This window comes from Sprattus sprattus (genome assembly GCF_963457725.1).
Source record: "Sprattus sprattus genome assembly, chromosome: 8".
NCBI lineage: Eukaryota > Metazoa > Chordata > Actinopteri > Clupeiformes > Clupeidae > Sprattus > Sprattus sprattus.
Genome location: NC_137927.1, coordinates 221,388 through 293,476, shown reverse-complemented (window position 1 = coordinate 293,476; position 72,089 = coordinate 221,388).

The following is a 72,089-nucleotide window of genomic DNA, read 5'->3' as shown; positions in this document are numbered from 1 at the left end:
GTCACCCGGTGGCAAAACCTCTTTCTGTGATCCTCCAGGCCTTAGGGGGATTTTCAGAAGGTGTCCGAGAAAGGTGCATGGTCGTCGGACTGACCGTTTTCGGTCGGGAGGGTATTTTGTGGAGCCTCCGCCACCACCCCCAACTTTTTCGTACCCATGGTTAACCAAAACCCTACCCATGGTTAACCAAAATGGACTTAGAAAAAATCCACAGTTTTCAGACCTCCAGAGGGGTAGGACCCTGCTCAAAGGTGTCCGAGAATACTGCACCTTCAGCGGACATGCCATGAGCCTCTAGACCCCTATATATCCTCCAGGAGGACCAGGATTTGAGGAACATGTGTCCGAGAACAGTGCACCTTCAGCGAACTGGCCCTGAGCAGCTACACCCCTGGTTAGCCAAAATGGACTTAGAAAACACTGGAGGCCTATAGACACACACACCTCCCCAGACAGGCCTAAGAAGCCTCCTGTCTATTAAAGGTCCCCAAAGGTCAGAGAGACACACAGAGAGCTCCAAACACTGCCTAGTGTGTTGTGTTCACTTACTGGGAGGCCTACAGACACACACACCTCCCCAGACAGGCCTAAGAAGCCTGCTTTCTATTAAAGGTCCCCAAAGGTCAGAGAGACACCCAGAGAGCTCCAAACACTGCCCAGTGTGTTGGGTTCACTTACTGGGAGGCCTACAGACACACACACCTCCCCAGACAGGCCTAAGAAGCCTGCTGTCTATTAAAGGTAGGTCCCCAAAGGTCAGAGAGACACACAGAGAGCTCCAAACACTGCCCAGTGTGTTGGGTTCACTTACTGGGAGGCCTACAGACACACACACCTCCCCAGACAGGCCTAATTAGCCTGCTGTCTATTAAAGGTCCCCAGAGGTCAGAGAGACACACAGAGAGCTCCAAACACTGCCCTGTGTACTGTATTAAGTCACAGCAAGCCCCAATGGCTCACACTTGTCTCCCTTTAGGCCCAAAAATTCTGCCTGCTATTAAAGCTCTCTGAGGGTCCCACAGACGCACAGAGAGCTCCCAGCACTGCCCAGCACTAACCCTAACCCCCAGTACTGCCCTCAGCCCCAGCCCACTGCCCCCAAACACAGTGAGCTTCATGAGGCTCCCACAGACACACACAGAGCTCCCAGCACTGCTGGACGTCTAACTGAGGTCGCCATTGAATTCTAGATAGCTCGCTCCGTTTCTCACTTGCCGCCACAGCCTTCAGACGATCAGTCATCAGCACAAGTTCGCCTCATGAAAACCGGAGATTCATACCGATCTGCCACGCCCCACTGTGTGGTGTGTTTGTTTAGTGTGTAGCGCAGTTGCACTACGGGGTGTTGAGCTGCTTATTATGTGTAGGTTTTTAAGGATATAATGTGCATCGTGGTCCGGTGCTTCCGCCCTGTATAGCTTTTCCTTTATAGAGTCGAGCCTTTCTTTCATACCGGGGAGTCATTCACAACTTAGGACAGAGTTGCTTCAGGTGGGATTTGAACCTGCAATTCTCAGATGGTTTTCTGGAATCTTACCCTTTGTGGGTTTCGAACCTGTGCTCATCAGGTCTGTGGTGCCGCGCCCTACCCACTAAGCCACCGTGCTGGTACAGAATTCCGCCTGTCAGTGCGCGCAAATCACCGATTCCTCACCCCATATTTTCCCAGGCTCTTTCTCTTTCAATCTTTCTCTCTCTCAGAGTTGCTTCATGTGGGGTTCGATCCTACGATTTTCAGGTGGTTTTGTCGAAACTAACACCTTTAATGGGTGGTTTCACCGAGACTTGCCCTTCGCGAGGTTCGAACCTGTGCTTCTCAGGTACCTCAGCCACTAATATGCCTCTCCCCACTCATCCGGGGCAAATTCTCGCTAGAGAAGGGTTCGGCGCGGTGACAGAGAGCTCCGTAGAGCCCTCGGCGTCCCAGGCCTGGAGGCTGACCGCGGTGGCGGGGAGGTGGGACCTGTGAGACAGGGTGCCTCCCCTGGCGGGTCACGGTTTCCAATCGGTCAGAAGGTTTAGGAGAGGAGAGGGAAGAGAGTGTGGTCAACAGTCCGCTTCAAACCGCTTGAAAATCGGACACTCAGAGGCTGAGTTACCTCTCGTGGAACTTTTTTTATTTTTCGTTCTGAGCCATCAACGGACTCTTTACCAGCTTTGAGTCCCTTGTTTTCGACTTCCAGAGGCACCATAATGTCAAAAACATGTGTCCGCCAAAGATGCACCATCAACGGACTCTCTGCGAGCTTCGAGTCCCTTGTTTTCGACTTCCAGATGCACCATAATGTCAAAAACATGTGCCCGAGAAAGATGCACCATCAACGGACTCTCTATGAGCTTCTGGGGCCTTGTTACAATCCTCCAGGAGGCTTCTGAAAAGGAGCTCTCTAGTCCCGAGATGGTACCCGGTGGCAAAACCTCTTTTTGGCATCCTCCAGGCTTAAGGGGAATCCTCAGAGAGTGTCCGAAAAAAGTGCACTGTCGTCGGACTGACCGTTTTGGCTCGGGAGGGTAGGCCATGGAGCTCGCGCCAGCACCCCCAACTTTTTTTTACCCATGGTTAACCAGTAACTATGAGTCTCTTAAGTCCCAGTGTGTTGGGTTCACTTACTGGGAGGCCTACAGACCCACACACCTCCCCAGACAGGCCTAAGAAGCCTGCTGTCTATTAAAGGTCCCCAAAGGTCAGAGAGACACACACAAAGCTCCCAGCACTGCCCAGTGTGTTGTGTTCACTTACTGGGAGGCCTACAGACACACACACCACCCCAGACAGGCCTAAGAAGCCTGCTGTCTATTAAAGGTCCCCAAAGGTCAGAGAGACATACAGAGAGCTCCCAGCACTGCCCAGTGTGTTGGGTTCACTTACCGGGAGGCCTACAGACACACACACCTCCCCAGACAGGCCTAAGAAGCCTGCTGTCTATTAAAAGTCCCCAAAGGTCAGAGAGACACCCAGAGAGCTCCAAACACTGCCCAGTGTGTTGGGTTCACTTACTGGGAGGCCTACAGACACACACACCTCCCCAGACAGGCCTAAGAAGCCTGCTGTCTATTAAAGGTCCCCAGAGGTCAGAGAGACACACAGAGAGCTCCAAACACTGCCCAGTGTGTTGGGTTCACTTACTGGGAGGCCTACAGACACACACACCTCCCCAGACAAGCCTAATTAGCCTGCTGTCTATTAAAGGTCCCCAGAGGTCAGAGAGACACACAGAGAGCTCCAAACACTGCCCTATGTACTGTATTAAGTCACAGCAAGCCCCAATGGCTCACACTTGTCTCCCTTTAGGCCCAAAAATTCTGCCTGCTATTAAAGCTCTCTGAGGGTCCCACAGACACACACAGAGCTCCCAGCACTGCCCAGCACTAACCCTAACCCCCAGTACTGCCCTCAGCCCCAGCCCACTGCCCCCAAACACAGTGAGCTTCATGAGGCTCCCACAGACACACACAGAGCTCCCAGCACTGCTGGACGTCTAACTGAGGTCGCCATTGAATTCTAGATAGCTCGCTCCGTTTCTCGCTTGCCGCCACAGCCTTCAGACGATCAGTCATCAGCACAAGTTTGCCTCATGAAAACCGGAGATTCATACCGATCTGCCACGCCCCACTGTGTGGTGTGTTTGTTTAGTGTGTAGCGCAGTTGCACTACGGGGTGTTGAGCTGCTTATTATGTGTAGGTTTTTAAGGATGCAATGTGTCGAGCCTTTTAGAGTCGAGCCTTCCTCTTGAGCCAGAGAGACCTATGTGACAAGGACCGAGTTGCTTCATGTGGGGTTCGATCCTACGATTTTCAGGTGGTTTCGTCGAAACTAACACCTTTAATGGGTGGTTTCACCGAGACTTGCCCTTCGCGGGGTTCGAACCTGTGCTTCTCAGGTACCTCAGCCACTAATATGCCTCTCCCCACTCATCCGGGGCAAATTCTTGCTAGAGAAGGGTTCGGCGCGGTGACAGAGAGCTCCTTAGAGCCCTCGGCGTCCCAGGCCTGGAGGCTGACCGCGGTGGCGGGGAGGTGGGACCAGTGAGACAGGGTGCCTCCCCTGGCGGGTCACGGTTTCCAATCGGTCAGAAGGTTTAGGAGAGGAGAGGGAAGAGAGTGTGGTCAACAGTCCGCTTCAAACCGCTTGAAAATCAGACACTCAGAGGCTGAGTTACCTCTCGTGGGAACTTTTTTTATTTTTCGTTCTGAGCCTAAGTCCACTTTTTTAGGGTGCTCTCGATTTCGCGCCGTCACCCGGTGGCAAAACCTCTTTCTGTGATCCTCCAGGCCTTAGGGGGATTTTCAGAAGGTGTCCGAGAAAGGTGCATGGTCGTCGGACTGACCGTTTTCGGTCGGGAGGGTATTTTGTGGAGCCTCCGCCACCACCCCCAACTTTTTCGTACCCATGGTTAACCAAAACCCTACCCATGGTTAACCAAAATGGACTTAGAAAAAATCCACAGTTTTCAGACCTCCAGAGGGGTAGGACCCTGCTCAAAGGTGTCCGAGAATACTGCACCTTCAGCGGACATGCCATGAGCCTCTAGACCCCTCTTTATCCTCCAGGAGGACCAGGATTTGAGGAACATGTGTCCGAGAACAGTGCACCCTCAGCGGACTGGCCCTGAGCAGCTAAACCCCTGGTTACATCCTCCACAGGCACCAGGATGTGACAGAATGTGTCCGAGAATAGGTCACCTTCAGCGGACATGCCTTGAGCCTCTAGACCCCTATATATCCTCCGGGAGAGGGAGGAGAGTGTGGTCAACAGTCCGCTTCAAACCGCTTGAAAATCGGACACTCAGAGGCTGAGTTACCTCTTTGTGGAACTTTTTTTATTTTTCGTTCTGAGCCTAAGTCCACTTTTTTAGGGTGCTCTCGATTTCGCGCCGTCACCCGGTGGCAAAACCTCTTTCTGTGATCCTCCAGGCCTTAGGGGGATTTTCAGAAGGTGTCCGAGAAAGGTGCATGGTCGTCGGACTGACCGTTTTCGGTCGGGAGGGTATTTTGTGGAGCCTCCGCCACCACCCCCAACTTTTTCGTACCCATGGTTAACCAAAACCCTACCCATGGTTAACCAAAATGGTCTTAGAAAAAATCCACAGTTTTCAGACCTCCAGAGGGGTAGGACCCTGCTCAAAGGTGTCCGAGAATACTGCACCTTCAGCGGACATGCCATGAGCCTCTAGATCCCTCTATATCCTCCAGGAGGACCAGGATTTGAGGAACATGTGTCCGAGAACAGTGCACCTTCAGTGGACTGGCCCTGATCAGCTACACCCCTGGTTACATCCTCCACAGGCACCAGGATGTGACAGAATGTGTCCGAGAATAGGTCACCTTCAGCGGACATGCCTTGAGCCTCTAGACCCCTATATATCCTCCGGGAGAGGGAGGAGAGTGTGGTCAACAGTCCGCTTCAAACCGCTTGAAAATCGGACACTCAGAGGCTAAGTTACCTCTTTGTGGAACTTTTTTTATTTTTCGTTCTGAGCCTAAGTCCACTTTTTTAGGGTGCTCTCGATTTCACGCCGTCATCCGGTGGCAAAACCTCTTTCTGTGATCCTCCAGGCCTTAGGGGGATTTTCAGAAGGTGTCCGAGAAAGGTGCATGGTCGTCGGACTGACCGTTTTCGGTCGGGAGGGTATTTTGTGGAGCCTCCGCCACCACCCCCAACTTTTTCGTACCCATGGTTAACCAAAACCCTACCCATGGTTAACCAAAATGGACTTAGAAAAAATCCACAGTTTTCAGACCTCCAGAGGGGTAGGACCCTGCTCAAAGGTGTCCGAGAATACTGCACCTTCAGCGGACATGCCATGAGCCTCTAGACCCCTCTATATCCTCCAGGAGGACCAGGATTTGAGGAACATGTGTCCGAGAACAGTGCACCCTCAGCGGACTGGCCCTGAGCAGCTAAACCCCTGGTTACATCCTCCACAGGCACCAGGATGTGACAGAATGTGTCCGAGAATAGGTCACCTTCAGCGGACATGCCTTGAGCCTCTAGACCCCTATATATCCTCCGGGAGAGGGAGGAGAGTGTGGTCAACAGTCCGCTTCAAACCGCTTGAAAATCAGACACTCAGAGGCTGAGTTACCTCTTTGTGGAACTTTTTTTATTTTTCGTTCTGAGCCTAAGTCCACTTTTTTAGGGTGCTCTCGATTTCGCGCCGTCACCCGGTGGCAAAACCTCTTTCTGTGATCCTCCAGGCCTTAGGGGGATTTTCAGAAGGTGTCCGAGAAAGGTGCATGGTCGTCGGACTGACCGTTTTCGGTCGGGAGGGTATTTTGTGGAGCCTCCGCCACCACCCCCAACTTTTTCGTACCCATGGTTAACCAAAACCCTACCCATGGTTAACCAAAATGGTCTTAGAAAAAATCCACAGTTTTCAGACCTCCAGAGGGGTAGGACCCTGCTCAAAGGTGTCCGAGAATACTGCACCTTCAGCGGACATGCCATGAGCCTCTAGATCCCTCTATATCCTCCAGGAGGACCAGGATTTGAGGAACATGTGTCCGAGAACAGTGCACCTTCAGTGGACTGGCCCTGATCAGCTACACCCCTGGTTACATCCTCCACAGGCACCAGGATGTGACAGAATGTGTCCGAGAATAGGTCACCTTCAGCGGACATGCCTTGAGCCTCTAGACCCCTATATATCCTCCGGGAGAGGGAGGAGAGTGTGGTCAACAGTCCGCTTCAAACCGCTTGAAAATCGGACACTCAGAGGCTAAGTTACCTCTTTGTGGAACTTTTTTTATTTTTCGTTCTGAGCCTAAGTCCACTTTTTTAGGGTGCTCTCGATTTCACGCCGTCATCCGGTGGCAAAACCTCTTTCTGTGATCCTCCAGGCCTTAGGGGGATTTTCAGAAGGTGTCCGAGAAAGGTGCATGGTCGTCGGACTGACCGTTTTCGGTCGGGAGGGTATTTTGTGGAGCCTCCGCCACCACCCCCAACTTTTTCGTACCCATGGTTAACCAAAACCCTACCCATGGTTAACCAAAATGGACTTAGAAAAAATCCACAGTTTTCAGACCTCCAGAGGGGTAGGACCCTGCTCAAAGGTGTCCGAGAATACTGCACCTTCAGCGGACATGCCATGAGCCTCTAGACCCCTCTATATCCTCCAGGAGGACCAGGATTTGAGGAACATGTGTCCGAGAACAGTGCACCCTCAGCGGACTGGCCCTGAGCAGCTAAACCCCTGGTTACATCCTCCACAGGCACCAGGATGTGACAGAATGTGTCCGAGAATAGGTCACCTTCAGCGGACATGCCTTGAGCCTCTAGACCCCTATATATCCTCCGGGAGAGGGAGGAGAGTGTGGTCAACAGTCCGCTTCAAACCGCTTGAAAATCAGACACTCAGAGGCTGAGTTACCTCTCGTGGGAACTTTTTTTATTTTTCGTTCTGAGCCTAAGTCCACTTTTTTAGGGTGCTCTCGATTTCGCGCCGTCACCCGGTGGCAAAACCTCTTTCTGTGATCCTCCAGGCCTTAGGGGGATTTTCAGAAGGTGTCCGAGAAAGGTGCATGGTCGTCGGACTGACCGTTTTCGGTCGGGAGGGTATTTTGTGGAGCCTCCGCCACCACCCCCAACTTTTTCGTACCCATGGTTAACCAAAACCCTACCCATGGTTAACCAAAATGGTCTTAGAAAAAATCCACAGTTTTCAGACCTCCAGAGGGGTAGGACCCTGCTCAAAGGTGTCCGAGAATACTGCACCTTCAGCGGACATGCCATGAGCCTCTAGACCCCTCTATATCCTCCAGGAGGACCAGGATTTGAGGAACATGTGTCCGAGAACAGTGCACCCTCAGCGGACTGGCCCTGAGCAGCTACACCCCTGGTTACATCCTCCACAGGCACCAGGATGTGACAGACTGTGTCCGAGAATAGGTCACCTTCAGCGGACATGCCATGAGCCTCTAGACCCCTATATATCCTCCGGGAGAGGGAGGAGAGTGTGGTCAACAGTCCGCTTCAAACCGCTTGAAAATCGGACACTCAGAGGCTGAGTTACCTCTTTGTGGAACTTTTTTTATTTTTCGTTCTGAGCCTAAGTCCACTTTTTTAGGGTGCTCTCGATTTCGCGCCGTCACCCGGTGGCAAAACCTCTTTCTGTGATCCTCCAGGCCTTAGGGGGATTTTCAGAAGGTGTCCGAGAAAGGTGCATGGTCGTCGGACTGACCGTTTTCGGTCGGGAGGGTATTTTGTGGAGCCTCCGCCACCACCCCCAACTTTTTCGTACCCATGGTTAACCAAAACCCTATCCATGGTTAACCAAAATGGACTTAGAAAAAATCCACAGTTTTCAGACCTCCAGAGGGGTAGGACCCTGCTCAAAGGTGTCCGAGAATACTGCACCTTCAGCGGACATGCCATGAGCCTCTAGACCCCTCTATATCCTCCAGGAGGACCAGGATTTGAGGAACATGTGTCCGAGAACAGTGCACCCTCAGCGGACTGGCCCTGAGCAGCTACACCCCTGGTTACATCCCTGGTTATAACCAAAATGGACTTAGAAAACACTGGAGGCCTACAGACACACACACCTCCCCAGACAGGCCTAAGAAGCCTCCTGTCTATTAAAGGTCCCCAAAGGTCAGAGAGACACACAGAGAGCTCCAAACACTGCCCAGTGTGTTGGGTTCACTTACTGGGAGGCCTACAGACACACACACCTCCCCAGACAGGCCTAAGAAGCCTGCTGTCTATTAAAGGTCCCCAAAGGTCAGAGAGACACCCAGAGAGCTCCAAACACTGCCCAGTGTGTTGGGTTCACTTACTGGGAGGCCTACAGACACACACACCTCCCCAGACAGGCCTAAGAAGCCTGCTGTCTATTAAAGGTCCCCAAAGGTCAGAGAGACACCCAGAGAGCTCCAAACACTGCCCAGTGTGTTGGGTTCACTTACTTGGAGGCCTACAGACACACACACCTCCCCAGACAGGCCTAAGAAGCCTGCTGTCTATTAAAGGTCCCCTAAGGTCAGAGAGACACACAGAGAGCTCCAAACACTGCCCAGTGTGTTGGGTTCACTTACTGGGAGGCCTACAGACACACACACCTCCCCAGACAGGCCTAATTAGCCTGCTGTCTATTAAAGGTCCCCAGAGGTCAGAGAGACACACAGAGAGCTCCAAACACTGCCCTGTGTACTGTATTAAGTCACAGCAAGCCCCAATGGCTCACACTTGTCTCCCTTTAGGCCCAAAAATTCTGCCTGCTATTAAAGCTCTCTGAGGGTCCCACAGACACACAGAGAGCTCCCAGCACTGCCCAGCACTAACCCTAACCCCCAGTACTGCCCTCAGCCCCAGCCCACTGCCCCCAAACACAGTGAGCTTCATGAGGCTCCCACAGACACACACAGAGCTCCCAGCACTGCTGGACGTCTAACTGAGGTCGCCATTGAATTCTAGATAGCTCGCTCCGTTTCTCACTTGCCGCCACAGCCTTCAGACGATCAGTCATCAGCACAAGTTCGCCTCATGAAAACCGGAGATTCATACCGATCTGCCACGCCCCACTGTGTGGTGTGTTTATTTAGTGTGTAGCGCAGTTGACTGTGTGGTGTGTTTGTTTAGTGTGTAGCGCAGTTGCACTACGGGGTGTTGAGCTGCTTATTATGTGTAGGTTTTTAAGGATGCAATGTGCATCGTGGTCCGGTGCTTCCGCCCTGTATAGCTTTTCCTTTATAGAGTCGAGCCTTTCTTTCATATTAAAGCTCTCTGAGGGTCCCACAGACACACACAGAGCTCCCAGCACTGCCCAGCACTAACCCTAACCCCCAGTACTGCCCTCAGCCCCAGCCCACTGCCCCCAAACACAGTGAGCTTCATGAGGCTCCCACAGACACACACAGAGCTCCCAGCACTGCTGGACGTCTAAGTGAGGTCGCCATTGAATTCTAGATAGCTCGCTCCGTTTCTCACTTGCCGCCACAGCCTTCAGACGATCAGTCATCAGCACAAGTTCGCCTCATGAAAACCGGAGATTCATACCGATCTGCCACGCCCCACTGTGTGGTGTGTTTGTTTAGTGTGTAGCGCAGTTGACTGTGTGGTATGTTTGTTTAGTGTGTAGCGCAGTTGCACTACGGGGTGTTGAGCTGCTTATTATGTGTAGGTTTTTAAGGATATAATGTGCTTTGTGATCGTGCTTCCGCCCTGTATAGCTTTTCCTTTATAGAGTCGAGCCTTTTTTCATACCGGGGAGTCATTCACAACTTAGGACAGAGTTGCTTCAGTTGGGATTTGAACCTGCAATTCTCAGATGGTTTTCTGGAATCTTACCCTTTGCGGGTTTCGAACCTGTGCTCATCAGGTCTGTGGTGCCGCGCCCTACCCACTAAGCCACCGTGCTGGTACAGAATTCCGCCTGTCAGTGCGCCCAAATCACCGATTCCTTACCCCATATTTTCCCAGGCTCTTTCTCTTTCAATCTTTCTCTCTCTCAGAGTTGCTTCATGTGGGGTTCGATCCTACGATTTTCAGGTGGTTTCGTCGAAACTAACACCTTTAATGGGTGGTTTCACCGAGACTTGCCCTTCGCGGGGTTCGAACCTGTGCTTCTCAGGTACCTCAGCCACTAATATGCCTCTCCCCACTCCCCTGGTTACATCCCTGGTTATAACCAAAATGGACTTAGAAAACACTGGAGGCCTACAGACACACACACCTCCCCAGACAGGCCTAAGAAGCCTCCTGTCTATTAAAGGTCCCCAAAGGTCAGAGAGACACACAGAGAGCTCCAAACACTGCCCAGTGTGTTGGGTTCACTTACTGGGAGGCCTACAGACACACACACCTCCCCAGACAGGCCTAAGAAGCCTGCTGTCTATTAAAGGTCCCCAAAGGTCAGAGAGACACCCAGAGAGCTCCAAACACTGCCCAGTGTGTTGGGTTCACTTACTGGGAGGCCTACAGACACACACACCTCCCCAGACAGGCCTAAGAAGCCTGCTGTCTATTAAAGGTCCCCAAAGGTCAGAGAGACACCCAGAGAGCTCCAAACACTGCCCAGTGTGTTGGGTTCACTTACTTGGAGGCCTACAGACACACACACCTCCCCAGACAGGCCTAAGAAGCCTGCTGTCTATTAAAGGTCCCCTAAGGTCAGAGAGACACACAGAGAGCTCCAAACACTGCCCAGTGTGTTGGGTTCACTTACTGGGAGGCCTACAGACACACACACCTCCCCAGACAGGCCTAATTAGCCTGCTGTCTATTAAAGGTCCCCAGAGGTCAGAGAGACACACAGAGAGCTCCAAACACTGCCCTGTGTACTGTATTAAGTCACAGCAAGCCCCAATGGCTCACACTTGTCTCCCTTTAGGCCCAAAAATTCTGCCTGCTATTAAAGCTCTCTGAGGGTCCCACAGACACACAGAGAGCTCCCAGCACTGCCCAGCACTAACCCTAACCCCCAGTACTGCCCTCAGCCCCAGCCCACTGCCCCCAAACACAGTGAGCTTCATGAGGCTCCCACAGACACACACAGAGCTCCCAGCACTGCTGGACGTCTAACTGAGGTCGCCATTGAATTCTAGATAGCTCGCTCCGTTTCTCACTTGCCGCCACAGCCTTCAGACGATCAGTCATCAGCACAAGTTCGCCTCATGAAAACCGGAGATTCATACCGATCTGCCACGCCCCACTGTGTGGTGTGTTTATTTAGTGTGTAGCGCAGTTGACTGTGTGGTGTGTTTGTTTAGTGTGTAGCGCAGTTGCACTACGGGGTGTTGAGCTGCTTATTATGTGTAGGTTTTTAAGGATGCAATGTGCATCGTGGTCCGGTGCTTCCGCCCTGTATAGCTTTTCCTTTATAGAGTCGAGCCTTTCTTTCATATTAACGCTCTCTGAGGGTCCCACAGACACACACAGAGCTCCCAGCTCCCAGACACACACAGAGCGCCCAGCACTAACCCTAACCCCCAGTACTGCCCTCAGCCCCAGCCCACTGCCCCCAAACACAGTGAGCTTCATGAGGCTCCCACAGACACACACAGAGCTCCCAGCACTGCTGGACGTCTAAGTGAGGTCGCCATTGAATTCTAGATAGCTCGCTCCGTTTCTCACTTGCCGCCACAGCCTTCAGACGATCAGTCATCAGCACAAGTTCGCCTCATGAAAACCGGAGATTCATACCGATCTGCCACGCCCCACTGTGTGGTGTGTTTGTTTAGTGTGTAGCGCAGTTGACTGTGTGGTGTGTTTGTTTAGTGTGTAGCGCAGTTGCACTACGGGGTGTTGAGCTGCTTATTATGTGTAGGTTTTTAAGGATATAATGTGCTTTGTGATCGTGCTTCCGCCCTGTATAGCTTTTCCTTTATAGAGTCGAGCCTTTTTTCATACCGGGGAGTCATTCACAACTTAGGACAGAGTTGCTTCAGTTGGGATTTGAACCTGCAATTCTCAGATGGTTTTCTGGAATCTTACCCTTTGCGGGTTTCGAACCTGTGCTCATCAGGTCTGTGGTGCCGCGCCCTACCCACTAAGCCACCGTGCTGGTACAGAATTCCGCCTGTCAGTGCGCCCAAATCACCGATTCCTTACCCCATATTTTCCCAGGCTCTTTCTCTTTCAATCTTTCTCTCTCTCAGAGTTGCTTCATGTGGGGTTCGATCCTACGATTTTCAGGTGGTTTCGTCGAAACTAACACCTTTAATGGGTGGTTTCACCGAGACTTGCCCTTCGCGGGGTTCGAACCTGTGCTTCTCAGGTACCTCAGCCACTAATATGCCTCTCCCCATTCATCCGGGGCAAATTCTCGCTAGAGAAGGGTTCGGCGCGTTGACAGAGAGCTCCGTAGAGCCCTCGGCGTCCCCGGCCTGGAGGCTGACCGCGGTGGCGGGGAGGTGGGACCTGTGAGACAGGGTGCCTCCCCTGGCGGGTCACGGTTTCCAATCGGTCAGAAGGTTTAGGAGTGGAGAAGGAGGAGAGTGTGGTCAACAGTCCGCTTCAAACCGCTTGAAAATCGGACACTCAGAGGCTGTTACCTCTTTGTGGAACTTTTTTTATTTTTCGTTCTGAGCCTAAGTCCACTTTTTTAGGGTGCTCTCGATTTCGCGCCGTCACCCGGTGGCAAAACCTCTTTCTGTGATCCTCCAGGCCTTAGGGGGATTTTCAGAAGGTGTCCGAGAAAGGTGCATGGTCGTCGGACTGACCGTTTTCGGTCGGGAGGGTATTTTGTGGAGCCTCCGCCACCACCCCCAACTTTTTCGTACCCATGGTTAACCAAAACCCTACCCATGGTTAACCAAAATGGACTTAGAAAAAATCCACAGTTTTCAGACCTCCAGAGGGGTAGGACCCTGCTCAAAGGTGTCCGAGAATACTGCACCTTCAGCGGACATGCCATGAGCCTCTAGACCCCTCTATATCCTCCAGGAGGACCAGGATTTGAGGAACATGTGTCCGAGAACAGTGCACCCTCAGCGGACTGGCCCTGAGCAGCTAAACCCCTGGTTACATCCTCCACAGGCACCAGGATGTGACAGAATGTGTCCGAGAATAGGTCACCTTCAGCGGACATGCCTTGAGCCTCTAGACCCCTATATATCCTCCGGGAGAGGGAGGAGAGTGTGGTCAACAGTCCGCTTCAAACCGCTTGAAAATCGGACACTCAGAGGCTGAGTTACCTCTTTGTGGAACTTTTTTTATTTTTCGTTCTGAGCCTAAGTCCACTTTTTTAGGGTGCTCTCGATTTCGCGCCGTCACCCGGTGGCAAAACCTCTTTCTGTGATCCTCCAGGCCTTAGGGGGATTTTCAGAAGGTGTCCGAGAAAGGTGCATGGTCGTCGGACTGACCGTTTTCGGTCGGGAGGGTATTTTGTGGAGCCTCCGCCACCACCCCCAACTTTTTCGTACCCATGGTTAACCAAAACCCTATCCATGGTTAACCAAAATGGACTTAGAAAAAATCCACAGTTTTCAGACCTCCAGAGGGGTAGGACCCTGCTCAAAGGTGTCCGAGAATACTGCACCTTCAGCGGACATGCCATGAGCCTCTAGACCCCTCTATATCCTCCAGGAGGACCAGGATTTGAGGAACATGTGTCCGAGAACAGTGCACCCTCAGCGGACTGGCCCTGAGCAGCTACACCCCTGGTTACATCCCTGGTTATAACCAAAATGGACTTAGAAAACACTGGAGGCCTACAGACACACACACCTCCCCAGACAGGCCTAAGAAGCCTCCTGTCTATTAAAGGTCCCCAAAGGTCAGAGAGACACACAGAGAGCTCCAAACACTGCCCAGTGTGTTGGGTTCACTTACTGGGAGGCCTACAGACACACACACCTCCCCAGACAGGCCTAAGAAGCCTGCTGTCTATTAAAGGTCCCCAAAGGTCAGAGAGACACCCAGAGAGCTCCAAACACTGCCCAGTGTGTTGGGTTCACTTACTGGGAGGCCTACAGACACACACACCTCCCCAGACAGGCCTAAGAAGCCTGCTGTCTATTAAAGGTCCCCAAAGGTCAGAGAGACACCCAGAGAGCTCCAAACACTGCCCAGTGTGTTGGGTTCACTTACTTGGAGGCCTACAGACACACACACCTCCCCAGACAGGCCTAAGAAGCCTGCTGTCTATTAAAGGTCCCCTAAGGTCAGAGAGACACACAGAGAGCTCCAAACACTGCCCAGTGTGTTGGGTTCACTTACTGGGAGGCCTACAGACACACACACCTCCCCAGACAGGCCTAATTAGCCTGCTGTCTATTAAAGGTCCCCAGAGGTCAGAGAGACACACAGAGAGCTCCAAACACTGCCCTGTGTACTGTATTAAGTCACAGCAAGCCCCAATGGCTCACACTTGTCTCCCTTTAGGCCCAAAAATTCTGCCTGCTATTAAAGCTCTCTGAGGGTCCCACAGACACACAGAGAGCTCCCAGCACTGCCCAGCACTAACCCTAACCCCCAGTACTGCCCTCAGCCCCAGCCCACTGCCCCCAAACACAGTGAGCTTCATGAGGCTCCCACAGACACACACAGAGCTCCCAGCACTGCTGGACGTCTAACTGAGGTCGCCATTGAATTCTAGATAGCTCGCTCCGTTTCTCACTTGCCGCCACAGCCTTCAGACGATCAGTCATCAGCACAAGTTCGCCTCATGAAAACCGGAGATTCATACCGATCTGCCACGCCCCACTGTGTGGTGTGTTTATTTAGTGTGTAGCGCAGTTGACTGTGTGGTGTGTTTGTTTAGTGTGTAGCGCAGTTGCACTACGGGGTGTTGAGCTGCTTATTATGTGTAGGTTTTTAAGGATGCAATGTGCATCGTGGTCCGGTGCTTCCGCCCTGTATAGCTTTTCCTTTATAGAGTCGAGCCTTTCTTTCATATTAAAGCTCTCTGAGGGTCCCACAGACACACACAGAGCTCCCAGCACTGCCCAGCACTAACCCTAACCCCCAGTACTGCCCTCAGCCCCAGCCCACTGCCCCCAAACACAGTGAGCTTCATGAGGCTCCCACAGACACACACAGAGCTCCCAGCACTGCTGGACGTCTAAGTGAGGTCGCCATTGAATTCTAGATAGCTCGCTCCGTTTCTCACTTGCCGCCACAGCCTTCAGACGATCAGTCATCAGCACAAGTTCGCCTCATGAAAACCGGAGATTCATACCGATCTGCCACGCCCCACTGTGTGGTGTGTTTGTTTAGTGTGTAGCGCAGTTGACTGTGTGGTATGTTTGTTTAGTGTGTAGCGCAGTTGCACTACGGGGTGTTGAGCTGCTTATTATGTGTAGGTTTTTAAGGATATAATGTGCTTTGTGATCGTGCTTCCGCCCTGTATAGCTTTTCCTTTATAGAGTCGAGCCTTTTTTCATACCGGGGAGTCATTCACAACTTAGGACAGAGTTGCTTCAGTTGGGATTTGAACCTGCAATTCTCAGATGGTTTTCTGGAATCTTACCCTTTGCGGGTTTCGAACCTGTGCTCATCAGGTCTGTGGTGCCGCGCCCTACCCACTAAGCCACCGTGCTGGTACAGAATTCCGCCTGTCAGTGCGCCCAAATCACCGATTCCTTACCCCATATTTTCCCAGGCTCTTTCTCTTTCAATCTTTCTCTCTCTCAGAGTTGCTTCATGTGGGGTTCGATCCTACGATTTTCAGGTGGTTTCGTCGAAACTAACACCTTTAATGGGTGGTTTCACCGAGACTTGCCCTTCGCGGGGTTCGAACCTGTGCTTCTCAGGTACCTCAGCCACTAATATGCCTCTCCCCACTCCCCTGGTTACATCCCTGGTTATAACCAAAATGGACTTAGAAAACACTGGAGGCCTACAGACACACACACCTCCCCAGACAGGCCTAAGAAGCCTCCTGTCTATTAAAGGTCCCCAAAGGTCAGAGAGACACACAGAGAGCTCCAAACACTGCCCAGTGTGTTGGGTTCACTTACTGGGAGGCCTACAGACACACACACCTCCCCAGACAGGCCTAAGAAGCCTGCTGTCTATTAAAGGTCCCCAAAGGTCAGAGAGACACCCAGAGAGCTCCAAACACTGCCCAGTGTGTTGGGTTCACTTACTGGGAGGCCTACAGACACACACACCTCCCCAGACAGGCCTAAGAAGCCTGCTGTCTATTAAAGGTCCCCAAAGGTCAGAGAGACACCCAGAGAGCTCCAAACACTGCCCAGTGTGTTGGGTTCACTTACTTGGAGGCCTACAGACACACACACCTCCCCAGACAGGCCTAAGAAGCCTGCTGTCTATTAAAGGTCCCCTAAGGTCAGAGAGACACACAGAGAGCTCCAAACACTGCCCAGTGTGTTGGGTTCACTTACTGGGAGGCCTACAGACACACACACCTCCCCAGACAGGCCTAATTAGCCTGCTGTCTATTAAAGGTCCCCAGAGGTCAGAGAGACACACAGAGAGCTCCAAACACTGCCCTGTGTACTGTATTAAGTCACAGCAAGCCCCAATGGCTCACACTTGTCTCCCTTTAGGCCCAAAAATTCTGCCTGCTATTAAAGCTCTCTGAGGGTCCCACAGACACACAGAGAGCTCCCAGCACTGCCCAGCACTAACCCTAACCCCCAGTACTGCCCTCAGCCCCAGCCCACTGCCCCCAAACACAGTGAGCTTCATGAGGCTCCCACAGACACACACAGAGCTCCCAGCACTGCTGGACGTCTAACTGAGGTCGCCATTGAATTCTAGATAGCTCGCTCCGTTTCTCACTTGCCGCCACAGCCTTCAGACGATCAGTCATCAGCACAAGTTCGCCTCATGAAAACCGGAGATTCATACCGATCTGCCACGCCCCACTGTGTGGTGTGTTTATTTAGTGTGTAGCGCAGTTGACTGTGTGGTGTGTTTGTTTAGTGTGTAGCGCAGTTGCACTACGGGGTGTTGAGCTGCTTATTATGTGTAGGTTTTTAAGGATGCAATGTGCATCGTGGTCCGGTGCTTCCGCCCTGTATAGCTTTTCCTTTATAGAGTCGAGCCTTTCTTTCATATTAACGCTCTCTGAGGGTCCCACAGACACACACAGAGCTCCCAGCTCCCAGACACACACAGAGCGCCCAGCACTAACCCTAACCCCCAGTACTGCCCTCAGCCCCAGCCCACTGCCCCCAAACACAGTGAGCTTCATGAGGCTCCCACAGACACACACAGAGCTCCCAGCACTGCTGGACGTCTAAGTGAGGTCGCCATTGAATTCTAGATAGCTCGCTCCGTTTCTCACTTGCCGCCACAGCCTTCAGACGATCAGTCATCAGCACAAGTTCGCCTCATGAAAACCGGAGATTCATACCGATCTGCCACGCCCCACTGTGTGGTGTGTTTGTTTAGTGTGTAGCGCAGTTGACTGTGTGGTGTGTTTGTTTAGTGTGTAGCGCAGTTGCACTACGGGGTGTTGAGCTGCTTATTATGTGTAGGTTTTTAAGGATATAATGTGCTTTGTGATCGTGCTTCCGCCCTGTATAGCTTTTCCTTTATAGAGTCGAGCCTTTTTTCATACCGGGGAGTCATTCACAACTTAGGACAGAGTTGCTTCAGTTGGGATTTGAACCTGCAATTCTCAGATGGTTTTCTGGAATCTTACCCTTTGCGGGTTTCGAACCTGTGCTCATCAGGTCTGTGGTGCCGCGCCCTACCCACTAAGCCACCGTGCTGGTACAGAATTCCGCCTGTCAGTGCGCCCAAATCACCGATTCCTTACCCCATATTTTCCCAGGCTCTTTCTCTTTCAATCTTTCTCTCTCTCAGAGTTGCTTCATGTGGGGTTCGATCCTACGATTTTCAGGTGGTTTCGTCGAAACTAACACCTTTAATGGGAGGCCTACAGACACACACACCTCCCCAGACAGGCCTAAGAAGCCTGCTGTCTATTAAAGGTCCCCAAAGGTCAGAGAGACACCCAGAGAGCTCCAAACACTGCCCAGTGTGTTGGGTTCACTTACTTGGAGGCCTACAGACACACACACCTCCCCAGACAGGCCTAAGAAGCCTGCTGTCTATTAAAGGTCCCCTAAGGTCAGAGAGACACACAGAGAGCTCCAAACACTGCCCAGTGTGTTGGGTTCACTTACTGGGAGGCCTACAGACACACACACCTCCCCAGACAGGCCTAATTAGCCTGCTGTCTATTAAAGGTCCCCAGAGGTCAGAGAGACACACAGAGAGCTCCAAACACTGCCCTGTGTACTGTATTAAGTCACAGCAAGCCCCAATGGCTCACACTTGTCTCCCTTTAGGCCCAAAAATTCTGCCTGCTATTAAAGCTCTCTGAGGGTCCCACAGACACACAGAGAGCTCCCAGCACTGCCCAGCACTAACCCTAACCCCCAGTACTGCCCTCAGCCCCAGCCCACTGCCCCCAAACACAGTGAGCTTCATGAGGCTCCCACAGACACACACAGAGCTCCCAGCACTGCTGGACGTCTAACTGAGGTCGCCATTGAATTCTAGATAGCTCGCTCCGTTTCTCACTTGCCGCCACAGCCTTCAGACGATCAGTCATCAGCACAAGTTCGCCTCATGAAAACCGGAGATTCATACCGATCTGCCACGCCCCACTGTGTGGTGTGTTTATTTAGTGTGTAGCGCAGTTGACTGTGTGGTGTGTTTGTTTAGTGTGTAGCGCAGTTGCACTACGGGGTGTTGAGCTGCTTATTATGTGTAGGTTTTTAAGGATGCAATGTGCATCGTGGTCCGGTGCTTCCGCCCTGTATAGCTTTTCCTTTATAGAGTCGAGCCTTTCTTTCATATTAACGCTCTCTGAGGGTCCCACAGACACACACAGAGCTCCCAGCTCCCAGACACACACAGAGCGCCCAGCACTAACCCTAACCCCCAGTACTGCCCTCAGCCCCAGCCCACTGCCCCCAAACACAGTGAGCTTCATGAGGCTCCCACAGACACACACAGAGCTCCCAGCACTGCTGGACGTCTAAGTGAGGTCGCCATTGAATTCTAGATAGCTCGCTCCGTTTCTCACTTGCCGCCACAGCCTTCAGACGATCAGTCATCAGCACAAGTTCGCCTCATGAAAACCGGAGATTCATACCGATCTGCCACGCCCCACTGTGTGGTGTGTTTGTTTAGTGTGTAGCGCAGTTGACTGTGTGGTGTGTTTGTTTAGTGTGTAGCGCAGTTGCACTACGGGGTGTTGAGCTGCTTATTATGTGTAGGTTTTTAAGGATATAATGTGCTTTGTGATCGTGCTTCCGCCCTGTATAGCTTTTCCTTTATAGAGTCGAGCCTTTTTTCATACCGGGGAGTCATTCACAACTTAGGACAGAGTTGCTTCAGTTGGGATTTGAACCTGCAATTCTCAGATGGTTTTCTGGAATCTTACCCTTTGCGGGTTTCGAACCTGTGCTCATCAGGTCTGTGGTGCCGCGCCCTACCCACTAAGCCACCGTGCTGGTACAGAATTCCGCCTGTCAGTGCGCCCAAATCACCGATTCCTTACCCCATATTTTCCCAGGCTCTTTCTCTTTCAATCTTTCTCTCTCTCAGAGTTGCTTCATGTGGGGTTCGATCCTACGATTTTCAGGTGGTTTCGTCGAAACTAACACCTTTAATGGGTGGTTTCACCGAGACTTGCCCTTCGCGGGGTTCGAACCTGTGCTTCTCAGGTACCTCAGCCACTAATATGCCTCTCCCCATTCATCCGGGGCAAATTCTCGCTAGAGAAGGGTTCGGCGCGTTGACAGAGAGCTCCGTAGAGCCCTCGGCGTCCCCGGCCTGGAGGCTGACCGCGGTGGCGGGGAGGTGGGACCTGTGAGACAGGGTGCCTCCCCTGGCGGGTCACGGTTTCCAATCGGTCAGAAGGTTTAGGAGTGGAGAAGGAGGAGAGTGTGGTCAACAGTCCGCTTCAAACCGCTTGAAAATCGGACACTCAGAGGCTGAGTTACCTCTTTGTGGAACTTTTTTTATTTTTCGTTCTGAGCCTAAGTCCACTTTTTTAGGGTGCTCTCGATTTCGCGCCGTCACCCGGTGGCAAAACCTCTTTCTGTGATCCTCCAGGCCTTAGGGGGATTTTCAGAAGGTGTCCGAGAAAGGTGCATGGTCGTCGGACTGACCGTTTTCGGTCGGGAGGGTATTTTGTGGAGCCTCCGCCACCACCCCCAACTTTTTCGTACCCATGGTTAACCAAAACCCTACCCATGGTTAACCAAAATGGACTTAGAAAAAATCCACAGTTTTCAGACCTCCAGAGGGGTAGGACCCTGCTCAAAGGTGTCCGAGAATACTGCACCTTCAGCGGACATGCCATGAGCCTCTAGACCCCTCTATATCCTCCAGGAGGACCAGGATTTGAGGAACATGTGTCCGAGAACAGTGCACCTTCAGCGAACTGGCCCTGAGCAGCTACACCCCTGGTTACATCCTCCACAGGCACCAGGATGTGACAGAATGTGTCCGAGAATAGGTCACCTTCAGCGGACATGCCTTGAGCCTCTAGACCTCTATATATCCTCCGGGAGAGGGAGGAGAGTGTGGTCAACAGTCCGCTTCAAACCGCTTGAAAATCGGACACTCAGAGGCTGAGTTACCTCTTTGTGGAACTTTTTTTATTTTTCGTTCTGAGCCTAAGTCCACTTTTTTAGGGTGCTCTCGATTTCGCGCCGTCATCCGGTGGCAAAACCTCTTTCTGTGATCCTCCAGGCCTTAGGGGGATTTTCAGAAGGTGTCCGAGAAAGGTGCATGGTCGTCGGACTGACCGTTTTCGGTCGGGAGGGTATTTTGTGGAGCCTCCGCCACCACCCCCAACTTTTTCGTACCCATGGTTAACCAAAACCCTACCCATGGTTAACCAAAATGGACTTAGAAAAAATCCACAGTTTTCAGACCTCCAGAGGGGTAGGACCCTGCTCAAAGGTGTCCGAGAATACTGCACCTTCAGCGGACATGCCATGAGCCTCTAGACCCCTCTATATCCTCCAGGAGGACCAGGATTTGAGGAACATGTGTCCGAGAACAGTGCACCTTCAGCGAACTGGCCCTGAGCAGCTACACCCCTGGTTACATCCTCCACAGGCACCAGGATGTGACAGAATGTGTCCGAGAATAGGTCACCTTCAGCGGACATGCCATGACCCTCTAGACCCCTATACATCCTCCGGGAGAGGGAGGAGAGTGTGGTCAACAGTCCGCTTCAAACTGCTTGAAAATCGGACACTCAGAGGCTGAGTTACCTCTTTGTGGAACTTTTTTTATTTTTCGTTCTGAGCCTAAGTCCACTTTTTTAGGGTGCTCTCGATTTCGCGCCGTCACCCGGTGGCAAAACCTCTTTCTGTGATCCTCCAGGCCTTAGGGGGATTTTCAGAAGGTGTCCGAGAAAGGTGCATGGTCGTCGGACTGACCGTTTTCGGTCGGGAGGGTATTTTGTGGAGCCTCCGCCACCACCCCCAACTTTTTCGTACCCATGGTTAACCAAAACCCTACCCATGGTTAACCAAAATGGACTTAGAAAAAATCCACAGTTTTCAGACCTCCAGAGGGGTAGGACCCTGCTCAAAGGTGTCCGAGAATACTGCACCTTCAGCGGACATGCCATGAGCCTCTAGACCCCTATATATCCTCCGGGAGAGGGAGGAGAGTGTGGTCAACAGTCCGCTTCAAACCGCTTGAAAATCGGACACTCAGAGGCTGAGTTACCTCTTTGTGGAACTTTTTTTATTTTTCGTTCTGAGCCTAAGTCCACTTTTTTAGGGTGCTCTCGATTTCGCGCCGTCACCCGGTGGCAAAACCATTTTCTGTGATCCTCCAGGCCTTAGGGGGATTTTCAGAAGGTGTCCGAGAAAGGTGCATGGTCGTCGGACTGACCGTTTTCGGTCGGGAGGGTATTTTGTGGAGCCTCCGCCACCACCCCCAACTTTTTCGTACCCATGGTTAACCAAAACCCTACCCATGGTTAACCAAAATGGACTTAGAAAAAATCCACAGTTTTCAGACCTCCAGAGGGGTAGGACCCTGCTCAAAGGTGTCCGAGAATACTGCACCTTCAGCGGACATGCCATGAGCCTCTAGACCCCTCTATATCCTCCAGGAGGACCAGGATTTGAGGAACATGTGTCCAAGAAACAGTGCACCTTCAGCGAACTGGCCCTGAGCAGCTACACCCCTGGTTACATCCTCCACAGGCACCAGGATGTGACAGAATGTGTCCGAGAATAGGTCACCTTCAGCGGACATGCCATGAGCCTCTAGACCCCTATACATCCTCCGGGAGAGGGAGGAGAGTGTGGTCAACAGTCCGCTTCAAACTGCTTGAAAATCGGACACTCAGAGGCTGAGTTACCTCTTTGTGGAACTTTTTTTATTTTTCGTTCTGAGCCTAAGTCCACTTTTTTAGGGTGCTCTCGATTTCGCGCCGTCACCCGGTGGCAAAACCTCTTTCTGTGATCCTCCAGGCCTTAGGGGGATTTTCAGAAGGTGTCCGAGAAAGGTGCATGGTCGTCGGACTGACCGTTTTCGGTCGGGAGGGTATTTTGTGGAGCCTCCGCCACCACCCCCAACTTTTTCGTACCCATGGTTAACCAAAACCCTACCCATGGTTAACCAAAATGGACTTAGAAAAAATCCACAGTTTTCAGACCTCCAGAGGGGTAGGACCCTGCTCAAAGGTGTCCGAGAATACTGCACCTTCAGCGGACATGCCATGAGCCTCTAGACCCCTATATATCCTCCGGGAGAGGGAGGAGAGTGTGGTCAACAGTCCGCTTCAAACCGCTTGAAAATCGGACACTCAGAGGCTGAGTTACCTCTTTGTGGAACTTTTTTTATTTTTCGTTCTGAGCCTAAGTCCACTTTTTTAGGGTGCTCTCGATTTCGCGCCGTCACCCGGTGGCAAAACCTCTTTCTGTGATCCTCCAGGCCTTAGGGGGATTTTCAGAAGGTGTCCGAGAAAGGTGCATGGTCGTCGGACTGACCGTTTTCGGTCGGGAGGGTATTTTGTGGAGCCTCCGCCACCACCCCCAACTTTTTCGTACCCATGGTTAACCAAAACCCTACCCATGGTTAACCAAAATGGACTTAGAAAAAATCCACAGTTTTCAGACCTCCAGAGGGGTAGGACCCTGCTCAAAGGTGTCCGAGAATACTGCACCTTCAGCGGACATGCCATGAGCCTCTAGACCCCTCTATATCCTCCAGGAGGACCAGGATTTGAGGAACATGTGTCCGAGAACAGTGCATCTTCAGCGAACTGGCCCTGAGCAGCTACACCCCTGGTTACATCCTCCACAGGCACCAGGATGTGACAGAATGTGTCCGAGAATAGGTCACCTTCAGCGGACATGCCATGAGCCTCTAGACCCCTATACATCCTCCGGGAGAGGGAGGAGAGTGTGGTCAACAGTCCGCTTCAAACTGCTTGAAAATCGGACACTCAGAGGCTGAGTTACCTCTTTGTGGAACTTTTTTTATTTTTCGTTCTGAGCCTAAGTCCACTTTTTTAGGGTGCTCTCGATTTCGCGCCGTCACCCGGTGGCAAAACCTCTTTCTGTGATCCTCCAGGCCTTAGGGGGATTTTCAGAAGGTGTCCGAGAAAGGTGCATGGTCGTCGGACTGACCGTTTTCGGTCGGGAGGGTATTTTGTGGAGCCTCCGCCACCACCCCCAACTTTTTCGTACCCATGGTTAACCAAAACCCTACCCATGGTTAACCAAAATGGACTTAGAAAAAATCCACAGTTTTCAGACCTCCAGAGGGGTAGGACCCTGCTCAAAGGTGTCCGAGAATACTGCACCTTCAGCGGACATGCCATGAGCCTCTAGACCCCTATATATCCTCCGGGAGAGGGAGGAGAGTGTGGTCAACAGTCCGCTTCAAACCGCTTGAAAATCGGACACTCAGAGGCTGAGTTACCTCTTTGTGGAACTTTTTTTATTTTTCGTTCTGAGCCTAAGTCCACTTTTTTAGGGTGCTCTCGATTTCGCGCCGTCACCCGGTGGCAAAACCATTTTCTGTGATCCTCCAGGCCTTAGGGGGATTTTCAGAAGGTGTCCGAGAAAGGTGCATGGTCGTCGGACTGACCGTTTTCGGTCGGGAGGGTATTTTGTGGAGCCTCCGCCACCACCCCCAACTTTTTCGTACCCATGGTTAACCAAAACCCTACCCATGGTTAACCAAAATGGACTTAGAAAAAATCCACAGTTTTCAGACCTCCAGAGGGGTAGGACCCTGCTCAAAGGTGTCCGAGAATACTGCACCTTCAGCGGACATGCCATGAGCCTCTAGACCCCTATATATCCTCCGGGAGAGGGAGGAGAGTGTGGTCAACAGTACGCTTCAAACCGCTTGAAAATCGGACACTCAGAGGCTGAGTTACCTCTTTGTGGAACTTTTTTTATTTTTCGTTCTGAGCCTAAGTCCACTTTTTTAGGGTGCTCTCGATTTCGCGCCGTCACCCGGTGGCAAAACCTCTTTCTGTGATCCTCCAGGCCTTAGGGGGATTTTCAGAAGGTGTCCGAGAAAGGTGCATGGTCGTCGGACTGACCGTTTTCGGTCGGGAGGGTATTTTGTGGAGCCTCCGCCACCACCCCCAACTTTTTCGTACCCATGGTTAACCAAAACCCTACCCATGGTTAACCAAAATGGACTTAGAAAAAATCCACAGTTTTCAGACCTCCAGAGGGGTAGGACCCTGCTCAAAGGTGTCCGAGAATACTGCACCTTCAGCGGACATGCCATGAGCCTCTAGACCCCTCTATATCCTCCAGGAGGACCAGGATTTGAGGAACATGTGTCCGAGAACAGTGCACCTTCAGCGAACTGGCCCTGAGCAGCTACACCCCTGGTTACATCCTCCACAGGCACCAGGATGTGACAGAATGTGTCCGAGAATAGGTCACCTTCAGCGGACATGCCATGAGCCTCTAGACCCCTATACATCCTCCGGGAGAGGGAGGAGAGTGTTGTCAACAGTCCGCTTCAAACTGCTTGAAAATCGGACACTCAGAGGCTGAGTTACCTCTTTGTGGAACTTTTTTTATTTTTCGTTCTGAGCCTAAGTCCACTTTTTTAGGGTGCTCTCGATTTCGCGCCGTCACCCGGTGGCAAAACCTCTTTCTGTGATCCTCCAGGCCTTAGGGGGATTTTCAGAAGGTGTCCGAGAAAGGTGCATGGTCGTCGGACTGACCGTTTTCGGTCGGGAGGGTATTTTGTGGAGCCTCCGCCACCACCCCCAACTTTTTCGTACCCATGGTTAACCAAAACCCTACCCATGGTTAACCAAAATGGACTTAGAAAAAATCCACAGTTTTCAGACCTCCAGAGGGGTAGGACCCTGCTCAAAGGTGTCCGAGAATACTGCACCTTCAGCGGACATGCCATGAGCCTCTAGACCCCTATATATCCTCCGGGAGAGGGAGGAGAGTGTGGTCAACAGTCCGCTTCAAACCGCTTGAAAATCGGACACTCAGAGGCTGAGTTACCTCTTTGTGGAACTTTTTTTATTTTTCGTTCTGAGCCTAAGTCCACTTTTTTAGGGTGCTCTCGATTTCGCGCCGTCACCCGGTGGCAAAACCATTTTCTGTGATCCTCCAGGCCTTAGGGGGATTTTCAGAAGGTGTCCGAGAAAGGTGCATGGTCGTCGGACTGACCGTTTTCGGTCGGGAGGGTATTTTGTGGAGCCTCCGCCACCACCCCCAACTTTTTCGTACCCATGGTTAACCAAAACCCTACCCATGGTTAACCAAAATGGACTTAGAAAAAATCCACAGTTTTCAGACCTCCAGAGGGGTAGGACCCTGCTCAAAGGTGTCCGAGAATACTGCACCTTCAGCGGACATGCCATGAGCCTCTAGACCCCTATATATCCTCCGGGAGAGGGAGGAGAGTGTGGTCAACAGTCCGCTTCAAACCGCTTGAAAATCGGACACTCAGAGGCTGAGTTACCTCTTTGTGGAACTTTTTTTATTTTTCGTTCTGAGCCTAAGTCCACTTTTTTAGGGTGCTCTCGATTTCGCGCCGTCACCCGGTGGCAAAACCTCTTTCTGTGATCCTCCAGGCCTTAGGGGGATTTTCAGAAGGTGTCCGAGAAAGGTGCATGGTCGTCGGACTGACCGTTTTCGGTCGGGAGGGTATTTTGTGGAGCCTCCGCCACCACCCCCAACTTTTTCGTACCCATGGTTAACCAAAACCCTACCCATGGTTAACCAAAATGGACTTAGAAAAAATCCACAGTTTTCAGACCTCCAGAGGGGTAGGACCCTGCTCAAAGGTGTCCGAGAATACTGCACCTTCAGCGGACATGCCATGAGCCTCTAGACCCCTCTATATCCTCCAGGAGGACCAGGATTTGAGGAACATGTGTCCGAGAACAGTGCACCTTCAGCGAACTGGCCCTGAGCAGCTACACCCCTGGTTACATCCTCCACAGGCACCAGGATGTGACAGAATGTGTCCGAGAATAGGTCACCTTCAGCGGACATGCCTTGAGCCTCTAGACCTCTATATATCCTCCGGGAGAGGGAGGAGAGTGTGGTCAACAGTCCGCTTCAAACCGCTTGAAAATCGGACACTCAGAGGCTGAGTTACCTCTTTGTGGAACTTTTTTTATTTTTCGTTCTGAGCCTAAGTCCACTTTTTTAGGGTGCTCTCGATTTCGCGCCGTCATCCGGTGGCAAAACCTCTTTCTGTGATCCTCCAGGCCATAGGGGGATTTTCAGAAGGTGTCCGAGAAAGGTGCATGGTCGTCGGACTGACCGTTTTCGGTCGGGAGGGTATTTTGTGGAGCCTCCGCCACCACCCCCAACTTTTTCGTACCCATGGTTAACCAAAACCCTACCCATGGTTAACCAAAATGGACTTAGAAAAAATCCACAGTTTTCAGAACTCCAGAGGGGTAGGACCCTGCTCAAAGGTGTACGAGAATACTGCACCTTCAGCGGACATGCCATGAGCCTCTAAACCCCTCTATATCCTCCAGGAGGACCAGGATTTGAGGAACATGTGTCCGAGAACAGTGCACCTTCAGCGAACTGGCCCTGAGCAGCTACACCTCTGGTTACATCCTCCACAGGCACCAGGATGTGACAGAATGTGTCCGAGAATAGGTCACCTTCAGCGGACATGCCATGAGCCTCTAGACCCCTATACATCCTCCGGGAGAGGGAGGAGAGTGTGGTCAACAGTCCGCTTCAAACTGCTTGAAAATCGGACACTCAGAGGCTGAGTTACCTCTTTGTGGAACTTTTTTTATTTTTCGTTCTGAGCCTAAGTCCACTTTTTTAGGGTGCTCTCGATTTCGCGCCGTCACCCGGTGGCAAAACCTCTTTCTGTGATCCTCCAGGCCTTAGGGGGATTTTCAGAAGGTGTCCGAGAAAGGTGCATGGTCGTCGGACTGACCGTTTTCGGTCGGGAGGGTATTTTGTGGAGCCTCCGCCACCACCCCCAACTTTTTCGTACCCATGGTTAACCAAAACCCTACCCATGGTTAACCAAAATGGACTTAGAAAAAATCCACAGTTTTCAGACCTCCAGAGGGGTAGGACCCTGCTCAAAGGTGTCCGAGAATACTGCACCTTCAGCGGACATGCCATGAGCCTCTAGACCCCTATATATCCTCCGGGAGAGGGAGGAGAGTGTGGTCAACAGTCCGCTTCAAACCGCTTGAAAATCGGACACTCAGAGGCTGAGTTACCTCTTTGTGGAACTTTTTTTATTTTTCGTTCTGAGCCTAAGTCCACTTTTTTAGGGTGCTCTCGATTTCGCGCCGTCACCCGGTGGCAAAACCTCTTTCTGTGATCCTCCAGGCCTTAGGGGGATTTTCAGAAGGTGTCCGAGAAAGGTGCATGGTCGTCGGACTGACCGTTTTCGGTCGGGAGGGTATTTTGTGGAGCCTCCGCCACCACCCCCAACTTTTTCGTACCCATGGTTAACCAAAACCCTACCCATGGTTAACCAAAATGGACTTAGAAAAAATCCACAGTTTTCAGACCTCCAGAGGGGTAGGACCCTGCTCAAAGGTGTCCGAGAATACTGCACCTTCAGCGGACATGCCATGAGCCTCTAGACCCCTATATATCCTCCGGGAGAGGGAGGAGAGTGTGGTCAACAGTCCGCTTCAAACCGCTTGAAAATCGGACACTCAGAGGCTGAGTTACCTCTTTGTGGAACTTTTTTTATTTTTCGTTCTGAGCCTAAGTCCACTTTTTTAGGGTGCTCTCGATTTCGCGCCGTCACCCGGTGGCAAAACCTCTTTCTGTGATCCTCCAGGCCTTAGGGGGATTTTCAGAAGGTGTCCGAGAAAGGTGCATGGTCGTCGGACTGACCGTTTTCGGTCGGGAGGGTATTTTGTGGAGCCTCCGCCACCACCCCCAACTTTTTCGTACCCATGGTTAACCAAAACCCTACCCATGGTTAACCAAAATGGACTTAGAAAAAATCCACAGTTTTCAGACCTCCAGAGGGGTAGGACCCTGCTCAAAGGTGTCCGAGAATACTGCACCTTCAGCGGACATGCCATGAGCCTCTAGACCCCTATATATCCTCCGGGAGAGGGAGGAGAGTGTGGTCAACAGTCCGCTTCAAACCGCTTGAAAATCGGACACTCAGAGGCTGAGTTACCTCTTTGTGGAACTTTTTTTATTTTTCGTTCTGAGCCTAAGTCCACTTTTTTAGGGTGCTCTCGATTTCGCGCCGTCACCCGGTGGCAAAACCTCTTTCTGTGATCCTCCAGGCCTTAGGGGGATTTTCAGAAGGTGTCCGAGAAAGGTGCATGGTCGTCGGACTGACCGTTTTCGGTCGGGAGGGTATTTTGTGGAGCCTCCGCCACCACCCCCAACTTTTTCGTACCCATGGTTAACCAAAACCCTACCCATGGTTAACCAAAATGGACTTAGAAAAAATCCACAGTTTTCAGACCTCCAGAGGGGTAGGACCCTGCTCAAAGGTGTCCGAGAATACTGCACCTTCAGCGGACATGCCATGAGCCTCTAGACCCCTCTATATCCTCCAGGAGGACCAGGATTTGAGGAACATGTGTCCGAGAACAGTGCACCTTCAGCGAACTGGCCCTGAGCAGCTACACCCCTGGTTACATCCTCCACAGGCACCAGGATGTGACAGAATGTGTCCGAGAATAGGTCACCTTCAGCGGACATGCCTTGAGCCTCTAGACCTCTATATATCCTCCGGGAGAGGGAGGAGAGTGTGGTCAACAGTCCGCTTCAAACCGCTTGAAAATCGGACACTCAGAGGCTGAGTTACCTCTTTGTGGAACTTTTTTTATTTTTCGTTCTGAGCCTAAGTCCACTTTTTTAGGGTGCTCTCGATTTCGCGCCGTCATCCGGTGGCAAAACCTCTTTCTGTGATCCTCCAGGCCATAGGGGGATTTTCAGAAGGTGTCCGAGAAAGGTGCATGGTCGTCGGACTGACCGTTTTCGGTCGGGAGGGTATTTTGTGGAGCCTCCGCCACCACCCCCAACTTTTTCGTACCCATGGTTAACCAAAACCCTACCCATGGTTAACCAAAATGGACTTAGAAAAAATCCACAGTTTTCAGAACTCCAGAGGGGTAGGACCCTGCTCAAAGGTGTACGAGAATACTGCACCTTCAGCGGACATGCCATGAGCCTCTAAACCCCTCTATATCCTCCAGGAGGACCAGGATTTGAGGAACATGTGTCCGAGAACAGTGCACCTTCAGCGAACTGGCCCTGAGCAGCTACACCCCTGGTTACATCCTCCACAGGCACCAGGATGTGACAGAATGTGTCCGAGAATAGGTCACCTTCAGCGGACATGCCTTGAGCCTCTAGACCTCTATATATCCTCCGTGAGAGGGAGGAGAGTGTGGTCAACAGTCCGCTTCAAACCGCTTGAAAATCGGACACTCAGAGGCTGAGTTACCTCTTTGTGGAACTTTTTTTATTTTTCGTTCTGAGCCTAAGTCCACTTTTTTAGGGTGCTCTCGATTTCGCGCCGTCACCCGGTGGCAAAACCTCTTTCTGTGATCCTCCAGGCCTTAGGGGGATTTTCAGGAGGTGTCCGAGAAAGGTGCATGGTCGTCGGACTGACCGTTTTCGGTCGGGAGGGTATTTTGTGGAGCCTCCGCCACCACCCCCAACTTTTTCGTACCCATGGTTAACCAAAACCCTACCCATGGTTAACCAAAATGGACTTAGAAAAAATCCACAGTTTTCAGACCTCCTGAGGGGTAGGACCCTGCTCAAAGGTGTCCGAGAATACTGCACCTTCAGCGGACATGCCATGAGCCTCTAGATCCCTCTATATCCTCCAGGAGGACCAGGATTTGAGGAACATGTGTCCGAGAACAGTGCACCTTCAGTGGACTGGCCCTGAGCAGCTACACCCCTGGTTACATCCTCCACAGGCACCAGGATGTGACAGAATGTGTCCGAGAATAGGTCACCTTCAGCGGACAGGCCATGTGCAGCTACACCCCTAGTTACATCCTCCACAGGCACCAGGATGTGAACATAATGTGTCCGAGGACAGAGCACCATCAACGGACTCTTTACCAGCTTTGAGTCCCTTGTTTTCGACTTCCAGAGGCACCATAATGTCAAAAACATGTGTCCGCCAAAGATGCACCATCAACGGACTCTCTGCGAGCTTCGAGTCCCTTGTTTTCGACTTCCAGATGCACCATAATGTCAAAAACATGTGCCCGAGAAAGATGCACCATCAACGGACTCTCTATGAGCTTCTGGGGCCTTGTTACAATCCTCCAGGAGGCTTCTGAAAAAGAGCTCTCTAGTCCCGAGATGGTACCCGGTGGCAAAACCTCTTTTTGGCATCCTCCAGGCTTAAGGGGAATCCTCAGAGAGTGTCCGAAAAAAGTGCACTGTCGTCGGACTGACCGTTTTGGCTCGGGAGGGTAGGCCATGGAGCTCGCGCCAGCACCCCCAACTTTTTTTTACCCATGGTTAACCAGTAACTATGAGTCTCTTAAGGTTCCATAAGATAGTCATACTATGACTCTTATGGAAAAGTAACTATGACTCTGTCATAGGGTCGGGGCAAAAACGAATCTCAAGAACATTAAGGCTAAATAAATATCAGAGTTGATCCAAATGATTGAGGGAAGTTGGCTAGCAATAACCCCAATTATGGGATAAAGATTGGCTCTGAAAGAGGAAATAGCCTGGAAATTTACTGTGGGAGGAATCGGTGACTTGGTCGCACTGACAGGTGGGATTCTGTATCAGCACGGTGGCTCAGTGGGTAGGGCGTGGCACCACTAGCCTGAAAAGCACAGGTTCGAAACCCGCAAAGGGTAAGATTTCAGAAGAACATCTGAGAATCGCAGGTTCAAATCCCACCTGAAGCAACTATGTCCTAAATTGCATATGAATCCCCGGAGAAAATTAACACACAAATCGCAATCAAACTCTGTAAACAGAACGTGGCAAACTCTGTAAGCAGAACATGGCATACTTTGAAGACAGAACTTGGCAAACTCTGTATACACAACCCGGCAAACTCTGTAAACAGAATGTGGCAAACTCTGTAAACGGAGTGAGGCAAACTCTGTAAACAGAACGTGGCAAACTCTGTAACAGAACTCAGCAAACTCTGTGAAAAGAACCTGGCAAGTTCTTTAAACAGAAATTTTTTTGTTTAGTTTTTATCTTTTTTTAAAGCCATTCGTCTCACACGATTCACCCTAGAAAGGCGCCCGGTGTACGCCGGAGTATCCTTTCTGCCCCCGGTGATTTCGTAAAGCATCCCAGGTGCTGAGGTCCCACGGGGCCTCTACTTGGGAGGGTAGGGAATTTCGGTCGACCCCTCCCGCTGGCAGGCCGTTGCTGAGGATTGTGTAAATCAGTTGTAAAAGTCACACAGCAATCATATAATATAAAATTATATGTTTTTCGGTTTCCTAACCGTTGTCGGCAGTGGAAGTCGATTGTAAAAATCACAGGTACGGTGTTGCACCCCGCACAGTAACCGGAACCCCACGGGGTGGGCAGAGAAATCTGCCAGAACATCCAGCAGGAATGGCTGCGATGAAGAAGGGCAAGACCACAGGTCGCAAGGCTAAGTGGTCTGTAAAAGAACTAAAAACTTTGATGGAGATGGAGGAGGCTCTCGAGCAAGGCCAATACTCTGTATATTACATGAATGTGGAAATTGCAAGTCAGCTTCCAGGTAGGTCCTCCCACGAAGTGAAAGAGAAAAGACAGTGCATGAGACGGCAATCTCACAGGAGAAGCACTAAGCTCTTACTGCAGCCAACAGAGGCAAACCTGGAGAGGCAGGAAATCCCTGCTGAACTCAATCTGCTGATACAGCCACGAGGGTTACAAGCAGTAACTGGCCTCAACAGAAAATTAAGGTGGCAAGCTGGTGCTCTCATTGACATGTACACTCACGAACACGAAATCAGGCGGGCGCTCACACTGGCAAGCAGGAAGGACCCGGGCGCAGCAGTGGCCATTGAGACCGCTACGGCGATGGTGATAAGGGAGGCGAGAAGAAAAGGTCCAGCGACCAAAAAGAACAGCAAAGCTGGCGAGCCGATGAAGCCCTGAAGCAAGCGAGAAATGAAGAGGGATGAGGTCCATAAACTCAGAAAACTAATGAGTACGGACCCGGCTATGCTTGTTAGCTATGTCCTTGACGGGAGTGAAGCGACCGACTGCCCAGTCCTGCTGCCTCAATTACACGAAGTGTTTGAAAGGCGTTGGATGGTGTCAGAAGGTGCCTTCAAGGGCTTGGGAGGCTTTAAGGCCGCCAGCGGGGCGGACAACGAACACTTCTCCACCCTGTTCACCCCCGAAGAGGTGCTCACACACCTCAGAAAGACGGACAGGAAATCGGCACCAGGCACGGACGGCATCGGGCGGGATGACCTACTCCTCTGGGACCCGAAGGGTGTGAAGCTATCAAAACTCTTTGGCAGCTGGCTTGCGGCGGGGTTCATACCTCAGTGTGTAAAGCCCGCGAGAACTGTACTGATACCAAAGACCTCCGTCCCTCTGCTGTTGAATGACCCAAATAACTGGCGCCCAATCACTATCGGCTCGATGCTGATGCGGCTGTTCTCACGACTGCTAAATGGGCGCCTTACGAAAGCCTGCACTATCCACGACAGGCAGCGAGGGTTCAGGGACTCTCCTGGCTGTAGTGAGAATCTTCACATCCTTCAAAGTCTGGTTAAAGCCAGCAGGAGGGAGAGAAAGTCACTAGCGGTGGTGCTCGTGGACGTGGCAAAGGCTTTCGATACGGTGACACACGAGCACTTGCTTGCAGTGCTCAGGCAGAGAGGTCTGGATGAACACATCATAAACACAATACAAAGCTCGTACGACGGGGGCGTAACTTGCATTGAAGCCGGGGGAGAACAATCTGAACCCATTGCAATGAAAGTCGGTGTGAAGCAGGGTGACCCACTGTCCCCATTGCTTTTCAATCTGGCTCTTGATCCACTGCTCCACACACTGGAAAGCCTCGGTAAGGGAGTAAAGATCGCAGACACAAAGCTGGTCTCGCTTGCATTCGCAGATGACCTGGTGCTGGTCAGCGACACACTGAATGACTTCTGTGCCCTGACGGGGCTTAAGGTGCACGCAAGCAAGTGCTTCGGCTTCATGGTTACCCCCTTGAAACACAGCATGAAAATGAAAGTGAATAACTGTCCCCCCTGGCAGATCGAGGGGACACCAATAGAAATGGTTGAAAGTGGAAGGGCGGTAAGATATCTGGGAATTCAGGTCGGTCCAGTGAGGGGCCTCGAGAAACCCGACATTCTCAAAGAGTTACAAGTGGCGCTGGATAAGGTAGGGGCGACACCATTAACTGCCCCTCAAAAGATTTGGCTGCTTAAGACCTTCATAATCCCCAGGCATTTCTACCGGGCCGACCACTGCGACTACAGTATAGTTCGGCTGCGACTGCTGGACCGGCTACTACGTAGCACAGTAAAAACATGGCTGGGTCTAGCGCAGACCACATGTGATGGGTTGCTCTATGCTAGAGCGAGAGACGGAGGTCTGGGGCTACAAAAGTTGAGCGCCGTTATTCCTGCTATGCAGGCAAAGCGGTTGTGGAAACTTTTGCACTCTGATGATGAAGTCATCAGAAAGATAGCCTGGGACCAGAACGGGCTGGAGGACTGGAGAAGAGCTTGGCTCAAAGCGGGCGGGCAACTGGAGAAATTACCAACTCCAGAGGGTGTGCCAGTAACGAACGTTACTGAAGCAGATGGGGCCCCTCAGCTATCCCAGTACAAGAGACCATGCGAGTGGCAAGATGTAGAGTTCGACCGGTGGGCAGGCAAATCGGTGCAGGGAGTTGGAATAGCCTGGTTCAAAGACTCTCCAGAGTCTAATGCCTGGCTCTCCAAACTCCCAAAAGTGCAACACAAATTCTGCTCACAAGCACTACAGCTACAAGCGAACGTCTACCCTACCAGGGAATTTATGGCAAGGGGCCAAAGCAAGTGGAACGCGAGTTGCCGAGGCTGTCACGCGAGGCTTGAGTCCGCCTCACACCTCCTCGGAGCATGTCCCAGCGGTAGGGCGAAACGACTGGAGCGACACAATTTTGCATGCCATCGACTGGCAGTCGCTGCGAAGAAGCAGGGCTGGGTTGTCCACAGGGAGAAAGAATTTGGAAGCAGACCAAATGTGAGACACCCAGACTTGGTCTTTTGCAAAGATGGTAAGGTAATGGTGCTGGATGTGACAGTGCGGTTTGAAAGGAACATCAACACACTAAAACTCGCAGGCTGAGAGAAAGTAAAGCACTACAAACCCATCAAGAACTTGGTGAAACAGGTCATGGGTGTAGAGGAAGTGGAAATACACGGATTTCCACTGGGAGCGAGGGGCCTCTGGCATAAACCCAACAACAAGATCCTCAAGAGAATGGGACTTTCTAAGAGCAGTGCAAAAGCTCTCGCGTCGAGACTTTGTAAGAGTGTTCTGAGAGGATCCTTAACTATCTTGAGTGACATCCTACAAAGTAGGGATTGAATACTTTATATTAAAGTGAAAAGCTTAAGAGGAAAAGCTATACAGGGCGGAAGCACCGGACCACAATGCACATTGCATCCTTAAAAACCTACACATAATAAGCAGCTCAACACCCCGTAGTGTAACTGCGCTACACACTAAACAAACACACCACACAGTGGGACGTGGCATATCGGTAGGAATCTCCGGTTTTCATGAGGCGAACTTGTGCTGGTCCGTGGGTCAACTCACCGCCTTGAGGGACGCGCTTGGTGACAGGTCGCCCGCGGCCCTAGCGGGCTGCCGGCTCCTGACTCTCTAAGGTAGCCAAATGACTGCTGGAGGCAGACCAATGACTGCTGCTCTCCACGGTCCTGAAGACACACACACACACAGGCAGAGTGCAAGCAGACTCCCAGGCAGACTGCAGGCACACTCCCAGGCAGACTCCCATGAAAAATTTCGCCAAAAAAAAGCCCCTTTTCTTCTCGCCTCCCTTATCACCATCGCCGTAGCGGTCTCAATGGCCACTGCTGCGCCCGGGTCCTTCCTGCTTGCCAGTGTGAGCGCCCGCCTGATTTCGTGTTCGTGAGTGTACATGTCAATGAGAGCACCAGCTTGCCACCTTAATTTTCTGTTGAGGCCAGTTACTGCTTGTAACCCTCGTGGCTGTATCAGCAGATTGAGTTCAGCAGGGATTTCCTGCCTCTCCAGGTTTGCCTCTGTTGGCTGCAGTAAGAGCTTAGTGCTTCTCCTGTGAGATTGCCGTCTCATGCACTGTCTTTTCTCTTTCACTTCGTGGGAGGACCTACCTGGAAGCTGACTTGCAATTTCCACATTCATGTAATATACAGAGTATTGGCCTTGCTCGAGAGCCTCCTCCATCTCCATCAAAGTTTTTAGTTCTTTTACAGACCACTTAGCCTTGCGACCTGTGGTCTTGCCCTTCTTCATCGCAGCCATTCCTGCTGGATGTTCTGGCAGATTTCTCTGCCCACCCCGTGGGGTTCCGGTTACTGTGCGGGGTGCAACACCGTACCTGTGATTTTTACAATCGACTTCCACTGCCGACAACGGTTAGGAAACCGAAAAACATATAATTTTATATTATATGATTGCTGTGTGACTTTTACAACTGATTTACACAATCCTCAGCAACGGCCTGCCAGCGGGAGGGGTCGACCGAAATTCCCTACCCTCCCAAGTAGAGGCCCCGTGGGACCTCAGCACCTGGGATGCTTTACGAAATCACCGGGGGCAGAAAGGATACTCCGGCGTACACCGGGCGCCTTTCTAGGGTGAAACGTGTGAGACGAATGGCTTTAAAAAAAGATAAAAACAAAATATTATATTTTCTGTTTAAAGAACTTGCCAGGTTCTTTTCACAGAGTTTGCTGAGTTCTGTTACAGAGTTTGCCATGTTCTGTTTACAGAGTTTGCCTCACTCCGTTTACAGAGTTTGCCACATTCTGTTTACAGAGTTTGCCGGGTTGTGTATACTGTAAGAATAATTAAGAGTAGTCAGTTGTTAGTCTGCATAGAAAAATATTAAAAGGGTAAGTCAGTTTAAAAATACATTAGGGACAGTGTGGGGTTGGGGATAACCCTAGTTAGCAGGCGCACCCATGCACAGGAAGTGTAGAGGCAGTGGAGACCTTTGAAGTCTCTAGAGCACTAGACGTGCCACGGGGTCAGACAGAGGGCAAGGGTGTCAATACTGTCAAGCAGACAATTTTTTATAAACAAACCATCTGATGGAAACTACCTGACAACCAAAAAAGGACCACCCTGAAGCAAGTTGGAAAATCACTTTGATCACAACAGTATAAGAGGGCCGCATACCCGCTTTCTGATCAGAACGCGCCTTCTCCAACTGTACCTTTGTATCGTTGTACTTGGTATCTCTCAGTAAACTTTTTTACTTATACCTTTTACTCGACCGTGTGAGTCTCTACTTTATTCCTGACCAACACTGGACACAACAATTCCTACAAATTGGTGACCCCGACGCGTCTACGAACTGGTCAGTTGGTCCAGCTGTTGGCGGAGGTGGGGACCACACTACCTAAGGGCAGGAGGCCCGAAGGTCTAACGGCCTACGGGGATACAGACAAAGACACCCGGGTGAAAACACAAGGTAAAGAGAAACCTTTTTAAAAGAATTCTCCATAGTATAGTCATTCTTTAGTTTGTCTGTATTCAAGTAGAGCGGTTTCTAAATTTAACAGAACTGAGATATACCAATTGAAAAAACTGAATTGCATGCTTCAGTTTGGGTGTGTGGGAAAAGAAGGTTAAGCGACTCAGCCCATGGTATGCTAGTGTGTACTGTGGGAGGCTCGTAATAACCCAAACTAAAAGAAGGTTAAGCGACTCAGCCTATGGCATGCTAGTGTGTGCTGTAGGAGGCTCGCAATAACCCAAACTAAAGATTCACTAACAACTCAGCCCAGAAGATCCGGAGTTAGTCCGTGATTGAAGGGAGGCTTGTGAAGTGACAACACACTCAGATTCGGGTACGCAACAAAAGCAGCGACTGAATGTCGCAGGTGGAAAGATTGGCTGGATGTTAAGATTTTTTAGCTGTGTGCTAGTTTACCTTTGTGATGTGTAGAACTGGGTGTTTTACTGGATGTTAAGATTTTTAGCTGTGTGCTAGTTTACCTTTGTGATGTGTAGAACTGGGTGTTTTACTGGATGTTAAGATTTTTAGCTGTGTGCTAGTTTACCTTTGTGGTGTGTAAAATTAAGTATTTTACTGGATATTATGATTTTGAGCTATGTGGTAGTTTCACTGTGTGGTGTGTAAAATTAAGTATTTTACTGGATATTATGATTTTGAGCTATGTGGTAGTTTCACTGTGTGGTGTGTAAAATTAAGTATTTTACTGGATATTAAGATTTTGAGCTATGTGGTAGTTTATCTGTGTGGTGTGTAGAATCAGAAATTAGTGAAAAGTTTGACTAAGTATTTTACTGGATGTCAGAATTTGGAGCGGTGTGATACTATAACTGTGTTGGGTAGAATCAGAGATTAGTGACAAGTTTGACTAAGTATTTTACTGGATGTCAGAATTTTGAGCCGTGTGACATTATAACTGTGTTGTGTAGAATCAGGGATTTGGCTAAGTGTGTAGTTTGACTGCGTGCCGGCTGGGATACTATGATATTTTAATGTGACACTGCAATAATTCACTATTGTGCTATTTTTGAGTGTTATTGTTGTTTTAGTGCATCTACTGCCTTATGGCAAACATTGACTTTAAAGCAATAGAGAGAAAGATAGAACCAAATAGTGAAAATAGGTGGTGGAAACTCCCGTTTGGTCACACATATAGTAAAGAAGAGGTTTTTGCTTTCTATAAGTCCCACACAGAATTTGTGACTAGTTGGCCAAGGGAGACTGGTCTGTCAGGGAACACATGGTTAGAGGCGACATACCCCTGTCAAGCTAAAGACATAGAACAGGTCATTAGAACAGAAGCAGAGAAACTCTGGGCAAACGAGAACGATTGTTTAACCCTGACATACGACAGTCTCTCACAAATTGAAAAGAACAACAATCTCCACAGGTCTTTGTTGGAAAGAGTTGAGAGGAGGTTAGCAGAAGGGGGGCTCTCGGAGCAAAAAAGGGACTATTTGGAGAGGTCCAGAGATAGTTATACTTTCACCCCAGCGGCAGTAAAGTGGTCTGTGGCCCTAGGGAAGTTTGAAGACTTGCAGGGCAGAGAAAACTGTCTAGAAGTTCCAGGAGAGTGGATAAAAGAAATAAAGTTTTCCGCAGTACCAGTTTTTGATTGCAAAACAGTCAGGGCTCAAAAGGAGGAGAGACCCTTTAAGAGATTTAAGGCAGGAGACGTTGATCTTGGTACATTGGTAGTCCACGGAGAACGAATCACTATACCTAGGCTTGAGGAGGTTGAAGTACTTTGTACCTTTGGGTTTCTTGGCGGGTGTCACGTACTGACCACGTTAGGGGACGTTAGTAATCCACGGGAGATCGTGCCTAAGATAGGGTCGCTCTCTAGCGGGGCGCAGTTCAACGGGGTAGTCATGGCAGAACAGAAGGAAAAGACAGTAGGCGAAATGTGGAAGGAAGTGAAGGCACAGCTACTGAGGACTCAGACAAGAGGCATAGCAGACATCAAAACCAAGGGCATGGAGAAAATTTTGAGCGAATGGGTCAGGTCTAAAACACTTCCAGAATATGAGGAGGCTGCGGGGCTGACTGTTCAGAAACTGGCAGAGTTAAGACTAAAATTAGCGACAGAAGTGGAGATTTTGAAGAGTATGATTGAGAAACAAAAAGTAGGGAAGGTCAGGGCAAGAGAAAAGTTGCACAATGAAAGTAAGCTGAGGACAGAACTGTTGAGTCTGATGGGTGCAGTGACAATGGGGTGGACACTGGCAGCTAGAGAAAAAGATGAAGGAGACACAGACAAAAGAATGGCAGAGAAAATGAGTAGTCAGCTGGATTTAGGACTACCCGCGCCAGGAGCACTATACCCCAAATTACCAAGTGCACCACCACCATATGTAGCCCTCGGTGCTCATGCACAGCCAAATATACAAGCCCCATTGGGAATAATAAGTGCAAGTTCATTTGAGATTGTGAACACCCCAGAGGAGGAAGATATACTGAAAAAGAGAGAGGAGTTGCATTATAATGCGGTGTGTGACAGTTTAGGAATGGCCAAAGATGCTATGCAGGTGGCTGCAGAAAATACTGTTGCAAACCGGGAGATGCATAAGGTATTAATGAAAGAGCTAGAAAAAACACAAAAGATAGGTATTTCTTTGTTGGAAAAAGTTGCCGTAACAGAAGTGAGACAGACTGGAGAGGAAAAAGACACAAACATGATAGGGAAAGAGGTAGCAGACTCAGGAGCTGTTGGAGGGATTGGATCAGAAAAGGACCAGAAAGGAGCACACACCGTTAAAATAGAGCACAGCACACCAGTGTCAAGAAGCAACAGTCAAAAGCAGACAGAATTCACAGAATTGGAAAAAGAGCTCAGAAAGAGCAGGCAAAACAATGAAAAACTTCCTTAACAAAGAACGCAGAATTCAACAAGGATTGGAAGAAAGTCATAGACAGGAACGGGGTATGTACAGAGGCCGGAGTGAGAGTGTAGGAAGGACAAAAGACAGACTAGATGGGCTATACTGGAAAGAGAGCCAATCGAGGTATGACTCCGTAGACATGGAGCTTACTGGAGAGTTTCCCCTTACACCTCTAGGTAGTGGGGAGGAAGAGTGGAGCTCTTCAGAGGGGGATAGCGGAGAAATAGAGATAAAACCCCCAGGCCAAGGAAACTCATCTAAACACTTGGGTATACGGAAGAGAGTAGAAGAAAGGTGCAAAAAACAGAAAGACAGCGAGAAAAGGGTAATGGAGGTACTGAGGAAGAGTGCACAGAGCTCATCAAAGAGGGACCATAGCAGGAACCGTAAACATAACCACAGCCCGTTGCGAAGCGCATACCGCCCCATGTATGAACAGAGTAATGCTGGAAAACAGTCCCCTGCCCACATGATGGCCCCTGTGTTGGTGAATAGTAAGGGGGAGGAAAGTTACACACCTTGGAGCTTTAAAGACATGGAGATTATGATAAAAAGGTTGCCTCCCTTGCACAAAGGAGCGGAACCTTGGATAGCAGAATTCGAGAGACAGACCTGCCAGGACAGCCTGGCCCTAAAAGACATCCGAAGCCTGTTGTTAAAGCTTAGAGCGGAGACAGCGCTAGGACAATGTGAAAAAAAGAGCAGGTGTGAAAATGCAGGAGACGATGAGTTGTTCGATAAGCATCGCCCATATTTCTGGAGCACACTGAAAGAAATTTACCCAACAAAACTAGAACTAGACGCATTGGCCACCATCAGATTGAAAGACGAAGAAGACATACATGAGTTTGTGGACCGGGCATGGAGCATTTGGGAAGTAAAAACAGGGATGCGACCAGACGATTCAGAACTAGCACTGCAGCATTTCAGATTGGGAGTAATGGCGGGGTTACCCAAACCAGCACAGGCTAAGCTAGCAGAGATAGTGGGCCTTAAAACAATGGAGAAAGGACTATGGATGGAAAACATGGATTTTGTAGTTAAAAGGGTCAGACAGACAGAAAAAGATAAGAAGCTGACGGCTGACAGCACCCAGGGCGACAAAGTTTTCGAGAAATTGGGAAAAATCCTTGAGATAGCAGTAACCAAGGGAACTGCTAAAGAGTTAGTGGGAACCACTCAGTTGGTCCAAGCTGGACCTGGACAAAACTGGCAGAACCCCCCTCGGAGGGGGCCAGTAGACCCAAAGAGCAGGATGTGTTTTGTGTGTAGACAATACGGACACCTTAGCTACAACTGTCCCTCAAGCATGGGTCAAGGGGATATGTTTGGGGGAGACTATGGTAGGGGAGGTGGTAGTCAGGGAGGCCAGGGAAGAGGCAGAGGATACGCACCTGGTCCAAACCCATATAACCCATGGCAACACGGGGAGACAAACGAAGCCAGGAGTGGTAACGAGGGACGGGGCAGACAGCCGCCACAGAACATGGCAAGAGGGAGAGGGGGACAACAGGGACCCAAGAGGGGGGGCTGGCAAGCATATAATCAGGCTCAGGGGAACGTCCAGGCGTATTCCGGGGATGGGGACTTCTGGGGCTGTATGTACGGTGGTGACTGTTGACGGGGCCCTAGGGAACCCCGTCTTGACGCTACCCCAGCATGGGAACCCCCGATGATAATTGGAAAAATTGGAAATGAACAGATTACTTTTTTGGTAGACACAGGGGCAACCGCAACCACACTCAGATTAAAACCAAAAGGGGTAGAATTGTCAGGAAAATCATTGAAAACCGTGGGGTTCTCAGGGATAGTGGAAGAACAGCCGTACACTGAACCGATAGTCATAGAATTCGAAGGACAAAAAATTAAAATACAAGTGATAATTGCTGAAAATTGCCCTGTGAATCTTTTAGCCAGAGACATCATGGTAAAGATGGGAATGAGCATATGGTGCACTAAGGAGGGTCTTAGTGTAGAGTGGCCTGGAAAAAGAAGGTTACATCATGGGCAGTTTTTGAGCGTAGGAATGCCCAACGATTTAGGAATGCTCAACGATTTAGGAATGCCCAACGACTTAGGAATGGACAACGACGACGAATTCAAAGTGTTAGTCTATAAGCCAAACATACCAGACCCAGAAGACAAGCACATGGTAGAGGTATATTGGACTAGGCTTACACACGACGAATACACACCAGGGTTGATGAGGCAATACCAAGAATGGAAGCCTCACATCCCCGGGCTTGACAAGTACAGGGAGCCCAGTGACCCATTCCACATGACATACAATTACACCGTGAGAACAGATTATGAATATGATCAGCGGTGGGATACACTGAAAGAAGGGACAGAGGAGGAACTCGAGATAGGCGAAATAGTGGTGGGACCAGAGGGTATTGCTGCTAGGGTCCATCTCCGGCCAGAGCAAATGGATTGGATCGGTAGTGTGGAGGAATATACCCCACATATAACCCTAGCTGTGGCAGAAGGACACAAACCAGTGTCACTTAACAGAATGATGAAACGGGCAGATGCGAGTACCTTCTCAAAAATTGACGAGTTGCGTCAGATTTCAAGCGATGGCACACTGCTAACATGAGATCAGGGGGTGTGTGAGAGAGTCTATCACCCTAGAGAACTAGAAGGTGAAAACGCAGATCATCCGGGAGCCAAGGTAATGCTGGCCAGAATACCCGACAAACTATGGACAACACACGGGCACGATGTAGGAAGACTAGCGGGAGAAGTCACTCTGAAACTGAAACCTTGGGCCAGGCCAGTATACAGATCACAGTACCCGTTAAAGACAGAACAAAGTGAGGGAATAAGGGACACTGTGGAGGGACTAGTAGAGGCAGGAGTACTGAGAAAATGTGGTAGGATGAGATGGAACACCCCTATCCTACCAGTACCCAAAGCAGGGGGCAAGGGGTGGAGAATGGTTCACGATTTACGGCTGATAAACAAAACAACAGAGTCATTGTCTCTACCAGTACCCGACCCATATGTTGCACTGGGGGCACTCCACCCCAAACAGAAATATTTCAGTGTGATTGATCTAGCAAATGCATTTTTCTGCCTACCATTAGCAAAAGAATGCCAACAATGGTTTGCATTTCAGTTTGAGGGACAGACGTACACGTACAACAGACTACCGCAGGGCTACAAAGACAGTCCAGGGCTGTTCAATCAAGCTCTGAACCAGATACTGAAAACAGTCCGACTCCCGGGGAAGACTACCCTGGTGCAGTACGCAGATGACCTTCTTCTGGCCTCCCCTTCCCCGGAGGAATCCTTAGAGGCGGCTGAGAGTTTACTACAAACCATGGCCAAAGTAGGATTCAAAGTCAAAAGAGAAAAATGCCAGCTGGGCAGAAAGTCTGTGGAGTTTTTGGGGCGCATAGTGGAGGGAGCAGGGACTAGCATATCTGGGCAGCACAGGGATGCGATAATGAAGTTTGGCAGGCCAGTGACAGTGCAGGACATGCTAGGATTCCTGGGGCTATGTGGCTACAGCCGGTCCTATGTGCCTGAGTTTGTTACCCTCACACAGCCACTCCGAGAAATGGTGAATGAGGTAGGGGCGAGGGAATTGAAGAAGAAGGTAACATGGACCAGGGTGAGAGAACAGGTGTTCCAACGAGTAAAGAATCGGCTGAGCTCGGCCGCTCACTTAGCTACTCCAAACTACCAAAAAGATTTTGAAATGGATGTGGCAGAAACTGATGGGATAGTAAATGCAGTATTGTACCAACAAGAAAGGGGGACGAGAAAAGTACTATCTTACTACAGTTGCAAACTGGATGCGGTTGAGACAGGAAAACCCCCCTGCCTCCGCTTCATGGCAGCTCTAGCTAGAGCCGTCAATAAAACATCGCACATAGTACTAGGGCACACGTTGAACATAAACACAAACCACACAGTGACAGCACTACTCGCCTCCGAAGCATTCAGTTTCTCAGCCACTCGCCAGATCAAGATTGATCACACCTTAAAACAACCAAACCTGGTGTTCAAAACTCCAAAGAACAACCGAGCAAATATGGCAATAGGGATTAATGGGGGAACATTGGAGCCTCATGACTGCGCCCGACAGGTGGATCATGACAGTAAGCTCAGGGCTGAACTCTACCCCTCACCTATAGACAAACCAGACATGGAGCTTTTTACAGATGGGTGTTCATACAAGGGAGAACAGGGCAACAGGGCTGGGTATTCAGTAGTTGAGTGGTTGGGCGAAGGAGAAATACGAGTACTGGAAGCCAGCGAGATTGAGCAACCTGCTTCGGCCCAGTCGGCAGAGATAACAGGACTTATCAGGGCTCTGATAATAGGCAAAGACAAAAGAATCAACATATACACTGACTCAGGGTACGGACATGCGGCGATACTACATGATGGCCCAACTTTTTTGAGAAGAAAATTCCTCACAGCAGCCGGAGTACCAGTGAAACACGAAAAACTGTTGAAAGAACTGGTAAAAGCAGTGCAGTTACCTAGGGAAGTAGGGGTCATTAAGGTAGCAGGACACAGCTCACTACCAACCATGGAAGGCATGGGTAATGCAGCCGCAGATATAGCTGCAAAACAGGGGTGTGGATATCCGTTACAGGGGGTCCAGCTGCGTAGTGGGAAACAGACAGAACAGAAGGCAGTCAGACCAGAAAAGGTAACCGTAACAGCTGAAGGGGTGCAGGCAAGAGAATTCTATGAACATTGGTGGGAGGGTAACAAGGTACAACCAAGTGCCGAGATTGTGTTGTTGGCCGAAGCACAGGAAGCTTGTAGCATGTTGGAGAAAGATGAATGGTTAAGTTTGGGGGCCATAAAACAGGTATGCGTGCCGGAGAGAGGGGAACCATACGGGCTATGGAGAAATGTTATGGGCAAGCTAGTTATACCAAAGCACATGCTGGGGCACGAGATGGAAGCGGCACATGGGCCAACTCATACAGCAGAACAAAAAATGTATGAGACCATAAGAGAACGATGGTGGTGCCCCAACCTGAGACAACACATACAGAATTATCGCGCTGAATGCACCACATGCAACAGGTTGAATCAAAAGAAAACGCTGCCACATCCGTTGCTGAAATTTCCTATGCCCCCGGGCCCATGGAAAGAAATTTGCATTGATTACACTGACATGGGCCGGGACATGAGGACAAGGAAAGGGTACAGATACATGCTGGTAGGAGTGGACAGGTACAGCAGATGGATAGAGGCATACCCGACGAAAAAGGAAGACGCCAGCTCTGTAGTTAAGTGGTTAACGGAGGAAATCATACCCAGATATGGGGTGCCTAGTAAGATCTGCTCAGATAATGGCACACATTTCAAAAATGAATTATTGCAAAAAACAGAACAGATGTTAGGCATAACACATAGGTTTGGCTCCATATACAAACCTGAAAGCCAGGGATTGGTAGAGAGAGCAAACAGAGTACTGAAAGAAAGATTGGCCAGAACAATGTTGGGTCATGAAATGGAATGGACAGAAGCTTTACCGCTGGTTTTGACAGCTACTAGGCGAGAACAGCACAAAGACACAGGACTGTCGCCCCATGAGATATTGACAGGGCGAAAAATGCCTTTTACCGAGTCCCGGGCACAGTACTTGGACTACGGGAATAAGGAGGTGCAGGTGTCCGAATATATGAACATACTCGGACATATGATTAACCTTATTTCCCAGCAGGTAAAGGGGAACCAACAGGAAGAAGACGAGAGACGAAGACCGGCAAACGTGGGGGACAGAGTGTACCTGAAGGTAAACAAAAGAAAAGGCTGGGCGAGCCCAAAGTGGTCAGGACCGCACAAAATCACACAAATTTCAGATCGAGCAGTTAAAACTGATCGAGAGAACGATGAAAACTGGCACCATTTCGCACATTGTGCTCTGGTTAGAAGTGTTACTGATAATTCTGATAATACTGCTAAAGCAAACTAAGGCCAAGGATCTGTGCGGGGCTAATGTCATACTCACAGTAGACACAGATATAGAGAATGTCTTTCAATTCGACTTGTGTGATGTAATCAACTGCGGGAGTAATCCACTCAGCTACCGGGGATACGACGTGTATGGCTGCTCTCACCTAAATTACAAAACAGGGATGGGAAGAAGAGGTACCAATGTTCCCTCCCAATCATGGTGCCCGAATTGGGCAGATGTGTGGTGGTGGACTGGGCCTGACAGCACATGGACAGGGAAATTTTTGAAGGCAGGGGACGAGAGATGGAACATGAAGCAAAAGATCACTATAAGCAGGGGAGCTTACACAAACAGGGGAGGGAAAGGAATGAACCCAATTGTGGTAACCATACAACAGGGACTAGAGAACCCATGGCCACTCACTGAGTGGCATTCTGACCGATGCCAGGTAAAAGGGAACAAGAAATCTGGACCCATGGTGCCCACAATGTACATAATATTGGGGGTAGACCAGGCAGGGGATGATAGCATGGGAATTATACGGCTGAATTTGGGAAATTCCACTGCAAACAAAGCACGGGAAGACCAATTAGAGTTAGTGAAGAAGTTACGGGCGGATAAAATTAGTTACCAGGACAAGATTGCGGTAGAAACTGGATACAAAGATAAGAATGTATGGGTTAATAGAATGGTGGAAGCAGCCGAACAAGCCAAAGGGGGAAATTGCATAGTATGCTCGAAAGCAAGACCTAACCTATGGATGGTAAAAACGGCGTTTGAAGACCGCACTCACGAGGGGGCGCAGGGGCGAGACATAGAATGCATGCTTAACCTAATGTCAGAAGAAAATCCAAGCAGAAACTGTACGGGATGGGAAAAATACTATCCTATGGCTCCCAAAGGGGTGGAACCACCAATGTTTGATCCCACAATAAAACCAAACGCAACATGCATAATCAATAAGAATACGGCGAGCTGGGGTAAAGGATTGACTAAAAATGGCACTGACATAGAGGCATACTGCGGGGAAAAAATAGACCTCACCAATACGGACTTGGTCGCTAGGTTGACCGTAGCTCGAGCAGATGTATGGTGGTATTGTGGGGAAAGCACTTTGTACAATTTTCTACCACCAAACTGGCAGGGAATATGTGCACTGGTCGCTTTAGTCTCGCCAATAGAATTACACACAGATGCAGACATTGGTCAGGTCACCCAGCCAAAACGTAGACGTAGAAGGGAGGCCATACTAGATCGGACTCAGGAAGGGAGGAATCCTGATGGGGTGTGGATAGACGATATAGGCCAGGCCAGAGGCATCCCAAGTCGATATAAATTAGCGGACGAGGCCCTGGCTGGTTTAGAATCATTCCCAATATGGCATGCCATCTTCCCAGTGACAGTGAATAAAAATGTAAACAGAATTAATTTGATCCACTATAATGTTCAACGCCTGGCCAATCTGACCACCGAGGCAATAGACGCAATACACGAACAATTGGCTCAAACCTCCCTGATGACCCTGCAGAACCGAATGGCCTTGGATATGATTCTCGCTAAGGAGGGTGGGGTGTGTGCAATGTTCGGAGAAACATGTTGTATTATCATCACCAACAACACTGCCCCAGATGGTAAGCTGACAAAAAGCCTGGGTAAATTGAGGGCTCTGGCGGCAGAGCTAAAACAGCAATCGGGGGTAGGTGATGGATTGCAAAAATGGCTGGAGAAAACTTTCGGAAAATGGGGGGCCCTGCTTGGCCAGATACTTTTCGGAGGGATAATAGGGATCTGTGTATTTGGGGTGTGTGGTTGTTGTTGTATCCCTTGTATCAGGAGCCTGCTGGAGAGAATGATTAATGCCGCGGTGAACAAGAAAGATGGGTCAAGGGATCCACCTCCCATATACCAGGCGAATCAGATCATGGTGGGACAGGAGGAGCAGGGAGTATCCGAGGGTGGGAGTTTCATTACAACCGAGAGCGTGTATTCCTCACGCATGGGTGGGAGAGGAGAAAGCATGTACCTGAAAGTGTCCTGGAGCAGGAATGGGTACTCCTGCCCTCTTGGCCCATACACCCCAGATTGTCCCATGGGGAATCCCTGGTGTAAGTGGGGCCAAGGGGTCCAGGGGGCTGGATGGATGTGTTGGAAGTGGGCTGAGACCTTTGAACCAGAGAAACGTGAGTTGCGCAAGTCCACCATGATGATTCAGGAACGTGAGATTGAGACTGCATTGGCTCATTACAAAGATAGGTTTGATAGCATGTATGGCCCCTCGGCTGTTGAGGCTGAGGGGTTTATGAACTAACCTCTGTCTCAGTTCTTCTGAAACCCCCACAGGTGAAGCAGGATGGAGAATGGGGACGCTCTTCTTATAAAATTGCTTAGGGACACTGCTCATGTTAATGCATAATACGCTTTGCTGTGGCGAATGGGGGAAACTACTGATTTGCACAAGACACAACCACTCCAGAACACACTCCACACAGAACATACAAAACAACACGTTGATAGTACATAACAAGGTATGGGGTGTGTATCAAGCCTGAGCCCCGAGCTTGTCATTCGGGAGACCCATGAGTAAAAGCCGCTAGCAACCCAATCCATGCTGGATGGGCCAGTCTCCGGGAAGGGGGCCCGAGACCTAGCGGGGGTTACGGGTGAAGGACTCAGCTTGATGGCTCATAACTGCTGATGTGCGCTTGCTTGTATGATATCCCTAGTTGATAGCGTAAATTGTATGTGTTAAAATAACTTAATATCTTTAGGGATACATGCTGTTTGCTAGAAGCTAGTGTTAACCCATTAAATGGGTTCAAAGGAGGGAGATGTAAGAATAATTAAGAGTAGTCAGTTGTTAGTCTGCATAGAAAAATATTAAAAGGGTAAGCCAGTTTAAAAATACATTAGGGACAGTGTGGGGTTGGGGATAACCCTAGTTAGCAGGCGCACCCATGCACAGGAAGTGTAGAGGCAGTGGAGACCTTTGAAGTCTCTAGAGCACTAGACGTGCCACGGGGTCAGACAGAGGGCAAGGGTGTCAATACTGTCAAGCAGACAATTTTTTATAAACAAACCATCTGATGGAAACTACCTGACAACCAAAAAAGGACCACCCTGAAGCAAGTTGGAAAATCACTTTGATCACAACAGTATAAGAGGGCCGCATACCCGCTTTCTGATCAGAACGCGCCTTCTCCAACTGTACCTTTGTATCGTTGTACTTGGTATCTCTCAGTAAACTTTTTTACTTATACCTTTTACTCGACCGTGTGAGTCTCTACTTTATTCCTGACCAACACTGGACACAACAATTCCTACAAATTGGTGACCCCGACGCGTCTACGAACTGGTCAGTTGGTCCAGCTGTTGGCGGAGGTGGGGACCACACTACCTAAGGGCAGGAGGCCCGAAGGTCTAACGGCCTACGGGGATACAGACAAAGACACCCGGGTGAAAACACAAGGTAAAGAGAAACCTTTTTAAAAGAATTCTCCATAGTATAGTCATTCTTTAGTTTGTCTGTATTCAAGTAGAGCGGTTTCTAAATTTAACAGAACTGAGATATACCAATTGAAAAAACTGAATTGCATGCTTCAGTTTGGGTGTGTGGGAAAAGAAGGTTAAGCGACTCAGCCCATGGTATGCTAGTGTGTACTGTGGGAGGCTCGTAATAACCCAAACTAAAAGAAGGTTAAGCGACTCAGCCTATGGCATGCTAGTGTGTGCTGTAGGAGGCTCGCAATAACCCAAACTAAAGATTCACTAACAACTCAGCCCAGAAGATCCGGAGTTAGTCCGTGATTGAAGGGAGGCTTGTGAAGTGACAACACACTCAGATTCGGGTACGCAACAAAAGCAGCGACTGAATGTCGCAGGTGGAAAGATTGGCTGGATGTTAAGATTTTTTAGCTGTGTGCTAGTTTACCTTTGTGATGTGTAGAACTGGGTGTTTTACTGGATGTTAAGATTTTTAGCTGTGTGCTAGTTTACCTTTGTGATGTGTAGAACTGGGTGTTTTACTGGATGTTAAGATTTTTAGCTGTGTGCTAGTTTACCTTTGTGGTGTGTAAAATTAAGTATTTTACTGGATATTATGATTTTGAGCTATGTGGTAGTTTCACTGTGTGGTGTGTAAAATTAAGTATTTTACTGGATATTATGATTTTGAGCTATGTGGTAGTTTCACTGTGTGGTGTGTAAAATTAAGTATTTTACTGGATATTAAGATTTTGAGCTATGTGGTAGTTTATCTGTGTGGTGTGTAGAATCAGAAATTAGTGAAAAGTTTGACTAAGTATTTTACTGGATGTCAGAATTTGGAGCGGTGTGATACTATAACTGTGTTGGGTAGAATCAGAGATTAGTGACAAGTTTGACTAAGTATTTTACTGGATGTCAGAATTTTGAGCCGTGTGACATTATAACTGTGTTGTGTAGAATCAGGGATTTGGCTAAGTGTGTAGTTTGACTGCGTGCCGGCTGGGATACTATGATATTTTAATGTGACACTGCAATAATTCACTATTGTGCTATTTTTGAGTGTTATTGTTGTTTTAGTGCATCTACTGCCTTATGGCAAACATTGACTTTAAAGCAATAGAGAGAAAGATAGAACCAAATAGTGAAAATAGGTGGTGGAAACTCCCGTTTGGTCACACATATAGTAAAGAAGAGGTTTTTGCTTTCTATAAGTCCCACACAGAATTTGTGACTAGTTGGCCAAGGGAGACTGGTCTGTCAGGGAACACATGGTTAGAGGCGACATACCCCTGTCAAGCTAAAGACATAGAACAGGTCATTAGAACAGAAGCAGAGAAACTCTGGGCAAACGAGAACGATTGTTTAACCCTGACATACGACAGTCTCTCACAAATTGAAAAGAACAACAATCTCCACAGGTCTTTGTTGGAAAGAGTTGAGAGGAGGTTAGCAGAAGGGGGGCTCTCGGAGCAAAAAAGGGACTATTTGGAGAGGTCCAGAGATAGTTATACTTTCACCCCAGCGGCAGTAAAGTGGTCTGTGGCCCTAGGGAAGTTTGAAGACTTGCAGGGCAGAGAAAACTGTCTAGAAGTTCCAGGAGAGTGGATAAAAGAAATAAAGTTTTCCGCAGTACCAGTTTTTGATTGCAAAACAGTCAGGGCTCAAAAGGAGGAGAGACCCTTTGAGAGATTTAAGGCAGGAGACGTTGATCTTGGTACATTGGTAGTCCACGGAGAACGAATCACTATACCTAGGCTTGAGGAGGTTGAAGTACTTTGTACCTTTGGGTTTCTTGGCGGGTGTCACGTACTGACCACGTTAGGGGACGTTAGTAATCCACGGGAGATCGTGCCTAAGATAGGGTCGCTCTCTAGCGGGGCCCAGTTCAACGGGGTAGTCATGGCAGAACAGAAGGAAAAGACAGTAGGCGAAATGTGGAAGGAAGTGAAGGCACAGCTACTGAGGACTCAGACAAGAGGCATAGCAGACATCAAAACCAAGGGCATGGAGAAAATTTTGAGCGAATGGGTCAGGTCTAAAACACTTCCAGAATATGAGGAGGCTGCGGGGCTGACTGTTCAGAAACTGGCAGAGTTAAGACTAAAATCAGCGACAGAAGTGGAGATTTTGAAGAGTATGATTGAGAAACAAAAAGTAGGGAAGGTCAGGGCAAGAGAAAAGTTGCACAATGAAAGTAAGCTGAGGACAGAACTGTTGAGTCTGATGGGTGCAGTGACAATGGGGTGGACACTGGCAGCTAGAGAAAAAGATGAAGGAGACACAGACAAAAGAATGGCAGAGAAAATGAGTAGTCAGCTGGATTTAGGACTACCCGCGCCAGGAGCACTATACCCCAAATTACCAAGTGCACCACCACCATATGTAGCCCTCGGTGCTCATGCACAGCCAAATATACAAGCCCCATTGGGAATAATAAGTGCAAGTTCATTTGAGATTGTGAACACCCCAGAGGAGGAAGATATACTGAAAAAGAGAGAGGAGTTGCATTATAATGCGGTGTGTGACAGTTTAGGAATGGCCAAAGATGCTATGCAGGTGGCTGCAGAAAATACTGTTGCAAACCGGGAGATGCATAAGGTATTAATGAAAGAGCTAGAAAAAACACAAAAGATAGGTATTACTTTGTTGGAAAAAGTTGCCGTAACAGAAGTGAGACAGACTGGAGAGGAAAAAGACACAAACATGATAGGGAAAGAGGTAGCAGACTCAGGAGCTGTTGGAGGGATTGGATCAGAAAAGGACCAGAAAGGAGCACACACCGTTAAAATAGAGCACAGCACACCAGTGTCAAGAAGCAACAGTCAAAAGCAGACAGAATTCACAGAATTGGAAAAAGAGCTCAGAAAGAGCAGGCAAAACAATGAAAAACTTGCAGCAGATTTTCATCAGTTGTCAAAAGTCCTTAACAAAGAACGCAGAGTTCAACAAGGATTGGAAGAAAGTCATAGACAGGAACGGGGTATGTACAGAGGCCGGAGTGAGAGTGTAGGAAGGACAAAAGACAGACTAGATGGGCTATACTGGAAAGAGAGCCAATCGAGGTATGACTCCGTAGACATGGAGCTTACTGGAGAGTTTCCCCTTACACCTCTAGGTAGTGGGGAGGAAGAGTGGAGCTCTTCAGAGGGGGATAGCGGAGAAATAGAGATAAAACCCCCAGGCCAAGGAAACTCATCTAAATATTTGGGTATACGGAAGAGAGTAGAAGAAAGGTGCAAAAAACAGAAAGACAGCGAGAAAAGGGTAATGGAGGTACTGAGGAAGAGTGCACAGAGCTCATCAAAGAGGGACCATAGCAGGAACCGTAAACATAACCACAGCCCGTTGCGAAGCGCATACCGCCCCATGTATGAACAGAGTAATGCTGGAAAACAGTCCCCTGCCCACATGATGGCCCCTGTGTTGGTGAATAGTAAGGGGGAGGAAAGTTACACACCTTGGAGCTTTAAAGACATGGAGATTATGATAAAAAGGTTGCCTCCCTTGCACAAAGGAGCGGAACCTTGGATAGCAGAATTCGAGAGACAGACCTGCCAGGACAGCCTGGCCCTAAAAGACATCCGAAGCCTGTTGTTAAAGCTTAGAGCGGAGACAGCGCTAGGACAATGTGAAAAAAAGAGCAGGTGTGAAAATGCAGGAGACGATGAGTTGTTCGATAAGCATCGCCCATATTTTTGGAGCACACTGAAAGAAATTTACCCAACAAAACTAGAACTAGACGCATTGGCCACCATCAGATTGAAAGACGAAGAAGACATACATGAGTTTGTGGACCGGGCATGGAGCATTTGGGAAGTAAAAACAGGGATGCGACCAGACGATTCAGAACTAGCACTGCAGCATTTCAGATTGGGAGTAATGGCGGGGTTACCCAAACCAGCACAGGCTAAGCTAGCAGAGATAGTGGGCCTTAAAACAATGGAGAAAGGACTATGGATGGAAAACATGGATTTTGTAGTTAAAAGGGTCAGACAGACAGAAAAAGATAAGAAGCTGACGGCTGACAGCACCCAGGGCGACAAAGTTTTCGAGAAATTGGGAAAAATCCTTGAGATAGCAGTAACCAAGGGAACTGCTAAAGAGTTAGTGGGAACCACTCAGTTGGTCCAAGCTGGACCTGGACAAAACTGGCAGAACCCCCCTCGGAGGGGGCCAGTAGACCCAAAGAGCAGGATGTGTTTTGTGTGTAGACAATACGGACACCTTAGCTACAACTGTCCCTCAAGCATGGGTCAAGGGGATATGTTTGGGGGAGACTATGGTAGGGGAGGTGGTAGTCAGGGAGGCCAGGGAAGAGGCAGAGGATACGCACCTGGTCCAAACCCATATAACCCATGGCAACACGGGGAGACAAACGAAGCCAGGAGTGGTAACGAGGGACGGGGCAGACAGCCGCCACAGAACATGGCAAGAGGGAGAGGGGGACAACAGGGACCCAAGAGGGGGGGCTGGCAAGCATATAATCAGGCTCAGGGGAACGTCCAGGCGTATTCCGGGGATGGGGACTTCTGGGGCTGTATGTACGGTGGTGACTGTTGACGGGGCCCTAGGGAACCCCGTCTTGACGCTACCCCAGCATGGGAACCCCCGATGATAATTGGAAAAATTGGAAATGAACAGATTACTTTTTTGGTAGACACAGGGGCAACCGCAACCACACTCAGATTAAAACCAAAAGGGGTAGAATTGTCAGGAAAATCATTGAAAACCGTGGGGTTCTCAGGGATAGTGGAAGAACAGCCGTACACTGAACCGATAGTCATAGAATTCGAAGGACAAAAAATTAAAATACAAGTGATAATTGCTGAAAATTGCCCTGTGAATCTTTTAGCCAGAGACATCATGGTAAAGATGGGAATGAGCATATGGTGCACTAAGGAGGGTCTTAGTGTAGAGTGGCCTGGAAAAAGAAGGTTACATCATGGGCAGTTTTTGAGCGTAGGAATGCCCAACGATTTAGGAATGCTCAACGATTTAGGAATGCCCAACGACTTAGGAATGGACAACGACGACGAATTTAAAGTGTTAGTCTATAAGCCAAACATACCAGACCCAGAAGACAAGCACATGGTAGAGGTATATTGGACTAGGCTTACACACGACGAATACACACCAGGGTTGATGAGGCAATACCAAGAATGGAAGCCTCACATCCCCGGGCTTGACAAGTACAGGGAGCCCAGTGACCCATTCCACATGACATACAATTACACCGTGAGAACAGATTATGAATATGATCAGCGGTGGGATACACTGAAAGAAGGGACAGAGGAGGAACTCGAGATAGGCGAAATAGTGGTGGGACCAGAGGGTATTGCTGCTAGGGTCCATCTCCGGCCAGAGCAAATGGATTGGATCGGTAGTGTGGAGGAATATACCCCACATATAACCCTAGCTGTGGCAGAAGGACACAAACCAGTGTCACTTAACAGAATGATGAAACGGGCAGATGCGAGTACCTTCTCAAAAATTGACGAGTTGCGTCAGATTTCAAGCGATGGCACACTGCTAACATGAGATCAGGGGGTGTGTGAGAGAGTCTATCACCCTAGAGAACTAGAAGGTGAAAACGCAGATCATCCGGGAGCCAAGGTAATGCTGGCCAGAATACCCGACAAACTATGGACAACACACGGGCACGATGTAGGAAGACTAGCGGGAGAAGTCACTCTGAAACTGAAACCTTGGGCCAGGCCAGTATACAGATCACAGTACCCGTTAAAGACAGAACAAAGTGAGGGAATAAGGGACACTGTGGAGGGACTAGTAGAGGCAGGAGTACTGAGAAAATGTGGTAGGATGAGATGGAACACCCCTATCCTACCAGTACCCAAAGCAGGGGGCAAGGGGTGGAGAATGGTTCACGATTTACGGCTGATAAACAAAACAACAGAGTCATTGTCTCTACCAGTACCCGACCCATATGTTGCACTGGGGGCACTCCACCCCAAACAGAAATATTTCAGTGTGATTGATCTAGCAAATGCATTTTTCTGCCTACCATTAGCAAAAGAATGCCAACAATGGTTTGCATTTCAGTTTGAGGGACAGACGTACACGTACAACAGACTACCGCAGGGCTACAAAGACAGTCCAGGGCTGTTCAATCAAGCTCTGAACCAGATACTGAAAACAGTCCGACTCCCGGGGAAGACTACCCTGGTGCAGTACGCAGATGACCTTCTTCTGGCCTCCCCTTCCCCGGAGGAATCCTTAGAGGCGGCTGAGAGTTTACTACAAACCATGGCCAAAGTAGGATTCAAAGTCAAAAGAGAAAAATGCCAGCTGGGCAGAAAGTCTGTGGAGTTTTTGGGGCGCATAGTGGAGGGAGCAGGGACTAGCATATCTGGGCAGCACAGGGATGCGATAATGAAGTTTGGCAGGCCAGTGACAGTGCAGGACATGCTAGGATTCCTGGGGCTATGTGGCTACAGCCGGTCCTATGTGCCTGAGTTTGTTACCCTCACACAGCCACTCCGAGAAATGGTGAATGAGGTAGGGGCGAGGGAATTGAAGAAGAAGGTAACATGGACCAGGGTGAGAGAACAGGTGTTCCAACGAGTAAAGAATCGGCTGAGCTCGGCCGCTCACTTAGCTACTCCAAACTACCAAAAAGATTTTGAAATGGATGTGGCAGAAACTGATGGGATAGTAAATGCAGTATTGTACCAACAAGAAAGGGGGACGAGAAAAGTACTATCTTACTACAGTTGCAAACTGGATGCGGTTGAGACAGGAAAACCCCCCTGCCTCCGCTTCATGGCAGCTCTAGCTAGAGCCGTCAATAAAACATCGCACATAGTACTAGGGCACACGTTGAACATAAACACAAACCACACAGTGACAGCACTACTCGCCTCCGAAGCATTCAGTTTCTCAGCCACTCGCCAGATCAAGATTGATCACACCTTAAAACAACCAAACCTGGTGTTCAAAACTCCAAAGAACAACCGAGCAAATATGGCAATAGGGATTAATGGGGGAACATTGGAGCCTCATGACTGCGCCCGACAGGTGGATCATGACAGTAAGCTCAGGGCTGAACTCTACCCCTCACCTATAGACAAACCAGACATGGAGCTTTTTACAGATGGGTGTTCATACAAGGGAGAACAGGGCAACAGGGCTGGGTATTCAGTAGTTGAGTGGTTGGGCGAAGGAGAAATACGAGTACTGGAAGCCAGCGAGATTGAGCAACCTGCCTCGGCCCAGTCGGCAGAGATAACAGGACTTATCAGGGCTCTGATAATAGGCAAAGACAAAAGAATCAACATATACACTGACTCAGGGTACGGACATGCGGCGATACTACATGATGGCCCAACTTTTTTGAGAAGAAAATTCCTCACAGCAGCCGGAGTACCAGTGAAACACGAAAAACTGTTGAAAGAACTGGTAAAAGCAGTGCAGTTACCTAGGGAAGTAGGGGTCATTAAGGTAGCAGGACACAGCTCACTACCAACCATGGAAGGCATGGGTAATGCAGCCGCAGATATAGCTGCAAAACAGGGGTGTGGATATCCGTTACAGGGGGTCCAGCTGCGTAGTGGGAAACAGACAGAACAGAAGGCAGTCAGACCAGAAAAGGTAACCGTAACAGCTGAAGGGGTGCAGGCAAGAGAATTCTATGAACATTGGTGGGAGGGTAACAAGGTACAACCAAGTGCCGAGATTGTGTTGTTGGCCGAAGCACAGGAAGCTTGTAGCATGTTGGAGAAAGATGAATGGTTAAGTTTGGGGGCCATAAAACAGGTATGCGTGCCGGAGAGAGGGGAACCATACGGGCTATGGAGAAATGTTATGGGCAAGCTAGTTATACCAAAGCACATGCTGGGGCACGAGATGGAAGCGGCACATGGGCCAACTCATACAGCAGAACAAAAAATGTATGAGACCATAAGAGAACGATGGTGGTGCCCCAACCTGAGACAACACATACAGAATTATCGCGCTGAATGCACCACATGCAACAGGTTGAATCAAAAGAAAACGCTGCCACATCCGTTGCTGAAATTTCCTATGCCCCCGGGCCCATGGAAAGAAATTTGCATTGATTACACTGACATGGGCCGGGACATGAGGACAAGGAAAGGGTACAGATACATGCTGGTAGGAGTGGACAGGTACAGCAGATGGATAGAGGCATACCCGACGAAAAAGGAAGACGCCAGCTCTGTAGTTAAGTGGTTAACGGAGGAAATCATACCCAGATATGGGGTGCCTAGTAAGATCTGCTCAGATAATGGCACACATTTCAAAAATGAATTATTGCAAAAAACAGAACAGATGTTAGGCATAACACATAGGTTTGGCTCCATATACAAACCTGAAAGCCAGGGATTGGTAGAGAGAGCAAACAGAGTACTGAAAGAAAGATTGGCCAGAACAATGTTGGGTCATGAAATGGAATGGACAGAAGCTTTACCGCTGGTTTTGACAGCTACTAGGCGAGAACAGCACAAAGACACAGGACTGTCGCCCCATGAGATATTGACAGGGCGAAAAATGCCTTTTACCGAGTCCCGGGCACAGTACTTGGACTACGGGAATAAGGAGGTGCAGGTGTCCGAATATATGAACATACTCGGACATATGATTAACCTTATTTCCCAGCAGGTAAAGGGGAACCAACAGGAAGAAGACGAGAGACGAAGACCGGCAAACGTGGGGGACAGAGTGTACCTGAAGGTAAACAAAAGAAAAGGCTGGGCGAGCCCAAAGTGGTCAGGACCGCACAAAATCACACAAATTTCAGATCGAGCAGTTAAAACTGATCGAGAGAACGATGAAAACTGGCACCATTTCGCACATTGTGCTCTGGTTAGAAGTGTTACTGATAATTCTGATAATACTGCTAAAGCAAACTAAGGCCAAGGATCTGTGCGGGGCTAATGTCATACTCACAGTAGACACAGATATAGAGAATGTCTTTCAATTCGACTTGTGTGATGTAATCAACTGCGGGAGTAATCCACTCAGCTACCGGGGATACGACGTGTATGGCTGCTCTCACCTAAATTACAAAACAGGGATGGGAAGAAGAGGTACCAATGTTCCCTCCCAATCATGGTGCCCGAATTGGGCAGATGTGTGGTGGTGGACTGGGCCTGACAGCACATGGACAGGGAAATTTTTGAAGGCAGGGGACGAGAGATGGAACATGAAGCAAAAGATCACTATAAGCAGGGGAGCTTACACAAACAGGGGAGGGAAAGGAATGAACCCAATTGTGGTAACCATACAACAGGGACTAGAGAACCCATGGCCACTCACTGAGTGGCATTCTGACCGATGCCAGGTAAAAGGGAACAAGAAATCTGGACCCATGGTGCCCACAATGTACATAATATTGGGGGTAGACCAGGCAGGGGATGATAGCATGGGAATTATACGGCTGAATTTGGGAAATTCCACTGCAAACAAAGCACGGGAAGACCAATTAGAGTTAGTGAAGAAGTTACGGGCGGATAAAATTAGTTACCAGGACAAGATTGCGGTAGAAACTGGATACAAAGATAAGAATGTATGGGTTAATAGAATGGTGGAAGCAGCCGAACAAGCCAAAGGGGGAAATTGCATAGTATGCTCGAAAGCAAGACCTAACCTATGGATGGTAAAAACGGCGTTTGAAGACCGCACTCACGAGGGGGCGCAGGGGCGAGACATAGAATGCATGCTTAACCTAATGTCAGAAGAAAATCCAAGCAGAAACTGTACGGGATGGGAAAAATACTATCCTATGGCTCCCAAAGGGGTGGAACCACCAATGTTTGATCCCACAATAAAACCAAACGCAACATGCATAATCAATAAGAATACGGCGAGCTGGGGTAAAGGATTGACTAAAAATGGCACTGACATAGAGGCATACTGCGGGGAAAAAATAGACCTCACCAATACGGACTTGGTCGCTAGGTTGACCGTAGCTCGAGCAGATGTATGGTGGTATTGTGGGGAAAGCACTTTGTACAATTTTCTACCACCAAACTGGCAGGGAATATGTGCACTGGTCGCTTTAGTCTCGCCAATAGAATTACACACAGATGCAGACATTGGTCAGGTCACCCAGCCAAAACGTAGACGTAGAAGGGAGGCCATACTAGATCGGACTCAGGAAGGGAGGAATCCTGATGGGGTGTGGATAGACGATATAGGCCAGGCCAGAGGCATCCCAAGTCGATATAAATTAGCGGACGAGGCCCTGGCTGGTTTAGAATCATTCCCAATATGGCATGCCATCTTCCCAGTGACAGTGAATAAAAATGTAAACAGAATTAATTTGATCCACTATAATGTTCAACGCCTGGCCAATCTGACCACCGAGGCAATAGACGCAATACACGAACAATTGGCTCAAACCTCCCTGATGACCCTGCAGAACCGAATGGCCTTGGATATGATTCTCGCTAAGGAGGGTGGGGTGTGTGCAATGTTCGGAGAAACATGTTGTATTATCATCACCAACAACACTGCCCCAGATGGTAAGCTGACAAAAAGCCTGGGTAAATTGAGGGCTCTGGCGGCAGAGCTAAAACAGCAATCGGGGGTAGGTGATGGATTGCAAAAATGGCTGGAGAAAACTTTCGGAAAATGGGGGGCCCTGCTTGGCCAGATACTTTTCGGAGGGATAATAGGGATCTGTGTATTTGGGGTGTGTGGTTGTTGTTGTATCCCTTGTATCAGGAGCCTGCTGGAGAGAATGATTAATGCCGCGGTGAACAAGAAAGATGGGTCAAGGGATCCACCTCCCATATACCAGGCGAATCAGATCATGGTGGGACAGGAGGAGCAGGGAGTATCCGAGGGTGGGAGTTTCATTACAACCGAGAGCGTGTATTCCTCACGCATGGGTGGGAGAGGAGAAAGCATGTACCTGAAAGTGTCCTGGAGCAGGAATGGGTACTCCTGCCCTCTTGGCCCATACACCCCAGATTGTCCCATGGGGAATCCCTGGTGTAAGTGGGGCCAAGGGGTCCAGGGGGCTGGATGGATGTGTTGGAAGTGGGCTGAGACCTTTGAACCAGAGAAACGTGAGTTGCTTAAGTCCACCATGATGATTCAGGAACGTGAGATTGAGACTGCATTGGCTCATTACAAAGATAGGTTTGATAGCATGTATGGCCCCTCGGCTGTTGAGGCTGAGGGGTTTATGAACTAACCTCTGTCTCAGTTCTTCTGAAACCCCCACAGGTGAAGCAGGATGGAGAATGGGGACGCTCTTCTTATAAAATTGCTTAGGGACACTGCTCATGTTAATGCATAATACGCTTTGCTGTGGCGAATGGGGGAAACTACTGATTTGCACAAGACACAACCACTCCAGAACACACTCCACACAGAACATACAAAACAACACGTTGATAGTACATAACAAGGTATGGGGTGTGTATCAAGCCTGAGCCCCGAGCTTGTCATTCGGGAGACCCATGAGTAAAAGCCGCTAGCAACCCAATCCATGCTGGATGGGCCAGTCTCCGGGAAGGGGGCCCGAGACCTAGCGGGGGTTACGGGTGAAGGACTCAGCTTGATGGCTCATAACTGCTGATGTGCGCTTGCTTGTATGATATCCCTAGTTGATAGCGTAAATTGTATGTGTTAAAATAACTTAATATCTTTAGGGATACATGCTGTTTGCTAGAAGCTAGTGTTAACCCATTAAATGGGTTCAAAGGAGGGAGATGTAAGAATAATTAAGAGTAGTCAGTTGTTAGTCTGCATAGAAAAATATTAAAAGGGTAAGCCAGTTTAAAAATACATTAGGGACAGTGTGGGGTTGGGGATAACCCTAGTTAGCAGGCGCACCCATGCACAGGAAGTGTAGAGGCAGTGGAGACCTTTGAAGTCTCTAGAGCACTAGACGTGCCACGGGGTCAGACAGAGGGCAAGGGTGTCAATACTGTCAAGCAGACAATTTTTTATAAACAAACCATCTGATGGAAACTACCTGACAACCAAAAAAGGACCACCCTGAAGCAAGTTGGAAAATCACTTTGATCACAACAGTATAAGAGGGCCGCATACCCGCTTTCTGATCAGAACGCGCCTTCTCCAACTGTACCTTTGTATCGTTGTACTTGGTATCTCTCAGTAAACTTTTTTACTTATACCTTTTACTCGACCGTGTGAGTCTCTACTTTATTCCTGACCAACACTGGACACAACAATTCCTACAAATTGGTGACCCCGACGCGTCTACGAACTGGTCAGTTGGTCCAGCTGTTGGCGGAGGTGGGGACCACACTACCTAAGGGCAGGAGGCCCGAAGGTCTAACGGCCTACGGGGATACAGACAAAGACACCCGGGTGAAAACACAAGGTAAAGAGAAACCTTTTTAAAAGAATTCTCCATAGTATAGTCATTCTTTAGTTTGTCTGTATTCAAGTAGAGCGGTTTCTAAATTTAACAGAACTGAGATATACCAATTGAAAAAACTGAATTGCATGCTTCAGTTTGGGTGTGTGGGAAAAGAAGGTTAAGCGACTCAGCCCATGGTATGCTAGTGTGTACTGTGGGAGGCTCGTAATAACCCAAACTAAAAGAAGGTTAAGCGACTCAGCCTATGGCATGCTAGTGTGTGCTGTAGGAGGCTCGCAATAACCCAAACTAAAGATTCACTAACAACTCAGCCCAGAAGATCCGGAGTTAGTCCGTGATTGAAGGGAGGCTTGTGAAGTGACAACACACTCAGATTCGGGTACGCAACAAAAGCAGCGACTGAATGTCGCAGGTGGAAAGATTGGCTGGATGTTAAGATTTTTTAGCTGTGTGCTAGTTTACCTTTGTGATGTGTAGAACTGGGTGTTTTACTGGATGTTAAGATTTTTAGCTGTGTGCTAGTTTACCTTTGTGATGTGTAGAACTGGGTGTTTTACTGGATGTTAAGATTTTTAGCTGTGTGCTAGTTTACCTTTGTGGTGTGTAAAATTAAGTATTTTACTGGATATTATGATTTTGAGCTATGTGGTAGTTTCACTGTGTGGTGTGTAAAATTAAGTATTTTACTGGATATTATGATTTTGAGCTATGTGGTAGTTTCACTGTGTGGTGTGTAAAATTAAGTATTTTACTGGATATTAAGATTTTGAGCTATGTGGTAGTTTATCTGTGTGGTGTGTAGAATCAGAAATTAGTGAAAAGTTTGACTAAGTATTTTACTGGATGTCAGAATTTGGAGCGGTGTGATACTATAACTGTGTTGGGTAGAATCAGAGATTAGTGACAAGTTTGACTAAGTATTTTACTGGATGTCAGAATTTTGAGCCGTGTGACATTATAACTGTGTTGTGTAGAATCAGGGATTTGGCTAAGTGTGTAGTTTGACTGCGTGCCGGCTGGGATACTATGATATTTTAATGTGACACTGCAATAATTCACTATTGTGCTATTTTTGAGTGTTATTGTTGTTTTAGTGCATCTACTGCCTTATGGCAAACATTGACTTTAAAGCAATAGAGAGAAAGATAGAACCAAATAGTGAAAATAGGTGGTGGAAACTCCCGTTTGGTCACACATATAGTAAAGAAGAGGTTTTTGCTTTCTATAAGTCCCACACAGAATTTGTGACTAGTTGGCCAAGGGAGACTGGTCTGTCAGGGAACACATGGTTAGAGGCGACATACCCCTGTCAAGCTAAAGACATAGAACAGGTCATTAGAACAGAAGCAGAGAAACTCTGGGCAAACGAGAACGATTGTTTAACCCTGACATACGACAGTCTCTCACAAATTGAAAAGAACAACAATCTCCACAGGTCTTTGTTGGAAAGAGTTGAGAGGAGGTTAGCAGAAGGGGGGCTCTCGGAGCAAAAAAGGGACTATTTGGAGAGGTCCAGAGATAGTTATACTTTCACCCCAGCGGCAGTAAAGTGGTCTGTGGCCCTAGGGAAGTTTGAAGACTTGCAGGGCAGAGAAAACTGTCTAGAAGTTCCAGGAGAGTGGATAAAAGAAATAAAGTTTTCCGCAGTACCAGTTTTTGATTGCAAAACAGTCAGGGCTCAAAAGGAGGAGAGACCCTTTGAGAGATTTAAGGCAGGAGACGTTGATCTTGGTACATTGGTAGTCCACGGAGAACGAATCACTATACCTAGGCTTGAGGAGGTTGAAGTACTTTGTACCTTTGGGTTTCTTGGCGGGTGTCACGTACTGACCACGTTAGGGGACGTTAGTAATCCACGGGAGATCGTGCCTAAGATAGGGTCGCTCTCTAGCGGGGCCCAGTTCAACGGGGTAGTCATGGCAGAACAGAAGGAAAAGACAGTAGGCGAAATGTGGAAGGAAGTGAAGGCACAGCTACTGAGGACTCAGACAAGAGGCATAGCAGACATCAAAACCAAGGGCATGGAGAAAATTTTGAGCGAATGGGTCAGGTCTAAAACACTTCCAGAATATGAGGAGGCTGCGGGGCTGACTGTTCAGAAACTGGCAGAGTTAAGACTAAAATCAGCGACAGAAGTGGAGATTTTGAAGAGTATGATTGAGAAACAAAAAGTAGGGAAGGTCAGGGCAAGAGAAAAGTTGCACAATGAAAGTAAGCTGAGGACAGAACTGTTGAGTCTGATGGGTGCAGTGACAATGGGGTGGACACTGGCAGCTAGAGAAAAAGATGAAGGAGACACAGACAAAAGAATGGCAGAGAAAATGAGTAGTCAGCTGGATTTAGGACTACCCGCGCCAGGAGCACTATACCCCAAATTACCAAGTGCACCACCACCATATGTAGCCCTCGGTGCTCATGCACAGCCAAATATACAAGCCCCATTGGGAATAATAAGTGCAAGTTCATTTGAGATTGTGAACACCCCAGAGGAGGAAGATATACTGAAAAAGAGAGAGGAGTTGCATTATAATGCGGTGTGTGACAGTTTAGGAATGGCCAAAGATGCTATGCAGGTGGCTGCAGAAAATACTGTTGCAAACCGGGAGATGCATAAGGTATTAATGAAAGAGCTAGAAAAAACACAAAAGATAGGTATTACTTTGTTGGAAAAAGTTGCCGTAACAGAAGTGAGACAGACTGGAGAGGAAAAAGACACAAACATGATAGGGAAAGAGGTAGCAGACTCAGGAGCTGTTGGAGGGATTGGATCAGAAAAGGACCAGAAAGGAGCACACACCGTTAAAATAGAGCACAGCACACCAGTGTCAAGAAGCAACAGTCAAAAGCAGACAGAATTCACAGAATTGGAAAAAGAGCTCAGAAAGAGCAGGCAAAACAATGAAAAACTTGCAGCAGATTTTCATCAGTTGTCAAAAGTCCTTAACAAAGAACGCAGAGTTCAACAAGGATTGGAAGAAAGTCATAGACAGGAACGGGGTATGTACAGAGGCCGGAGTGAGAGTGTAGGAAGGACAAAAGACAGACTAGATGGGCTATACTGGAAAGAGAGCCAATCGAGGTATGACTCCGTAGACATGGAGCTTACTGGAGAGTTTCCCCTTACACCTCTAGGTAGTGGGGAGGAAGAGTGGAGCTCTTCAGAGGGGGATAGCGGAGAAATAGAGATAAAACCCCCAGGCCAAGGAAACTCATCTAAATATTTGGGTATACGGAAGAGAGTAGAAGAAAGGTGCAAAAAACAGAAAGACAGCGAGAAAAGGGTAATGGAGGTACTGAGGAAGAGTGCACAGAGCTCATCAAAGAGGGACCATAGCAGGAACCGTAAACATAACCACAGCCCGTTGCGAAGCGCATACCGCCCCATGTATGAACAGAGTAATGCTGGAAAACAGTCCCCTGCCCACATGATGGCCCCTGTGTTGGTGAATAGTAAGGGGGAGGAAAGTTACACACCTTGGAGCTTTAAAGACATGGAGATTATGATAAAAAGGTTGCCTCCCTTGCACAAAGGAGCGGAACCTTGGATAGCAGAATTCGAGAGACAGACCTGCCAGGACAGCCTGGCCCTAAAAGACATCCGAAGCCTGTTGTTAAAGCTTAGAGCGGAGACAGCGCTAGGACAATGTGAAAAAAAGAGCAGGTGTGAAAATGCAGGAGACGATGAGTTGTTCGATAAGCATCGCCCATATTTTTGGAGCACACTGAAAGAAATTTACCCAACAAAACTAGAACTAGACGCATTGGCCACCATCAGATTGAAAGACGAAGAAGACATACATGAGTTTGTGGACCGGGCATGGAGCATTTGGGAAGTAAAAACAGGGATGCGACCAGACGATTCAGAACTAGCACTGCAGCATTTCAGATTGGGAGTAATGGCGGGGTTACCCAAACCAGCACAGGCTAAGCTAGCAGAGATAGTGGGCCTTAAAACAATGGAGAAAGGACTATGGATGGAAAACATGGATTTTGTAGTTAAAAGGGTCAGACAGACAGAAAAAGATAAGAAGCTGACGGCTGACAGCACCCAGGGTGACAAAGTTTTCGAGAAATTGGGAAAAATCCTTGAGATAGCAGTAACCAAGGGAACTGCTAAAGAGTTAGTGGGAACCACTCAGTTGGTCCAAGCTGGACCTGGACAAAACTGGCAGAACCCCCCTCGGAGGGGGCCAGTAGACCCAAAGAGCAGGATGTGTTTTGTGTGTAGACAATACGGACACCTTAGCTACAACTGTCCCTCAAGCATGGGTCAAGGGGATATGTTTGGGGGAGACTATGGTAGGGGAGGTGGTAGTCAGGGAGGCCAGGGAAGAGGCAGAGGATACGCACCTGGTCCAAACCCATATAACCCATGGCAACACGGGGAGACAAACGAAGCCAGGAGTGGTAACGAGGGACGGGGCAGACAGCCGCCACAGAACATGGCAAGAGGGAGAGGGGGACAACAGGGACCCAAGAGGGGGGGCTGGCAAGCATATAATCAGGCTCAGGGGAACGTCCAGGCGTATTCCGGGGATGGGGACTTCTGGGGCTGTATGTACGGTGGTGACTGTTGACGGGGCCCTAGGGAACCCCGTCTTGACGCTACCCCAGCATGGGAACCCCCGATGATAATTGGAAAAATTGGAAATGAACAGATTACTTTTTTGGTAGACACAGGGGCAACCGCAACCACACTCAGATTAAAACCAAAAGGGGTAGAATTGTCAGGAAAATCATTGAAAACCGTGGGGTTCTCAGGGATAGTGGAAGAACAGCCGTACACTGAACCGATAGTCATAGAATTCGAAGGACAAAAAATTAAAATACAAGTGATAATTGCTGAAAATTGCCCTGTGAATCTTTTAGCCAGAGACATCATGGTAAAGATGGGAATGAGCATATGGTGCACTAAGGAGGGTCTTAGTGTAGAGTGGCCTGGAAAAAGAAGGTTACATCATGGGCAGTTTTTGAGCGTAGGAATGCCCATGGTAGAGGTATATTGGACTAGGATTACACACGACGAATACACACCAGGGTTGATGAGGCAATACCAAGAATGGAAGCCTCACATCCCCGGGCTTGACAAGTACAGGGAGCCCAGTGACCCATTCCACATGACATACAATTACACCGTGAGAACAGATTATGAATATGATCAGCGGTGGGATACACTGAAAGAAGGGACAGAGGAGGAACTCGAGATAGGCGAAATAGTGGTGGGACCAGAGGGTATTGCTGCTAGGGTCCATCTCCGGCCAGAGCAAATGGATTGGATCGGTAGTGTGGAGGAATATACCCCACATATAACCCTAGCTGTGGCAGAAGGACACAAACCAGTGTCACTTAACAGAATGATGAAACGGGCAGATGCGAGTACCTTCTCAAAAATTGACGAGTTGCGTCAGATTTCAAGCGATGGCACACTGCTAACATGAGATCAGGGGGTGTGTGAGAGAGTCTATCACCCTAGAGAACTAGAAGGTGAAAACGCAGATCATCCGGGAGCCAAGGTAATGCTGGCCAGAATACCCGACAAACTATGGACAACACACGGGCACGATGTAGGAAGACTAGCGGGAGAAGTCACTCTGAAACTGAAACCTTGGGCCAGGCCAGTATACAGATCACAGTACCCGTTAAAGACAGAACAAAGTGAGGGAATAAGGGACACTGTGGAGGGACTAGTAGAGGCAGGAGTACTGAGAAAATGTGGTAGGATGAGATGGAACACCCCTATCCTACCAGTACCCAAAGCAGGGGGCAAGGGGTGGAGAATGGTTCACGATTTACGGCTGATAAACAAAACAACAGAGTCATTGTCTCTACCAGTACCCGACCCATATGTTGCACTGGGGGCACTCCACCCCAAACAGAAATATTTCAGTGTGATTGATCTAGCAAATGCATTTTTCTGCCTACCATTAGCAAAAGAATGCCAACAATGGTTTGCATTTCAGTTTGAGGGACAGACGTACACGTACAACAGACTACCGCAGGGCTACAAAGACAGTCCAGGGCTGTTCAATCAAGCTCTGAACCAGATACTGAAAACAGTCCGACTCCCGGGGAAGACTACCCTGGTGCAGTACGCAGATGACCTTCTTCTGGCCTCCCCTTCCCCGGAGGAATCCTTAGAGGCGGCTGAGAGTTTACTACAAACCATGGCCAAAGTAGGATTCAAAGTCAAAAGAGAAAAATGCCAGCTGGGCAGAAAGTCTGTGGAGTTTTTGGGGCGCATAGTGGAGGGAGCAGGGACTAGCATATCTGGGCAGCACAGGGATGCGATAATGAAGTTTGGCAGGCCAGTGACAGTGCAGGACATGCTAGGATTCCTGGGGCTATGTGGCTACAGCCGGTCCTATGTGCCTGAGTTTGTTACCCTCACACAGCCACTCCGAGAAATGGTGAATGAGGTAGGGGCGAGGGAATTGAAGAAGAAGGTAACATGGACCAGGGTGAGAGAACAGGTGTTCCAACGAGTAAAGAATCGGCTGAGCTCGGCCGCTCACTTAGCTACTCCAAACTACCAAAAAGATTTTGAAATGGATGTGGCAGAAACTGATGGGATAGTAAATGCAGTATTGTACCAACAAGAAAGGGGGACGAGAAAAGTACTATCTTACTACAGTTGCAAACTGGATGCGGTTGAGACAGGAAAACCCCCCTGCCTCCGCTTCATGGCAGCTCTAGCTAGAGCCGTCAATAAAACATCGCACATAGTACTAGGGCACACGTTGAACATAAACACAAACCACACAGTGACAGCACTACTCGCCTCCGAAGCATTCAGTTTCTCAGCCACTCGCCAGATCAAGATTGATCACACCTTAAAACAACCAAACCTGGTGTTCAAAACTCCAAAGAACAACCGAGCAAATATGGCAATAGGGATTAATGGGGGAACATTGGAGCCTCATGACTGCGCCCGACAGGTGGATCATGACAGTAAGCTCAGGGCTGAACTCTACCCCTCACCTATAGACAAACCAGACATGGAGCTTTTTACAGATGGGTGTTCATACAAGGGAGAACAGGGCAACAGGGCTGGGTATTCAGTAGTTGAGTGGTTGGGCGAAGGAGAAATACGAGTACTGGAAGCCAGCGAGATTGAGCAACCTGCCTCGGCCCAGTCGGCAGAGATAACAGGACTTATCAGGGCTCTGATAATAGGCAAAGACAAAAGAATCAACATATACACTGACTCAGGGTACGGACATGCGGCGATACTACATGATGGCCCAACTTTTTTGAGAAGAAAATTCCTCACAGCAGCCGGAGTACCAGTGAAACACGAAAAACTGTTGAAAGAACTGGTAAAAGCAGTGCAGTTACCTAGGGAAGTAGGGGTCATTAAGGTAGCAGGACACAGCTCACTACCAACCATGGAAGGCATGGGTAATGCAGCCGCAGATATAGCTGCAAAACAGGGGTGTGGATATCCGTTACAGGGGGTCCAGCTGCGTAGTGGGAAACAGACAGAACAGAAGGCAGTCAGACCAGAAAAGGTAACCGTAACAGCTGAAGGGGTGCAGGCAAGAGAATTCTATGAACATTGGTGGGAGGGTAACAAGGTACAACCAAGTGCCGAGATTGTGTTGTTGGCCGAAGCACAGGAAGCTTGTAGCATGTTGGAGAAAGATGAATGGTTAAGTTTGGGGGCCATAAAACAGGTATGCGTGCCGGAGAGAGGGGAACCATACGGGCTATGGAGAAATGTTATGGGCAAGCTAGTTATACCAAAGCACATGCTGGGGCACGAGATGGAAGCGGCACATGGGCCAACTCATACAGCAGAACAAAAAATGTATGAGACCATAAGAGAACGATGGTGGTGCCTCAACCTGAGACAACACATACAGAATTATCGCGCTGAATGCACCACATGCAACAGGTTGAATCAAAAGAAAACGCTGCCACATCCGTTGCTGAAATTTCCTATGCCCCCGGGCCCATGGAAAGAAATTTGCATTGATTACACTGACATGGGCCGGGACATGAGGACAAGGAAAGGGTACAGATACATGCTGGTAGGAGTGGACAGGTACAGCAGATGGATAGAGGCATACCCGACGAAAAAGGAAGACGCCAGCTCTGTAGTTAAGTGGTTAACGGAGGAAATCATACCCAGATATGGGGTGCCTAGTAAGATCTGCTCAGATAATGGCACACATTTCAAAAATGAATTATTGCAAAAAACAGAACAGATGTTAGGCATAACACATAGGTTTGGCTCCATATACAAACCTGAAAGCCAGGGATTGGTAGAGAGAGCAAACAGAGTACTGAAAGAAAGATTGGCCAGAACAATGTTGGGTCATGAAATGGAATGGACAGAAGCTTTACCGCTGGTTTTGACAGCTACTAGGCGAGAACAGCACAAAGACACAGGACTGTCGCCCCATGAGATATTGACAGGGCGAAAAATGCCTTTTACCGAGTCCCGGGCACAGTACTTGGACTACGGGAATAAGGAGGTGCAGGTGTCCGAATATATGAACATACTCGGACATATGATTAACCTTATTTCCCAGCAGGTAAAGGGGAACCAACAGGAAGAAGACGAGAGACGAAGACCGGCAAACGTGGGGGACAGAGTGTACCTGAAGGTAAACAAAAGAAAAGGCTGGGCGAGCCCAAAGTGGTCAGGACCGCACAAAATCACACAAATTTCAGATCGAGCAGTTAAAACTGATCGAGAGAACGATGAAAACTGGCACCATTTCGCACATTGTGCTCTGGTTAGAAGTGTTACTGATAATTCTGATAATACTGCTAAAGCAAACTAAGGCCAAGGATCTGTGCGGGGCTAATGTCATACTCACAGTAGACACAGATATAGAGAATGTCTTTCAATTCGACTTGTGTGATGTAATCAACTGCGGGAGTAATCCACTCAGCTACCGGGGATACGACGTGTATGGCTGCTCTCACCTAAATTACAAAACAGGGATGGGAAGAAGAGGTACCAATGTTCCCTCCCAATCATGGTGCCCGAATTGGGCAGATGTGTGGTGGTGGACTGGGCCTGACAGCACATGGACAGGGAAATTTTTGAAGGCAGGGGACGAGAGATGGAACATGAAGCAAAAGATCACTATAAGCAGGGGAGCTTACACAAACAGGGGAGGGAAAGGAATGAACCCAATTGTGGTAACCATACAACAGGGACTAGAGAACCCATGGCCACTCACTGAGTGGCATTCTGACCGATGCCAGGTAAAAGGGAACAAGAAATCTGGACCCATGGTGCCCACAATGTACATAATATTGGGGGTAGACCAGGCAGGGGATGATAGCATGGGAATTATACGGCTGAATTTGGGAAATTCCACTGCAAACAAAGCACGGGAAGACCAATTAGAGTTAGTGAAGAAGTTACGGGCGGATAAAATTAGTTACCAGGACAAGATTGCGGTAGAAACTGGATACAAAGATAAGAATGTATGGGTTAATAGAATGGTGGAAGCAGCCGAACAAGCCAAAGGGGGAAATTGCATAGTATGCTCGAAAGCAAGACCTAACCTATGGATGGTAAAAACGGCGTTTGAAGACCGCACTCACGAGGGGGCGCAGGGGCGAGACATAGAATGCATGCTTAACCTAATGTCAGAAGAAAATCCAAGCAGAAACTGTACGGGATGGGAAAAATACTATCCTATGGCTCCCAAAGGGGTGGAACCACCAATGTTTGATCCCACAATAAAACCAAACGCAACATGCATAATCAATAAGAATACGGCGAGCTGGGGTAAAGGATTGACTAAAAATGGCACTGACATAGAGGCATACTGCGGGGAAAAAATAGACCTCACCAATACGGACTTGGTCGCTAGGTTGACCGTAGCTCGAGCAGATGTATGGTGGTATTGTGGGGAAAG